At 36.0% G+C, this 70599-nt stretch overlaps 6 protein-coding genes and 2 long non-coding RNA genes across 15 annotated transcripts in view; 3 read left to right on the plus strand and 5 right to left on the minus strand.

Annotated features, from left to right (window-relative positions):
- Nucleotides 1-2463: 2463 nt before the first annotated feature.
- On the minus strand, nt 2464-4217 carry LOC140812659 (tetrahydroberberine oxidase-like). The gene has a single exon (XM_073170989.1). The coding sequence runs from the start codon at nt 4191-4193 to the stop codon at nt 2610-2612; it is 1584 nt and encodes a 527-aa protein (XP_073027090.1). The 5' UTR covers nt 4194-4217; the 3' UTR covers nt 2464-2609.
- A 2035-nt stretch (nt 4218-6252) lies between these two features.
- On the plus strand, nt 6253-7254 carry LOC140813194 (uncharacterized). Its single transcript, XM_073171667.1, has 2 exons — nt 6253-7014; nt 7098-7254. Exons 1-2 carry the CDS (start codon nt 6346-6348, stop codon nt 7239-7241), a joined length of 813 nt encoding a protein of 270 aa, XP_073027768.1. The 5' UTR covers nt 6253-6345; the 3' UTR covers nt 7242-7254.
- Nucleotides 7255-10687: 3433 nt separating this feature from the next.
- LOC140811962 (probable WRKY transcription factor 14) lies at nt 10688-13682 on the minus strand. Its single transcript, XM_073170101.1, has 3 exons — nt 12838-13682; nt 12071-12211; nt 10688-11906 (listed from the first exon to the last, which is right to left on the minus strand). The coding sequence occupies exons 1-3, from the start codon at nt 13398-13400 to the stop codon at nt 11249-11251; spliced, it is 1362 nt and encodes a 453-aa protein (XP_073026202.1). The 5' UTR covers nt 13401-13682; the 3' UTR covers nt 10688-11248.
- A 15808-nt stretch (nt 13683-29490) lies between these two features.
- Nucleotides 29491-30229, minus strand: LOC140811491 (uncharacterized). The gene is made up of 3 exons (XR_012113469.1): nt 29969-30229; nt 29789-29888; nt 29491-29718 (listed from the first exon to the last, which is right to left on the minus strand). It is a non-coding gene; the product is annotated as an uncharacterized lncRNA (long non-coding RNA).
- A 2322-nt stretch (nt 30230-32551) lies between these two features.
- Nucleotides 32552-36782, plus strand: LOC140812629 (gamma-soluble NSF attachment protein). The gene is made up of 9 exons (XM_073170948.1): nt 32552-32755; nt 32825-32892; nt 33008-33092; nt 33244-33402; nt 33774-33911; nt 34582-34660; nt 35379-35458; nt 35806-35935; nt 36480-36782. Exons 1-9 carry the CDS (start codon nt 32625-32627, stop codon nt 36582-36584), a joined length of 975 nt encoding a protein of 324 aa, XP_073027049.1. The 5' UTR covers nt 32552-32624; the 3' UTR covers nt 36585-36782.
- Nucleotides 36783-46375: 9593 nt separating this feature from the next.
- LOC140812189 (subtilisin-like protease SBT2.2) lies at nt 46376-51672 on the minus strand. 4 transcript variants are annotated; one of them, XM_073170408.1, is made up of 11 exons: nt 51394-51672; nt 51135-51309; nt 50403-50556; nt 49833-50230; nt 49588-49683; nt 49267-49348; nt 48715-48997; nt 48051-48379; nt 47675-47942; nt 47327-47608; nt 46376-46956 (listed from the first exon to the last, which is right to left on the minus strand). In XM_073170408.1, the coding sequence occupies exons 2-11, from the start codon at nt 51305-51307 to the stop codon at nt 46532-46534; spliced, it is 2490 nt and encodes an 829-aa protein (XP_073026509.1). In that variant the 5' UTR covers nt 51308-51309; nt 51394-51672; the 3' UTR covers nt 46376-46531. The 4 variants fall into 4 exon arrangements, with proteins under 4 accessions (XP_073026509.1, XP_073026508.1, XP_073026507.1 ...); XM_073170407.1 differs by having other exon boundaries at nt 49267-49339; nt 51135-51672; XM_073170406.1 differs by having other exon boundaries at nt 51135-51672.
- Nucleotides 51673-65032: 13360 nt separating this feature from the next.
- On the plus strand, nt 65033-67457 carry LOC140811748 (uncharacterized). Of its 2 annotated transcripts, XR_012113519.1 has the most exons (7): nt 65033-65302; nt 65391-65460; nt 65703-65802; nt 65882-65938; nt 66125-66244; nt 66338-66395; nt 66754-67457. It is a non-coding gene; the product is annotated as an uncharacterized lncRNA (long non-coding RNA). The 2 variants fall into 2 exon arrangements; XR_012113520.1 differs by lacking the exon at nt 66754-67457 and having other exon boundaries at nt 65703-65788; nt 66338-66545.
- Nucleotides 67276-70599, minus strand: part of LOC140811747 (UDP-arabinose 4-epimerase 1-like) — a 3975-nt gene continuing 651 nt past the window's right edge. For 2 of the 4 annotated variants that reach the window (XM_073169809.1, XM_073169810.1), the window contains exons 2-11: nt 70308-70466; nt 70085-70212; nt 69615-69728; nt 69415-69522; nt 69229-69320; nt 68646-68787; nt 68467-68561; nt 68157-68286; nt 67875-68019; nt 67276-67802 (exon numbers count right to left, since the gene is read on the minus strand). In XM_073169809.1, coding sequence (XP_073025910.1) covers nt 67558-67802; nt 67875-68019; nt 68157-68286; nt 68467-68561; nt 68646-68787; nt 69229-69320; nt 69415-69522; nt 69615-69728; nt 70085-70212; nt 70308-70368 — 1260 coding nt within the window. In that variant the 5' untranslated portion in view covers nt 70369-70466 and the 3' untranslated portion in view covers nt 67276-67557. Of the gene's footprint in view, nt 67803-67874; nt 68020-68156; nt 68287-68466; nt 68562-68645; nt 68788-68879; nt 68940-69228; nt 69321-69414; nt 69523-69614; nt 69729-70084; nt 70213-70307; nt 70467-70599 lie in introns of those variants that run through there. The other 2 variants (XM_073169811.1, XM_073169812.1) reach the window with 2 other exon arrangements.

A 70599-nucleotide genomic window follows, 5' to 3' on the forward strand; every position in this document is an offset into this window, starting at 1 on the left:
CATGTCTTGAAATCAGAAAAATGGAAAGACTTAGAACAATCTAAGTATGAGAATCACTAAATAATTATATCAAAATTTGGTATTAATCAATCTATGGATCATAGTATGAAGAGTAAATGAATTTTTTAATTTCCAAATATGGAAAATCAGGGGATCCTTATTTGCATAGATGTACGAGTTTCGAGGATTAGGGAATTGCTGGTAGGATAGCAATTCTCACAGCCGGATTATAAACCTGATGGTCTTTGATACCACTTAAATGTTGCTCCCTAAGACCGAGGCGCACGATGCTGTCGTTGTTTTACAATCACACAATCCTAAAAAATAAGCATTATAGTACAAATCTTGCCATAATCTAATCTATTTCATTATATAAGTCATTGTCTTTACAAATGAAAACACAAAAATCCAGAAGCAAATTATTAACATAACAGAATTTTAGTAGGTTAGTTATTGAACTGATCCTTCATCACCAGCCCCAAAACATGGCTAGCTCTTCCTCATCTAAATAATCTTTATTCTTATATGGGGAGGGAGAGTAAGGGATGAACGTTTGGGGAAATATTCAGCAAATTGGGGCCGATCATGCACAACAAATACCAATGATACATATACATACACATAATCATAATTTCAATTAAGCATGCTAAATCTAATACGAAGAAAAATACGAACATAACACTGAAAATCATCTCATTTTTCATGGTTTATTGATCAGACCATATATGTTACTCCTCTAAAGGACGAGACTAAATAAATGATTGTTATATTCCACTACATCAAGGTCATATCAAATCAAACATCGTAATTTCCTTTGTCATTTCTAATTCAAATCATTTCAGTGCATCTCAAAAATTTCAAACATGCTTCAGCATCATATATAATATCGAACAATAATCGCATTCGAAGATATCATATCAAATAGAAACGAAATATCATTCTGATCGAATTTTCAAATACCTACATATATCATTTTTTAAAACAGTAATAAGCCCATATACTGATTTATTCTCCAGAATTCAGAGAACAAGCCATAATTTCGTCACCAGAAATTCAGTAAATTTGCAGAGACCTTTGCGACTAATTAAATTGTTGGATCAAACTTAAATTCAGGCAACAAGTTCAAAAGTAAGTGAATAAATTTTGAAAGGTCTAGATTGGATTGGTTGTTGTTTGGATTAGTTTATGGACGAGAAACACTAGGTCTACTATTCTCGTCTAGAACTTCAGCAGTTTTCTTGTGAAAGCTATATATAAAATTTGCACCTTTGTAGTTGGCTAAAATTTGGATAGGATATTCAAAACATATAACAGTATATGTTGAAAAGTGGAGATCAGGATTTGGACAGAACTTTGCTTGGAAATAGTAGCTAAAAAATGTATAGAATGATGACGGTGCTGACAGCTTTGAAAATCTGACAGAATATGCTGTAGGAATGCTGCACAATTTTGAGAGGATTCTTTATGATTTGTGTGGTTTCTTCATCAAGCTAGCTTCGGCAGTATATAGGATTGGATATATGGGTAGCCAAAGGGTCACCATTTCAACCATTTTTAATGGCTATAACACAATTTTAAGGTCTTAATCAGCCTTCAATTGGCTGTTACATTTTGATTAATAACATGTGTACAAATGTCCTTTCAAATTTAAAAAAACGATCGAGGTGTATTTCTTGAGCTTAAGCTGGTCTTGATCTTAGTTTGGATTGGGTCTTCAAAAACTACTCACCAAGAAACTGGTAGGCACAAACTAGCAAATAAATCTTTTAAATTTTTAGAACATGTTAAACAATCTATACATCGGACGAGAAATGTTATAGATAATAACATGCTTCAATTCATCAATAACCTTGGGACCTGCTTAATGCACCCAAAAAACTAAAACCTGACCCGATCCAAACTATTTTTTCGATTTGGCGATATCCATTAATTGCCATTTTTTTATACTCATGCACACAGGTAAAATATTAATTTAATCCTCTGAATTGTCATGTTTTTTTCTCTAACTTGTCAAAATCGTGTTTTAGTACTCTTGTAACTTTTGTTTTTGTTGGTCTTTAGTACTGTTTCGTTGGAGTGCTGATATGGTACCAACTGACACATCATCAATTTTCGATGTCTTGTAACTAATTTTCAGTGCCACATAAGCATTTTTCGTTGTCATGTCAACACTACGTCAAAATACAACTAAAAATCAACCAAAAACGAAATTACGAGACTAAACAGAATTTTTATAAGTTGGAATATCAAACACAAATATGATAATTTAAATGAATAAATTGACTATTTTCCCATGCATCTATGTTAAACCTAACGTTTGAGGTACATATTATGTGTTTTTTCCCCTAATTTTACCAAACAATTCACCCCTAGTATATAATGTCCATAGAACTTAATATAGCCTAGTTTGTAAATAAAGAATATTTTCATGAAACTTTTCGTTCTACACAATCCAATACTTGATATTTTATTTAACTTTTTATTTATTTTATTAAGAATTAAATACACATACGTTCCTTTTTTTTTTTTAATTTATATGCGTTATACACAATCCTGTATACAATGTTATTCAGCAACAACACAATCCTTTACTCCTATATTGCTTCATTTTACCATGTGGTAAGAGGAGGAACGCTTTGCTCGTTTCTGAAAAAATTAGATGGATCCACCTGAGTTTTCACTTGCACCAGTCTCTTAAAGTTGTTCTTGAAGTATTTGGATCCCCAGACATTCGCCTGTGCGTAGCTTGTGTTCCCTTGATTGTTCACCCCGATATCAAGATCCCTGTAATTGAAATATGCCTGTCTCGGATGTTTCGAAACGTAAGGAGCCATGTAACGGTAGAGTCTTCGTATCCAAGCCACGTGCTTCTGTAACGCGGAATTTCCATCTTCAACCCAAGCTACTGAATAATGGATCATGAATATGATACCTGATCGATGAGGGAAGGGGGTTTCAGATTCAGAGACATCGTTTAGTCGACCCCCGTACGGGCTGAACTGAAGTCCTGCCTGGTTTTCGTCTTCTTTGTTAAGGAATTCCCATATCCCTGTCAGGCCTTCTTCTGGAATTTGCTGTTGAACATAGTCCGATTTTCCTTTGAAATATACCCTGCCTTGTTGGCTTCTGTCGAGCAAAACATCGAGCGACTGATTTTGAAAACCTGCAAAATAAATCGTGGATTCTATCCAGCTCATTTCAGTACAATCTTGTTTCACCAAACCCAACTCAGGAAAATTGTCATGCATTATCGGCAGGAGATCTTTAACTTCACCGAGGTATAGAGACGTGAAAGAGGCCTGTATTGTCCTTTCTCCATCTACTGGGGACCTGATGCTTCCCAAAAAGAGTCTCAGTAAAAGATTTTCATCGATCTTGTCAGCAATTTGTTGCCATTTGAGCACGAGTTGCGTCGCATTCTGTTCCAGGGTCCTAGAAACGTTGAAAACAGTAACTGTTTCAGGAACAACGATTAGATTGACTTTGAAAGAGAAAACAATCCCGAAACTAGTTCCCCCGCCTCCTCTGATGGCCCAAAACAGGTCCTCTCCCATGGATTTACGGTCCAAAATTTCTCCATCAACATTGATCAATTTGGCGTCGATGATGTGATCCACAGCAATTCCATGTCTACGGGACATCATGCCGTATCCTCCGCCACTGAAGTGTCCTCCCACTCCTACAGTCGGACAAACTCCTGCTGTAAAAGCTAGAGTCCTATTTTTTGCAGCAATGGTGTAGTATAATTCCCCGAGAGTAGCGCCTACTTGAATCCAGGCAGTATTTTCTTCAGTATCTATTGTTACTGATCGCAGGTTTCTCATGTCGACAATGAAAAAGGGAATCTCGGAAACGTACGATAGCCCTTCATAATCATGGCCACCACTTCGGACCCTGAGCTGAAATCCATGTTTCTTGGAGCATTGAATTGCTGCCTGGATTTCGGATTCGGCCCATGGGGTGATAATGGCCACTGGACTCAGCCTGCTGGTCGATGCGGGTCGCTCGTTTCCTGATTGCAAAAGGGAAGAATATGACGAATTTTTGGGAGTGTAAATCACGTCGGATTTCGAGTTGAGGGATTGAAATTTAAGGGTAAGGCATTCAAGAAACTTGTTTTTGTTTGGACTAATTGATGAAGAAGCTCCAGAGCTTAAAAGGTTTGTTAAAAGGAAAAAGAGGAAAGTATGCATTATAACCCCATTTCTTGTTTAAAATGGATATATAGATTATAAAAACGGGTTTCTATTTATAGATTTAATTTTGCGAAGCCGCTGTGTTTTATTTTATTACGTAATTAATGACGTTTTCTCTCTTAAATATTGTTCAGATTTATACATTTGGATTACGTAAACTTCATTTGAATTTGATATGGAATTAATCAAGTATTTTAGGTGGGAAATTTTGACAAATGCTAGCAAGACAAGTGGTTTTAAACTTTACTTCTGAAGAAATTAAGCTTTGATTAAATTAACCCATTAATTTTCCATTATCTAAATTTCTGAAATTTCTAGAATAATGTGATTACAACTTTTGGCTAGCCTAGCTATTTTCCTAGGGCTAGTATATAGAAGAATTCATATTGCTAGAAAATTTTCGAATTATTTTTTTAAGAAATATAAATTTATTTAACAGAATATAGTAAATGTAATTATTTTGGATTCATTATAGTACTTATCAAAGTATTAGGTTTAATGATGAATATGTGATTTGATGAAGCATCAAAGAGTCACTTTATTTGAATTTTTCTGCAAAGGTATGGATGGAAGAAATTTTTCGCCAAACAATGTTGCTTTTTTCCGGTTTCCAATTTAATTAGAGATGACTACGAACAATTTAATTTGTCTTATTTTGAAAAAAAATTGCATGTACGATCGATTTATTACCATATTCAATGTGTGCGTGTGTGTATGTGTGTGTTTCTTTTTTCCAATTAAAAAGAGAGAACTAATTTTAAAAAATGAAGTCAAAAGCCATTCGAAAAATTAATTATAATACCATACAAGTTATGGTTTAATTAATTACATCATGTAACCGAATTACCAGCAGCGGATATTGTAATCAAGGTTCCTTTAATTGGGTTAGTGTCTGGGGATCAATTTTTTTTTTTTTTTTTTGTTGGAATTAAAAAGGGATGTATGTCCCATTTTGATTTATTCGAACTGCAATTTCAAGTTAACCGAATTTCTTGAGTTAATCAGAACGATCTCTCGTTTTTATTTAGGAAAAATATTTTTTTTGATTCATTAGCTTATTCAATTTTGGGTTTTGGTTATGTGAGATCCCATGACTTGATTATATAAATTATGAGTTGTGTAAATCAACTCATAATTTAATCGTACTTGAAAATTAAATTACAAAATTAAGAAAATATAATTCGGCTATTTTGATCAAATTGTTGATATGATACCGGAAATTACTGACATGAACTGGAAAATGATTACTTGATATCGAAAATTACTAACTTGTCATATATCACATCAGCAATTGAACCAAAATAGACGAAAATTAAAAGCTAATGCACCAAAACCAAACTTTAAAAATTTTAATGGGTCAATCAAAAATTGACAAGTTACTTGACTAAAAAATTCATTTTTCTCTTTTGGTGGCAAAAATTTGTGTGAGACGGTCTCACGCGTCGTATTTTGTGATACAGATCTGTTATTTGGGTCATCATGAAAAAGTATTACTTTTTATGCTAAAAGTATTAATTTTTATTGTGAATATCGGTAGAATTGAACCGTCTTACAGATAAAAATTCGTGAGATCGTCTGACAGAGACCTACTCTTGATCGGTAGTCACTTTCCCACCTTTCACCATGTTAATTATTTCGATTTGAAGTAATAATTGATACACTTTAGAAGAGTTTGACATACTCAATTTCTTTCGATTTTAATTACAATATAATTAAACGTAAATTTCTTGGAGAAAATGACTGCAAAAGAAAAAGAAACAATCAAAGAACAGCTTGAAGGATAAGTTAATTAGCCGCCATGCTAACGTTTTCAAGATGCAAAACCTAAACCTAACGTGTCGAAGTCCTAAAATTAAGGAGTTAGTTACCCGTTTTACACTATTAATCTCCCTTAATCCAATAACCTCCATTCCCACGTCCGTTCAATCTCTCTCTGTTAGTTTTCATAGGTCTACTGTTATTCTAGTCTATTCATAAGCAGAATCTAAGGTATAATTATATACTGTCTCAAAGCATCTTCTCTTACTGTCCTTTCCTTTTCTACTCCTCCCAAGAAAATAGTTGCATGTTTCGTTTCAAACATTTTTGTTCACTGCATTCAACTAATTAACCTGCTTAAATTTGTTGTAGGATATTTTGTATCGTCCACATGGCTTTGAGCTACTACTCTAATTGGGATGCATGTCAACAGTTCAGTTCAGATGCTCATACACAAACAAATGAGCAGCTGTGTTGGGAGCTCCAAGATTTCTCACACAGTCTTGCTTTGCCAGACAACTCCTTCAATACTACTGTCGACCCGAATACCTTGTTTTATTCATCGGAAAACTACAATTCTCTATTCCCACACTTCCTAACTCCAATATCCGATGATCTCAATCTCAGCAACTGTGCATCCATCACGCAAGCTCCAGCAGTACCCTTTCAAGAATTCGATCCATTAATGTATTGCCCCAAGCGCCAAAAGGCCGCATATATTGATTATGAAGAAATATACCCACGTGCGATTTATAGACTTCAAGATTATAATCCCCAGGAAGTTGTAACGCCCCCATTGCCAGATTTTCCGACTGGTCCGCCAGTTTATAGCGGTGGGATCAGGTGTGAGAGTAGCACGACAAAGAGCTTATCGGCGCAGAGCATTGCCGCGAGGCAGAGGAGGAGGAGAATTAGTGATAAGACTCAGGAGCTGGGGAAGCTTATTCCAGGTGGCCACAAGATGAACACTGCTGAAATGTTTCACGCTGCTTACAAATACATCAAGTTTTTGCGGGCTCAAGTTGGAATTCTTCAATTCACGGAATCAAATGATGACGAGGTAATTAGTATAACGTTTATTTAAATTAAATTATATATAGACAGACATTATGAATAGAGTTGGAATGACTTTTTTAATTGCAGGAAAGTGGAGAATATTTGCATGGTCTTCTTGAATCTCCAGTGATCCAGGAGAAGCTATATTCTACAGAGAAATGTTTGGTTCCTCAGAAACTTGATGAGAAAAAGAAGCAATATTCAAACCCTCAGCAGCTTCTCAAGGAATGAAGTAGACAAGTACTTGATCATGGAAGAATGGATATTAATACAAATGTTATGTTTAGATAATTCCTTATTGTCTTAGTTTTATTTATTATTTTTCTTGTACGTACGTAGATTCTCAACTCTTTATCTTTTTCGTAATAGTATATTAATATATATTCAGGTCTTAATTATTTAAACTTATTGGAATATATAGCTAGCTAGACTTCTTCTTCCATTGGTTTAAACACTATCATTATATTTAACCCCGCCCGCATTATTTCTTGGTTTATTAGCTCAAATTAAATTGATTGATTAATTAAGTACTATTTATATGGCCTATAATTTAAAACCGAAACGACGGGAATAATAATAATAAATGCCCTCATCATTTATAGTTTAAAAATAAATAGAAAAAAGATTATCACGTTTTATGAAGTTTCTCAATCCTTATCCAAATTGACCCAGCAAGCCGCAGTGTAATGCATGTTGGGCCGTAGTTTCAATCTCTATCCATATATATGCATGCTTTCAAACCCAATCTCAAACTAAGCTTGCAATAAAAATAAAAATAAAATAAAAATTTAATTTATGGATTGATTTAATATTTGATTATCGAAATAAAAGAGTCATAATACTATAAAGTTGTTGCGGGGATATCGGGAGACCTAGTCCAATCCAATAACGAAATTGGGAAACAGATTGAACGCTTCAAACGTCACGACATTTTAATGTTCAAGTTCGTTTAGTCAAGAATTTATCTTCATCTTTTTTATTTTTTGTAAGTACTGCACAAAAATTTATTTTGTATATATTGCTGCAATACATCCGGTTGTAAAAAAATATACATTAATAACGAGAATTACAATCAGGAGGACCAAGTCAAAGTGGTTGAAGCTAGCTAGTCAGTTAACGAAGTCATAACTCCGAAAGATATAAAAAATTCTTGCAACAATATTTTAACCAAGACTGATTTAGTCGAACCATGACATAAAGTGGTACATAGTTTTCGAACAGCCTTTGCTTGGTGCAGTGTTACTTTGATTTCAGGCAACAAAGTAGAGAATAACCGATCAGTTGCTAATAATTTATTAGAATTGTTGTGAGAACCAGCATATAAGTGGGCTTTACAAACCCATCATCTTCCCTAGCTACCTCCATCACCACTCATGATTCATCTGTTGGCTTAATTGTACGAATAATTGTTGCATGCTAAGTTAGATGCTAAAACATAGTACTCTAACTATAATGATTTGCCTTGCATAAGTGTTCGTTGATTGATGAGTGAAGAATGCAAAAAAAAAAAAAAAAAATCCATAAAAGAAATTTTATATGACTTTAAAGAAGATTTAAGTCGTTTTATGAATTTAACACTGAATGTTTAAAATTTTAACCTTTACTATATATATCATTGGGAATTCAATCAAAGTCCTATATTGGAAATATATAGAAAAGATCACAAACTTATTAGTTGGAAGGTATCTTCATCAGTACGAGGTATTCTTGGGTAAATTCCAAAAACAAATTCATGAGGGCTTAGATCCAAACCGGACAATATCCTATCATTTTGAAAATATGTGACTTTTATTGTTCAATAAATGGTATTAGAGTCATGGTCGAGATCGAGTCATGTGGGTGAATCCTAGGATATATACTTAAACGAAGGATATGAGGACTCCCAGTAAATCATCGAGACAAGTGATACTCCAAGTATTTCATATAAAGTGTGTGCTCCCAACGCAGTGAAGAAGAGTAACCTCAATGTATGATCCTTCAAGTGGAGAGGATAGACGGTTGACTTGAGGAGAGGCCTGCACCATGAGAATTGGTTGCAAAATGATACCTTCAACAAGAATTAGTGGTTTTCGGTGAAGTTTACTCACCAGTTGTAAAGAACGGATCAATTAGAATCCTCCTGGAATTGCTGGCATGACAGAACTTGGAATTGCATCAACTTCACTTTAAAACTGCATTCCTCTATGTAGATTTGGATGAGAAAATCTTCATGGAGCAGCCTGAATTTGTGAATAATGATCAGGAAGAAAAATTATGTTTGCTGAAGAAATTAGTGTACGGTTTAGGCAATCTCGAGAAAATGGACTAATAAGTTCAATGTATTTATGGATATTCAAAAATTCAAGAGGTGCAATTCAAATCTTTATGTGTATTTTAAGAATGAACACAATCAGAATCTCATCTACTTGTTGATATACATAGCTGATATCTTGAGTGGAATCCAGGATAAAGTACAAATACAGAGATTAAAGGCCGAATTAAAGCAAGAATTTGAGATGGCCATTAGTGAAGCAGTAAAAATCCTAGGCTGGATTAAAGCAAGAATTTGAGGGTTTGATTAAAGCAAGAATTTGGGGAGTGCAATAAGCTAGAGATCAAGCTTGCAAGCAGTGGTGACACTTTCCACAACTGAAGCTGAGTTCATACCATTGATCGAAGCAGTAAATGAAGACTTATCGATCAAGAGATTCTTAAGGAAGCTCGAGATTGAACATTACAAGCGGGAAATCTATTGTGATAGTCAAAGTGCGATTAACTTGGCAAGAAATCAAGTGATTTGTGAGAGGACTAATGTGAAACTATACTTCATCAAGAAGAACATTGAAGAGGGAAAGTGGGCATATTTAAAATTGGGACTGAAGACATTCGGACATATATGTTCACTAAGGTTATATCCACTGCAAAGTTCGAGGATTGTCTGCAAAGGACAAGGATCGAAGATTCTTGAATTTAAGAATGATGGGGGAAATTTGTGGATTGATTCCAAATATTCAAGAGTTGAACCGTTCAAATGTTAGTTGTTTGACGTAGTGGGTTAATTGGTAAGTGGCTAGGAAGTTATTTAATTATCTTCTAGTTGGTTTTCCTCATTCCTTGTTCTATTAAGTCTTGTAATGTGTGGTTTGTATGTGGGGTTCATTCAGAAACTTTCAGGGAAAAAGCTGAAGGATCACTTGTATAACTCTTGCATTTGAAGGAATAAACTTGTTTTGGAATTTGTTGCTGTTCTATAACATTTCACATATTCACACATCACACACATATTTCTCCAACTTTATATATATAGTATTCTCTTAACTGTTTCTGTTGTCAAAACTCAACATTTAGAGCTATGAGAATTTTATCTTAATCATGAGAACGGCTAATGAAGCTGTACACCAATTGGCTCAAAAAGTTTTTTCGACATTGACAAACATAGAATGGTGTCGTAGTGATTTTCTTCTTTGGTTTTCTGAAATTGTAACCGATGAGTGATTATCTTTGTTTTAATGAATTGATTTATCTTTAAAAAAAGATTAATAAAGTATATACATAATCAATTAATGCATGCATGCAGCATGAATATTAATTATACGCTTTTATAAGACTCGATCGATGGATCAATAGAACTAATTAATGCAGTACCGTTTACCACAACATGAAATGAGGGCTGCATGCCTAGCTATCTACAAGCGCGATTCAACCAAAAGATATATTATATATGTAAAACACAACAACAACGAAGAGCTGCTGATCGATCAGATTATGTATGTGTACATATAAAATTAATTAAATAAAAACAGAAAGCGGAGGAACCAAAGAGAAATACATATTATCTATATACACGCACTTGATCATGTCAATACCATATAGTTTTTTCGAATTAATGACAGCCACAAGCCCACAGAGGGGGACGTGTGGGGTGAATAATTGATCCCCACTTAATTCAAAAACTTGATCGATCGATCGATCTATGCTTCTGTCATGTCAGGTGTATGTACTTTATTCAACTGTTCTAACCTTCTGTTCCTCAGCTTTCTGTCCCGTCCTCCATAACTTCATTCATGTTCCCAGTTTAACACCACCACCACTTTTCTTCTTTTTTAAAAAAGTTTGACACATTTTTTTTATTTCTTAAAAATTAAAAAAAGGATAGCAAACAACTTACCAACGAAAAAAAGCTCTCCAAATAAAAATTCGCACTCACATTGAACGGTGGCATGTGGCTGAGCTTGAATATCAATGAACTGTATACCACTTCAAGAATCCCTTTTGGTTTCTGCATAAGATGTGGTGCAGGTGGGAGTGGGAGTGGGAGTGGGAGTGGGAGTGGTAGTGGCGGCGTTGTTAATACTGCTATTTTCTGCCCACTCATAGAAGGCAAATGGATCCAACGATTTGTTTTCACGTCCCATGTATGAAAATCCAGCTTGCGTGAACAAGAGATTCAAAGGGTCCGCCTCAATTTCTCCTATATCCACAAAGAAACTATCTTCGGATTTACTGGAGTCCGGCATGGTAGGCTTGTAGCTCTGTGGAAATCCTTCATCGAAATCTGCATGATCTTCTTTTTCTAAATTATTATCAAATTCTTCATCCATCGACTCCTCTTTTACGGATACAGGAATCTCTTCTACTGTGGACGAGCGCAGTTGCTTATTCACTGTAGTTAATTGTTTCTTCTCTTCTTTAGGGTTTGCAGATTTTTGAGGTTGACAATTTGATGAATTCTTTGAAGTACAACTAGTCTTGGATGTCTGAGATCTTGTAGAGCCTGCAAGAGCATTTCTTTGGGTGGGCCATGGATGATTGTGCTCCGAAGTGTAGGTGATCAAAAGCATATTCGGGTCTGTTCGGCTCCGCTCCACTTGTTTCCTGGCCGAACAACCCTTTGAACTACTGCATCTATAGTAACCCCTGGATTTATACATAACATCAATTAATAAATGATGAATCTTTGGGACTATTTTGTTTTATATATTCCTCACACATTCTGAAAAGGTCTGCAGAAGAGTTGCGTTAGTCCGAGGACAAGAAAATGAATCCTTTTTAAGCTAATCCAATTCAAGAAGAGAAGTTACCTTGGATAAGGTGATCCTTTAATAGGCTTCTGACCGTACTTTCTCCATGCCCAAAGATCAGATGGAACAATTTCTCCAGTGGGTCTGCTGTTTGCAGGTGCTGGAGCCGGTATACAAACTACCTTCTTTGCCTGGCTTTTCCTGATAATTATTGACATTAATTATTTTCCCTTTTTTTGGGGGTCTGATAAAATAAAGCTAAGTACGTAAAGCGGAGACTGCCTAATTCTCTGGAAACACACAATCTGGGTTCGTTCGTACGTATATTTTATACGTGGATGCTATGATTTGTAATAATTATCATTTATATTTTTTTCGGTGTTCAGAACTGCTTGGTTAGTCTTCTGCACGCTAGCTACCTTTCTTCTTTTTCTATGAGAAGCCGAAAGTGATGGAGGATGCCAAAGACATAACAGACGAAAATAAACTATGTTGGTGGGTTTTAAAGGACAGTCGTTGACACAGATAAAATAGTAAATCTGAAAGCCAAGCCTGATCGATTATCATTGGTCACTTTGACCGAAATTTCATGGAGGTTTCGCAGGTTTTAAGAAGGCCAAAAAATCAGAATTTTTTACCGTTAATTTTTGCGCTGAGATAAAATAGAAAGAATCTGATTAACCGGCAATTCACTCATTAATACGGTTACATTTAATGAAAGATATGATTATTTTTTTCACGTGGTGCATAAAATACAAGAATTATCATCGTCACGAGAGTCAAAACTGTATAGAGTGTTTAGATATGAGTCCAGAGAAAGAACCCACCTTCTCTTAATGCCCGTATTTCGCGGAGACGAGATCTGCAGAGGTGCAGGGCTCTCCAGCAAGCAAACTTTGGAGTTATTAGGAGAAACCAAACTTTGATCATTGGGAGCTTTCAAGATCCTGGGAGAAGAAGCAGCCGCCGGCGAAGAACCACATGGTAATACCGGCAACTTTGCATCAGGACAGATCTGCAGCATCCTTGAAAACATATTCGAAGGTCTTTTCATCTCATCGCCAAGAATCTTGTCACTTTCACCTCCGTTTATAGCGAACCCTTCATCATTTCCAGTGTCCTGAATTTTCGAGTCATGAAAAAATCCCGACACTGGAGTATTCATAACCTGGAGGAATGGATCTCGTATGTCAGCAAACGGATCCCCAAAATACTCAGACGGGTCCGAAGAGTAGTTCATCGGGTTGTTTGGAAACTGCCAATATTCTTGCAGGGCCGCCACTTCAGCTGATGCGGTGTTGCCACCGGCGATACCGCAGCCATTTGTTCGGATTATATCGGTTAAATCTCCTTGATAATTCTCCATTCTCTTCAAGAAGTAACTGCACATATTTTAAAAAAAAAAAAAGCATGCAAGTGGTGTTGATTACGAAGAAGGATCGATGAGTTTGGTTTATTTTACTTTACTTGAAGAGAAGAAAATGAAATGGGCTTTTTCGGGCGGAGGGATGCGCTGACTTTTGGTAACAGCTCCTCCCTCCCTATACGCAACAAAGAAGAGAAGATAGGCAAGGAACTCAAGTTTTTTAATAATGAGTCATTGTTTTGAATTATTAATATATCAGGAAGGGTCAAATCTGTGCAACTGTTTATGCTAATTTATTCTTCCCTAGCTCGCAAACATAAATAAATAAATTTTATTCGGCGACTGATCTTTTTAGCATTCTTCTTTTAACTACATATATAATAATGTTTAATTAGTTAATCATACGTACTTTTGAATCGATTACATTAATATTTAGAGTGGAAAGATTAATTTAGATGATTTCATTATATTCCATATTCATATAAGTGAATATATATATATATATATATATATATATATGATTATGATTTTGATATATATTGTCCACACGTTATTAGCTATCTTCTATGAGCTGCAAGATGTCCATGAGAACGTCTCGTTGTATGTCACATTGGTCGTTCTTTTACATATTATTGCATCAAATTCTTCAGTGATATAAACACATTTTAGAATATAAAAAAAAGCGAGTGTTACAAGATGTTCGCGAGAATATCGTTTAAGTATTTAATACAATAATATGTGAGAATATCTTGTGGTGTTCGTGGAGTGACCACGAACAAATGGGCAGTTTTATATAACTTTTGTTTCTTAAAAAAATCTAACATTTTTCTAATTAGCATATGAAAATTTAGAAACAGTTTGTTAAATTTTTGAATTAGATTTAAAGTTCGAATTAAAATTGTGGCTCATGAATATGAGAATTTCTTTTAGCTCTCCGTATTCTTAAGTTAGGTGTGACTCATGATTGTGAAAGTATTTTTTACTTTACACATTTTTGAGTTAATTGGAAACTTTTGGTCTTCGTATTCTTGAGTTAATTGCCTGATTATTTGAGTAAATTAATCTTGCATGAATTTTGGAGCATAGAATGTGCTGCTGCAATTGCTATGTCAGTCAGTCACGGAGAAAAACCAGAAGTTCAATGTTGTGAACTTCAAAAGATGGCAGCATAGAATGTTATTTTACTTGACGACACTGAATCTCGCCAGATTCCCATATGAGGATGCTCCTAACTCAAAGAGTGTGAGGGAGATATTGAATCATCAGTGCTCTGGAGGCATGGAATCATTCAGATTTCCTATGCCGAAATTATTTATCGAATGGATTGGCTAATTCGCTCTATAATGTGTTTTGTAAAAAGAAAACTGCTAAAGAGCTATGAAAATCTCTTGACAGAAAGTAAAAACCGAGGAGGTGGGGCCAAGAAGTTTCTTGTAGACCGCTTTCTAAATTTTAACATACTTCAAGATCTCACTCTAATATTCTTTTGTATTTCATATTGTTAGCTTTTCATCCTACATCTATTAAGTTTTGGTGATAAAGTGAATGTATGTTTTCAGTTTACCGGTATAGTTACTTCGTGCTAAGTTGATGTATGGTTTTGTCGTTGTATTCCGGGAAAAATTGTCTAAACACAATTAATTTTGTAGTCTGTGAACATAAAACTTTAGCGATGTAATTAGTTACTTGTTTCTAAATTTTCATCCGCTAGTTAAAAAAAATGTAAGCCTTTTTTTTTTAAAAGAAACAATAGTTAGCTATCGATTGATTTCAGTTCATTCAATTTCATTATTATTATTTTTGAAAAAACAAGTGATGGAAAAGGAAAGAAGGTGGCAAGTAGCCGCAATTCTCGGACAAAGCTAGCTTCAGACCTTTTCGTCATGGGACAGGTGACACCACTCCCGATCTCTTTTTCAGTATGTTTTAATATTTATTTCTGTTTTTTACTACATCATAATATTATATTAATCAAGGATCGACTCACGCACCTTCAAAATATACTAAAAGTTCCAGTTTCTCCACCGTATGTAAGAAATAAAAATAGTATGTGTATATATATATATATACACACACACTACTGTTACTGTCTTATTTATGTTGCTATGATTGATTTTTCTAAGTTGTTTCGATAATTTATTTTATTGTGTTACATTCATTTTAATACTCTCTGCATGAACACGCACAATTTTTATTAAATGATTATCATCCCTGGTTTATAATTTTGCGCGACCAATTGTAAATTCGAAGTTAACGTTGCTTTTAATTTGCTAGGCAGCGTATATAGGGTTTTTATTTTTATAATTAATTAAAAAATAAAAAAATAATTCAAAATAAAATAATTTTGCAAAATTCCTTTAATATGTGCTTTACGGATTAGAGTAAAGTGGAGACAAAGCACGGATGCTCCACTATATTATTATTATATTTATTATTATCACTTTTAATAATTAATTTAATTCGAATAAAAATATAAAATATAAATATTTATAATATATGGTAATTATTAAATATTTTGTATTATTTAATTGGGTGATTGAAAAATTAGAGATATGAGAAGATTGAAAGGAGAAATTAAAGAGATATGAGAGGATTGAAGGAAGAAAATTAAGGAGAATAAAAATAGTAGTCTTTCACCAATAAACCAATAAGAGGTTTAACTTTAGCATATACTATCGATAAAATTTACGTTATATTATAATATTTTCATTCTATTATTAAATTTGAATTTTTTATTTTCAATTTAAGCTATTATTATTAATTGAATTTCAATCACAACATAAAAACTCACATGACGTGAAAGTACATTTTTTTTTTATTATTATTATTATTATTATTATTATTATTTAATTAATTAATTAATTTAATTCGAATGAAAAATATAAATATTTATAATATATGGTAATTATTAAATATTTTTTATTATTTGGTTGGGTGATTGAAAAATTAGAAATATGAGAGAACTGAAGGAAGAAAATTAAAGAGAATAAAAAGTAGCAGTCTTTCATCAATACACCAATAAGATGTTTAACTTTAGCATATAGTATGGATAAAACTCGCTGAATTATAATATTTTCCTTCTATTCCTAAATTTACATTGTTTATTCTCTATTTAAGTTATTATTATTAATTGAATTTCAATCACAACAGAATTTCAATCTCAACATAAAAATACAATATTAATATATTATACTAGTAATTATTAATGCTTGCTTGTTTTCTTCACTATTGGCCTTCTTCATTTTTATAGATTGATTTATTTAATAAATCTATTAATAATAATAAATCTATTATATATAATTATATATTTTACAATTAATTTTTGTATGAAATATGTGTTTATACACTTTTGAGAGAATTTGAAATGAGTATTCCTGAAATATCTTTTTGACCAATTTATTTTATGTATGTTCTCTTGAATGCAAACTTTCAATATTTTGTTATAAATTATATTTATTTTTTGGTTGTATTTAGATTAGTATTTTTGAAATGGAATAATAATTTAAAATAAAATATCCGAAAATCCAATAAAGGGAATACAAATCTAAAATTAAAATAGGAGGAAATTCATGAATTTGAAATGATACGCACCATGTAAATCACTTGAAAATTGCTTCAAAATATATATAAAACTGTAAGGAAGGAGACGGTGAAACTTAAAACATATAATTAAGATATGAGTTATTTTATGCTAAATCGTGAGTGTTTCGTTTTGCCTCATATTTCAATATCATTAAATCATGTGAGTCTTTTATATTTTTATAGAAGTTACATATATGCTAATGATGTAAGGACTTAATTTTCTCCCTTCAATCCTCTCATATCTCTCTAATTTTTCAATCATCCAACCAAATAATACAAAATATTTAATAATTACCATATATTATACATATTTATATTTTATTATTTTTATTCGAATTAAATTAATAATAATAATAATAATAATAATAATAATAATATACTGGAGCATCCGTGCTAGCGTTTTTGTTGTAGTGCTTTGATGCATTCTCCTTTTATAAGTGTCAATCCAACATGAATAAATATGGCTGGTACTCACAGTCGTAATATATGCCACAATTCTTCAGAGATTGTGACGTGTCTTTGTCATCATCCCAAATATAGTACTAGCAAATTCAAATTCCTTGGACACTAGCAAAAATAGGTAACTATTGAAATCATGACATTGTTTTATGAATAAGCTCAGCGGTAAAATGACAATCACACCTAGAAAATGTCATCAGATCAGTATATTTCCATTGTAAGAAGATCATATCAGTACGTTGCTCTCTGTTGTAAGCTTATTAGTTTAGATGATTTTCGGAGTAGGCTTATCAGATCAGTTCTTCATACGAATCAGTTAAGTTCGGTTTCTAAAAAAATTCTCGAGTGATCTGCATTAACAATTTATAGGGTCGGATGATCAGTTTAATTAACAAAAATTGGTTAAAGTTATATCTTAACAAATTGTAAAAGTGTTGGTATATTATTGTACGATGCGATTATGAAATTAATAAATTAAAATGGATCTGATCCCTTCATGAACATCTATTCCGTTCGATCTGATCTATTCAACCATATGATCTAATGACAGTGGATGGACTCGATGACTATAACCCAATAGATATTGATGACTCCAATTCACCTGCAATCATCCCACCATTATGTTTACCATAACATCTGTCATATGATCAATTAAGTTGTTTCAAATTTTATTGTCATTCCTCGAGCTTAGACTCACGCCTGTATGAGAAACTACTTTGTATTCATCATCGTTTTTACAGAAATGATTAGGTTACTACAGAAGTCTATCATAAGCTTTTATAAAACAATGTAGGACAAGGATACCACACATATCTTGTTGTCAGAGAAAAAAGTTTCGCAGAACGATTGATATATGTGTGTGAATTTAATATATAGTTAGTCTTAACTAGTTTGTATTTGAAAATAAAGGTTGGTCCATGGCCATTTAATCCATAAACTTTAGTTTGGCATTATTTGTAGGATAATTGAATGGAGACAACACATACCCCACGTTCATGCATGAAACCAAAAACTAATCAACACTGGGATTCTCCTGACACAGAATTTGTCCTATCAATGGAATCAGAAGCATCCTCCCATGTGATGTGAAACACTCTCGTATTTTAATTAATTAACGACTCGTTGGGATTATTAGTTTCATTATTGTTTTGTTTATATACCAGTTATCGTTTCTGTCCGCTTAGGAATATCAATGGATGTTTATTACATAATTATCATGTTGTTAATTAAATACAAGAAAAAGTCAAACGGTCTTTAATTTGCCGAATTCTACGTAAAAATATATAAATAAGATATTTTATAAGACAATTCACTTGGCATGCACCATTATCCAACTAATTAATTAATCCCCAATTTTTATTCTCATGAAACTCCGATCAATCAATCAAATTACTTTTCCAATATATGTATAATTTTATTGATTATTGTTAGTGATCCATAAAATAATTACGAATGTCCCAAATTTATTTATTTTCCCAATTTTAAAGTAAGACATGCAATAATGGCACAAGTATCATCGCATGTGACGAAGACGTTAATATATTTCCATAATGATCGATCATATTCTCGAGAAGATAAGAAGGGGCATTTAATTTAATTATTAAGTATAATGAAAATAATAATAATAATAATAATAATAATAATAATAATAATAACAACGCGTTTAAGATAAAGAAACTAAAATAAATATTCCCGATATAAGCACGTGGAGCGATTTTTGCCATTAATTTGGGGATTCATGATCTTATAATAAGGTACTTACGTCTTCTTCATTAATTTAAATTTAAATTATAAGTCTCGAAAACCATAACACGCGCGCACGCACATACAATAAACCAATCACGAATATGTTTGTGTAAATAAATTTTCTTTTTAATTTTTTGATTTTGGTGAGTTAAAATTTATTTTAATTTGTATATGATTCAGTAACAACATATATCTATATATGTATATACATACTATGTTATATTATTATAGACGAGGCATTGATGGAGTCTTCTTAATTGTCTGCCAACTTGAATGCGAGTATTTTTTTAAACAAATTATTTTTGGTAACAAGAACATGACAGCATGTCTTAACCAAAACATATTCAACAATATCGTTAATTAATGAAAGAAAATATGTTATTTCAATTTAAGTTTGTTTTCACCTCAAAAGCAGTATTTTATCAATAACTAATGAAATACAATTTTGTACTTTTTTGAATCCTCTTGAACTGGGCCTCAGGCAATTTACGTTTTGGGCTTCACAAAAAAAAAAAAAAAAGATCCAGCCTCCGAATAAACTTAATAAAAAAGCAAAAAAAAGTTGTTAAAGCAAGATGAATTCAAACTAACCAAAAAGCTTTCGTTCGAAAATACTCTTCACACAGCACAACAGCAAAACCTAAAAATAAAAACACAAACAAAAACTTTATAAGGCTTCAACTATTTTTAGTGTCATTTTTAATTAAAAATTTATTAATGAGTGCATAAACACTCGGTCCTAACAATAAGTATCCATATGCTCTTTCTCAGATTATATATGTTTGGCCTTACCAACATAGTTTGATTCATGTCTTGAAAATGTTGAATAGTTTCTCTTTATATATATGTGTTTGGCTTCGCCTATACATATTCCTCCTCCGTCATAGTAAAGATACGCAAGAGCTCGTGATGACCCATTTTTTTATGGGATGCGAAAAGGTGAAGCAGCCTTTGCTGGCAAGGGTAGAATCTTTGACTTTCAAGAAAAATTTCTGACCAAAAATATTAATAGATCAGCCTCGGATATCGGAGACAGGGGATCCAAACATTTCAGTGATAGTGTAACTGAAGATGTAACTTACAACCCAAAGGTGTAACCCTCAGACATTGTTCTTGAACCTTTTGGACGGTCATTATCTGGAAGGTGGCCAAAGACTTACTCTCCACTTGCAGCTTCTCGGTCAGATTTAAATATTTACTTGCATGAAGCAGATGAGTTGCCTACTACTGTTTCTTGTCTAAATGCCTCTGAAACCAATGAAGAGTCTGTTAACCAAATTGTCTTGGCAACTGTTGAGTATAGATCATCAAGTTCGTGCCTTCCTGCTCCGTAGGAACCTGCAACCAACTAGCAACAAAAATACAGCAGCATGTATATATGATATATGCAATTGAACGAGGCTCAGACAAACTGATACGGCCTCTCCCAAGAACACAGTGAACCACGGCGAAGACCACAAAGGTTTCCCGATCAAAACCCCGATTACTCTACACACAGTAGGAACGACACTGTCTCGCACAAAGAACCAAGGACAATTTCCAATCTCACCCACTCTGGTATATCACTTTAGAAATAGAGAGGAAGAAGAGAAAGAGAAAAGCTTTCATGCACAAAGCAAGGAACACTGGTATGACGCCGAAGAAGAATGAAGCGCACTGTTGTCTCTCAGAAAACTCACGCTTACGCTCCTCACTCAAGTCGGCTGTTCACTCACCGATTAATCCAAGAAACGTTAGGCAGCCCTCTATTTAAAAGGAAAGGAAGAGAGGCTGAAGCCCTACAGCCCATATGCAAATAAGGGTGGCTAATGGGCCAGAGAAAATATTGGGCCAAACCCAACATTTCTCCACCTTTTGGCCCAACACCGGTTCAACTGGTCAGGAGAGTCACCTACAGCCATCATCATCGCCCCACTTGCAGAAAACACAAAGTTAGTACAAGTAACAATATGTAGCAAACACTAAGTAAGCTACACTAAAAGAACATAAACCGAACACATCAGTCAGAAGTATCAAAATTTAAAATTTTTAGACAAGATATAAATTTTTCAGTTGATAAACACTTAGTTCCCATGTCAGCAGGATTAAATTGAGAAGGAATTTTTTCAAGATAGACTATGCCTTTAGCAACCACATCACGAATGTAGTGGAATCTAACATCAATATGTTTAGTTCTATCATGAAAAACAGGATTCTTACACAGTTGTATACCAGACTGACTATCAGAAAATACTACAACTTCACCTTCAAGAAAACCAATTTCAGAAATAAGACCTTTCAACCAAATAGCTTCTTTTAAAGCTTCAGTGACAGCAACATACTCAGATTCAGTGGTTGAAAGAGCAACTATGTGTTGTAATTGAGATTTCCAGCTAATACAAGCACCACACAATGTAAACACATAAGAAGTTGTTGATTTTCTGTTGTCCCTATCATTTGCATAGTTAGAATCCACATATCCAATCAATTTAACACCAACATCAGATTTTGAAAATTTTAAGCCATACTTCACAGAACCATTCAGGTATCTCAAAAGCCATTTGACAGCTTGCCAATGGTGAACACCAGGATTAGACATATACCGACTCAAACAACTCACAGAATATGCAATATCAGGCCTCGTGCTAACCATTAAATACATGACAGAACCTATAGCATTTGAATATGGCACATTCTTCATGCTTTTAACATCAAAATCAGTTTTAGGGGATTGCTCTTTACTTAGAACAAAATGACCGGCTAAAGGCACATTGACTGGTTTTGCATTTAACATGGAAAATTTACTCAAAACTTTCTTAACATAAGTATCCTGATTCAACAAAATGACAGAACGTTTTCTATCCCTATAAATGTTCATGCCAAGAATACGTTTAGCATCTCCTAAGAATTTCATATCAAATTTAGCACTTAAGCAATTTTTGACATGATCAATAGTTTTCACACAAGAACTAATCAATAGCATATCATCCACATAGATAAGCAAGAAAACAGGAACTTTAGCATTTTGTTTGAAATACAAGCAATGATCATAATTACTTCTAGTAAAATTCATAGAGAGCATGCATTCATCAAACTTTTTGTTCCATTGTCTAGGAGATTGCTTTAATCCATACAAAGATTTCTTTAACAAACAAACATGATCAGGATACTTAGAATCAACAAAACCATCAGGTTGCCTCATACAAATTTTTTCATCAAGTTCACCATGTAAAAAAGCAGTTTTAACATCTAATTGTTTCAACTCCCAATCAAACTGAGCAACAAGGGCAAGCATGATTCTCACAGTAGTAAATTTCACAACAGGAGCAAATATTTCAGTATAGTCTATCCCTTCTTTTTGAGTAAAGCCCTTAGCCACTAACCTAGCTTTAAATCTAACAGATTCACATTCATTCTTGACCTTAAATAACCACTTACAGTCCACAACAGAACAATTATCAGGTCTAGGTACAAGAATCCAAGTGTTGTTAACATGCAGAGAGTTAATTTCTTCATTCATCGCATTTAACCATTGCACAGAATTTTCAGATTTTAAAGCCTCTTCATATGACTTAGGTTCAAGGTTATCAATCGACTCAAACACACTAAATGCATGAGAAGTCATATGAAAATCATCAAAGCGTTGTGGCTGCCTAGTATCTCTTCTAGATCTATCCCTAGCCAATTGATAATCATTCAAATCACTAATATCAGTTTCAGGCACATTTTCAGCAATTTCTTCATGCACATCAGCATCAACTTGACTATCAGAAGCAGTTTCAGAAAGATTTTCAGATAAATCATTCACAACAGGAACATTCTGCACATTTTCAGCATTATGACTTGGACCAAGTAAATACTCCACCTTGTTTGGAGGTGTGGCAGGTTCAGGAATAGGTAAAGGAGCAGATAAACAGGGGAATTCAAACTCATTGAAAACAACATCCCTACTGATTAACACTTTAAAACCAGATTGATCCCTTAACCACAATCTATAACCTTTGACCCCATCAGGATAGCCAAGAAAAACACATTTCACAGACCTTGGTTCAAGTTTGTCATTTTTTTGATGCACAAAAGCAGAACAACCAAAAACTTTCAAGTTTGATAAATTAATTTGAGTACCAGACCACACAGATTCTGGACATTTACCATTCAAAGGCACAGAAGGAGACCTATTTATCAAATAAGCAGCAGTACAAACAGCTTCACCCCAGAACTTTTTTGAAAGACCAGAACTTGCAAGCATACACCTCACCCTTTCAAGTAAAGTTCTATTCATACGCTCAGCGACACCATTTTGCTGAGGTGTATAAGGGACTGTTCTATGTCTTTGAATACCAGATTCAGCACACAAATTATCAAACAATTGATTACAAAATTCAAGACCATTATCAGTTCTTAGAATTTTAATTTTCTTACCTGTTTGATTTTCAATCAAGTTTTTCCAGTTTTTAAACTTCTCAAACACATCAGATTTGTTTTTCATTAAAAACACCCAAACTTTTCTTGAAAAATCATCAATAACAGATAGAAAATACTGATTTCCACCATGCGTTGGCACACTAGCAGGACCCCACACATCAGCATGCAAATACTCAAGTATTTCAGAAGTGACAGAGTGTTTGGGAACAGGGGAATTGGAAAACTTCACTCTAGACTGTTTACCAAGAACACATGAATCACAAAATGGCATACAGGACAATTTGTCACTACCAAAATAACCATCTTTGTGCAAAATTTCAAGACCTTTAGAACTCATGTGACCTAATCTTTTATGCCACAAATCAGTTTTGTCACTTAAGACAGCATTCACAGAATTTTGTACACAAGATTCAGATTCAGCATAGCAAACATACAAGTTTTTCTTTTTAGCAGCTTTAAAAATCACCAAAGACCCTTTCATGATTTTCATAACCCCATTTCCCCATCTACCCTGTAAATCATCATCTTCCAATGCAGCACAGGAAATCAAATTATGACATAAATCAGGAACATGCCTCACATTTTTCAAAGTTAACACATAACCAGAATCAAATTTCAGTGATACATCACCAAGACCAGCAACTTGACACAATTTTTCATTTGCCATAGAAACAGACCCATGCTTCACTTCTTTATAACTAGAAAACAGATTTTTAAATGGGGACATGTGGAAAGTACACGCAGAATCAACCAGCCATTCATTTTCACACAAAGAACTAGAATGCACAGAATTCACCACAGAAACATCACATGCCTCAGTCACCATAAAAATATCACCCAAGTTTTCACTACCAGAAGCCATATTTGCATGGTCATCATGCTGATTTTTAAAGTTTTGATTTTGATTTTGGTTTTGCTTAGGCCTAGAACACTCTTTAATGTAATGACCAGTTTCACCACAATTATAGCATTTTCTATTCTTGGGTCTCGACTTGGATCTTGCCTTACTCTTACCTCTATTTTTAACGAACGCTTGGTTATGGTTGTTTGAAGGTTTTTGATTTTGAAATCTATGTTGAGACCTTCCTCTAACAAACATAACCTCACCAGAATTATTACCACCCTTATTTGTTTTTAAATCTATCTCTTTGCTTTTCAGACCGTTCACAACAGTTTCTAAACTTACCTGATCTCTACCATACTTAATAGCAGATTTAACATCACTGTAAGAATCAGGTATTGCATTTAAAAGAACAATAGGGGTGTAATCATCAATATTCTTATCTCCTGTTTGCTTAATGTCTTGCACTAATTTGGTAAACACATCAAGGTTCTCATCGATGTCCTTGTTTAAATCAAGTTTGAACCGGAAAAATTTCTCAAGCAAAAACAATTTACTAGGCAACGAAGTTTCAGTATAAAGTTCTTCTAATTTTTCCCAGAGTTCCTTAGCCGATTTCAGTTTACCAACTTTTCTTAGCACAGAATCAGACAAGTTCAAAATTATAGACGAATAAGCAAACTCATCCATTTCAGCAATTTTTTCAGGAGTTTCAGCAGCAGAATATGACGAGTCTATCGCTTTGAAAACTCTTTGTTGTACTAAAATACCTTTCATTTTCTGCTGCCATATTGAAAAATCCGTTTTTCCATTAAAAGGTTCGAGATGATATCCAGTCATAGCCATTTTTCAAAAAACACAACAGTTGATCAAAAATAACAAATTTTCACACAGAGAAAATTTAAATCACCAAGATCAAAGCGAACACAGCGGAAGCAACTTTTCGCCACGAAAATGCAAACACAACAAGCACATAAAACCTAGAGTTCTACCAGCAGCAAATCCCAGCACATAAATCCGCGGCAAGCGGTTACGCTACTAAATGCAGTAAAAGAGGTTTCAGCCAATATACCAGAGCGAAACTCTAAGTAAGAGTTTCAAATTCCAACGAACCGACGTGAACAGCGGCGGCAGCAAGGTGGACAGCGGCGGCAGCAAGCAGCAAGTTGCAGGGCGGGCAGCGGGCGGCAGCAACCAATGGCTCTGATACCACTGTTGAGTATAGATCATCAAGTTCGTGCCTTCCTGCTCCGTAGGAACCTGCAACCAACTAGCAACAAAAATACAGCAGCATGTATATATGATATATGCAATTGAACGAGGCTCAGACAAACTGATACGGCCTCTCCCAAGAACACAGTGAACCACGGCGAAGACCACAAAGGTTTCCCGATCAAAACCCCGATTACTCTACACACAGTAGGAACGACACTGTCTCGCACAAAGAACCAAGGACAATTTCCAATCTCACCCACTCTGGTATATCACTTTAGAAATAGAGAGGAAGAAGAGAAAGAGAAAAGCTTTCATGCACAAAGCAAGGAACACTGGTATGACGCCGAAGAAGAATGAAGCGCACTGTTGTCTCTCAGAAAACTCACGCTTACGCTCCTCACTCAAGTCGGCTGTTCACTCACCGATTAATCCAAGAAACGTTAGGCAGCCCTCTATTTAAAAGGAAAGGAAGAGAGGCTGAAGCCCTACAGCCCATATGCAAATAAGGGTGGCTAATGGGCCAGAGAAAATATTGGGCCAAACCCAACAGCAACGTCAGTTATGCAAAGATCATATGATGTGAGGATGAGGTAAAAGATATATCCAACGTTCCTTTTTCTCCTTCGGCTGCCTTGAATTATTATGAGCCGTCACCACTTATGGAAGTTGTTGGATCATGTGAAAGTATTCACAAGCTAAATTTGTATCTGAAAGCTAGGACGTTTGATGTAAATGCTGCTGTTCCTGGAAGGTTCTTGCATGCAGTACTGCTGATTTTTCCTTTTTTCTCAAATTCATTGTGAAAGCCTATCTATGTAGGGTACCAGAGCTAGACCCAGTCTGTACTTTCCTGAGAATATGAAGAATTTTACGCTCGTAGGTAATCACATCCAAACATATTTATCGCCACTTCAAGTGATAGAATGACCAGAATAGATGAAGAAAGACAGATTTCTTTTCTGCTGAGATTTGTTCAAGGAAAATGATATAACACATCTTTTTTCTATTTTTCTTTGAGGATAAACAAAAAATGATGATGTTTTATGAGTACTTTCCGTAATCTGACATAGTAATATGCAGATGTGGGATCTGTGGCTTCAACCATCATGTATGCCTTTTATCTTGATTAGAATCATAGAATACGTGGCCAAGGCCAATAATCAACATGAAGAGGACCGATTTAGAGAGTTGTGCTGATCTTCTGTGGCTTCTTAATTCATGTCATATTGATCTGTCATCCCTGATTTGTATTGATGAGGTTTGTTACAATTCACTATTTCGGAGATAGAAAGTAATCCATGTCTGTACAGGTCTGCTAACCTCATAGCTACCTTTGGTTTATTAATTGATCAATGCAAATGACGTGCTCATCGATAGACCTACATTCAGTAGTTACGTTGTTAATTTTGTTTTAGGCTCTCAGCTTAGTTGATTTGTATTGATGAGGTTTGTTCCACCTCAAAATCCATCGTTATGATGAAGTGCTGCCTTTACAATTTCTTTAATTTTTTTTTTCTTGATTCCTAGTCAAAGTTTAATGGAATGTTTATTAGTTCCAATCGAATTTTCCCTTCCTGATATGACTGAAAAAATAAAGAATGAAGTAATGAACAAGGTCTTTTCTCTTGTATGGCAACTTACCTTTTCTTGATATCTCATCGGACAGGATTATTTTTTAACTGTAAAACATTCTACCTTCAATGTTCCCGTGTTTCTTCATCTCGGGTTGTCCAATCAGTCTTAAATTTCTTCTCCATTATTATTTTATTTTTATTTTTTTGGTTTTATGACAATAAACTTATAAGTATTTGTGTACTTAATGTTTCAGGATGCATCATGCTGTGCTGTTATTGCTGAAAGATATACACAAACTTCACCTGAAATATTATATGGGCGAGGATTACACAAACTTCTCCTGAAATATTATCTGGGCGAGGATTTAGTAGACTTCTGGTAACTTGTGCCCACCTATCAACCACTTGTGTCCTTATTCAGATGACGTGGTACAATACCTTTGTTTGAACTTCTGAATAGTGTTTTTCTCCCTCACATAATTTGCCCGCCACAGAAAACTCAAGGCCCTATTTATATATTCTTGTATTTACCAAGATATCTTTGATAGAATAAGAAACTCAGTGGTTGTTCTTCTCCCCTCAAAATCTTATAACTAGGGAACGGCAAAGAAGTTTTGGTATTCTTCTGCGCTTTTCTATTTAACTAGTAAGAAGCACGTGCGTTGCACGTGATTTCCCGATGATTATTGTCCAAATTTTTTGTGTGCAAACTTTTAGTGATATTATATAATTAAAAACTATCTATAAAAGAATATGATGATATATAAACAGTTAATGAAAATAATAATTATTTAAAAATGTAAACATAAATATTTATTAATAGGAGAAATGTGATATAAGACAAAAATTAAATTAAAAAACAGTAAAAAAAGCATAGCGCAATAAGTTACGATGGAATCAAACTTTTTCTTGCTTGATCTTCACGCATGCTACGTTTCATGTGTCAGTTTTAGTTTTGACTTGTCTCTTTCTCTTTATGGAGGAAGAAAGCTTGTCATCATCTTCAATCAGGATGTGGGTATTTTTTTTGGCATCATCAGATAATTTTTTGTTGTTTTTGTTGGCTTCGTGTCTTGGACATAGAACTATGTTTGATGTTTTTTCTCTTTATAAAAGTAGCAATTTTTTCATCATCTTCCATTTGAATTTGAGCATTTGCATTGACATCTTCGAATTTTTCTGATTTGTGCTTTTGCAGGGGCTTCTGAAATCCTTCAACTATAATAGAATAAATTGCATCATTGGTCGGAGTCTTTTCAGCAAACTTGAAAAGAAAGTTGTATTATTCTTTTTTTTGGCATTTCAAGGGCCATATAATATGGCGAAACACTTGCATCTTACACAAAACCAAACACAAGTTAGTGATAGAGTTTTAAAGTTTAGGTGTTATTTGTAGTAATGTGGTTTTAATAACCTCATCAACAGACTTGATATATTCTTTCACTGGACAACCAATAAAAGCAGCAGCTACGTCATCAAACATTGTAATTTTTATATTGTCATGGTCTTTTTTGATATTTATTGTAACTCGATACATGTGCATGTGACATTATGATAAAAAAAAATATAAATGTATGATATTATTTCATGAATAAAAAACAAATATGATGGATTTATACCTCGGCACTGCGTCGGCAAGTATATGAACGCATTTGGTACAAGTCTTCGCATCTTTTGTTTTAATAATTGCCCTCGAACAATTGTTACAAGCTTCATACCAAGGGTTAAATCTGTTTTCAACTTCAACTACATATCCTTTGAAAGAGTAGTATGTGTTCTAGTTCATTAGAACATAAGATCGATACATTCGATAAACCAAATAAAATTAGTGTTTTGGATAAATGAGAGAAGCAATTAGTATAATAAAAGGAAAAAATTGTGAAATTTTTCTCTTACCTCGGTTAAACTTTTGTGTTCATTGAGCAATTGATTGATGGTGATTTCTTTAGAACATTTCAGTTTAGTAGCCATCCACAAATTATCTAGATTGTGGTCTTTAAAACCCGAGTTCAGCCTGTTTGTCAAAAACAACAAGAAGTATTAGTTTAAAAAAATTGATATTATAAATGTTACAATAAAAGTGAATTTTCGACTTGTTATTACGTGATCAATATGTTTTTTTCATAGATTAAATTATACAACACTTTTATTAACTTGGTTCATTCTAAATTGCAATTATTATAGGCATGCGTACAAATTAAAATATTGATGCTCGGGGAAATAATAGAATTCAGTTTGCTCACCATAAATTTAAGTTCTTTGATTCGGTGCACGGTGGGTTAAGATATATCGTAGTAGTATATGTGGATTTCAATTGAACTTTGTCTGTGGAAAAAAACCGAGAAGTGAGTATTTTAAGTTATTGATCAATACATTTATAATATAATCAACAATACCTTGGTAAAGTTGTCTTTTCATATTTGATAAAGTAATTATTGGCTTCTCATTCACCATCTCCTCTAACCATTGGCCTTCGTTGAAGGCGAGATCGTCCCACAAATTTATTGTAACAGTATCATGTCTGAGAAAAATTACGACAATATAACATATTTTTTGAAGGAATCGAAACGTAATAAAATAGTTGTACGCACAGAAGGTTCATCAATATGACTTCTCTCCTGCAGCCCATGCTATTGTCATCCCTACGAAACTGGATCGATTGCTTGACTTTCATGATGACTCCTATGACATCTAATAAATAACGGATATCAATTAGTTATAGTAATAAAATAAATGATATATTTACAAATAAAATGATTGTTGAGAATTACCGAATGGTTGAGCATCTTGTGAAGAATTCTTAATGTCCCCAAACTCACAAAAACTGAAAGTGTATTTAGAGAAACCGATAATATTATCTGTTTCTGTGATTGTTGTATTGTTTTGTAGGACCAGCTCAATTTTCGGATTGATGTTCGGGAAATTATTGTTAATTTCCCTTATGTCTGGGTTAGATATGAGGTAACTTCTGTTGAACTTGAGTTGTTCATGGAAATATTGCATGGCATTGGCAAAAACAATCTCATACATCATAGTACCCTGCAACAAATAAGAGGATTCAAAAAGAGAAAAAAAAACCAAAAAAATGTGATATCAGTCAATTTAGAAGACAAAATATACACCTCCAATTTTTTTAGCACCTTAAATTGTAACGAATATTCTGCCAGTGTTTATATAATATAATCTATATATATTGATGAGGATGCGTGATTAATAGCTCATGCAATATATGAATAACAATAAGAACTAAAAAAATATAAACCAATGAACTATTTATGAAGGAGAAAAAAATCACGTAAATATACCTCACATAGTGCTAGAATAACATAATCTACAATGATTATACAATGGTTAGATGCAAAGGTTTTAGTAATAATGATGAGGAAAAGGTGTGAGCAATTTATGTCATTTATTTTATTGAAGTTTGCAAGAAGAGTATTATAGACAATGCACAATTGGAATGATGAGGAAAAGGTGTGAGCAATTTATGTCATTTATTGTATTGAAGTTTGCATGAAGGGTATTATAGACAATACACAATTGGAAAACATTGTAGATTATGCACACTTTTATAGGTATATAGATATAGATATAGATAGATATTCCTCTCATTTAAGTATGAGAAGTTATTTTCCCACTCTTTTTTACTTTTTATGTATTAATATTGAACTTGAAGTTATCTTCCTACCCTTGAAGACTTTTTATGTATGAACATTCAACTCATGATCCTCTAAATCAACTATTCAAAACTTAGTATTACTATTTCAGTGTTTGATGTTAGGAGGCCCTCCGGAATCATAGTCCAGAAGTCTATCTTTACCATCTTCTCTCAGGACAGAACAGATATTCAGTTCTACAGCAACATTGTCACTAGCCTATGAAAAATATCTGCTCATCAATATTTTTTTACTAATCTGCTTCGCAGTTGACAGGTGTATAAAAGAAACTTATCTGGCCCACCATGGATGTTTTGTTGATTGATGCAGCTGGTCGATGTTGGACTTATATAAGCTTATTGTGCTTGTTCTTTGAATGGGAAATTGGACAAGCTAGCAAGGCCTAGTAGATGGCAAGTGGGAAATGTTCCACATTGAAAAATGAACATAGTATTGGTGAGTTTATATTGTGTTACACTTTATGGAGGTGTAACAATGATTGGTCAAGAGGCTCTCTCTCGCGCACACATGCACATGGGGCAAATCACGGGCCCGATTTGCAGTGGAAAAAGGCTTGACTTGTGTGCAAGCGTACGAGCGCGACCTGGGTGCGTCGAATGTCGGACTGATCAAGACAAAATGGCAAAATTTCCCACCAATTGGAGAGAAAATCTTTGTATTGTACGTGAGAGGTTGTGGGAAGGTTCCTTGATAAAAAAAAAATTCCTTGATTCTTACTAAGCAGCTGAAGAGTAATGATCACGCCTCGAGCAAAAACCACTTCTAATTTTTCTGCTTCAAGTCTTTCACTAAGATCATATCGACAACTTTAAATACGATATAAAATCACTCTTTTTAGCACATAAAATCACTCTTTTTAGCACATATAAAATCACTCTTTTGGAAGGGCAAAGAAATTCTCGAGATGACGACGACGATGATATTGAAGCTCGATTCTTCTCCGTTGAAATGCCATAATTTTCTCAAGTTTTAGCACAGAAAAGAATTAAATAGAAGCACGATGACGGCTTCGATGTATAAAGCTAATATATGGAATACCAAAACAATAAGACTCACGTGGAAAAAGAACCAAAAAGAGAAATACCTGGGAACATTTTCAACTTTCTTTGGAGCCGAAGATGGGAGAAGATACGTTCAAGAAGTTCGAGGATAGGTGGGAGTGGGAAACCAACTGTGATGCAAAGTGGACGCCACTTAAATTCAAATCAGACTCATGCAAAATATTGTTGGTTGTTTGCATGAATACTCTGTCATGGCTTTGATTGCACCCTTCATTCCATATTACAAAGTTTGTTTGTTTTTTGTTTTTTTTGAGTTCTTTCTTCCTTTTGATCTAAATGCAACCTCAAGAAATTTCATAAGTTTTTGGACAAATACCAAATTTTAGGCATTGATATGACACAAACTTTGAAATAGGAGCTCATTACTTGATCCGACAAATCTTTGTTATATATTATTGAAAAAAAAAAAATTAACTAGAAATGAAAAGCTAAAACATTTATAATCCATAAAGCTGAATGTCTCTTAATTAATTAAGGAATTTAAATGTGTCCTCCTCCAACCAAATGCACGTACATTAGAGTTAATATATTATTTATAATTAATCTATTTCCTTGAAGTGTTTGCTATTTCAAAAGATCAAAGATTAGTAAGTATTTTATAATTGCATTTTATTTAATTCAATCATATAACCAACTTAGTTTATGAAATAATATATTTCAATTTATATTAATCCACTGGTGTGCGGCGGATGAATAAAATTGGAGATGACAGGACAGTAGAAAGAACCCGGATCCTAGAAGGGGAAGGAGGAGTGACCCATATTGGATCGGCCATGGCTACTTCCGACCCGGATAAATTGATCTCCAAAGCCGATAAGCTGTCAGATTTCTCTTCCTCTCTCTGTTTGATTCTCGAATTATTGCTTACAAATTTTAATCTGTGATTCAGGACGAAACTCAGTTTAACCAGGTGGAGTGCTGATTGGAAGACTGCCACGGGTTTGTATGAACAGGCAGGCAAGATTTTCGAGATCATTTTTATATTTAGCCTATCTCTAGCCTTTTTTTTTTGGGTTAAATTGAATGTTTTTTATAAATAAAAAAAAAATTAAACTTGATTGTTACATGGCAGCAAACGCATACAGGCTAAAGAAAAAATACGAGGAAGCCAAAGATGCATTTGAGAAGGCTTCCAAAGGGCAAGAGATGCTCAGTTCGTATCCATTTTGGTTTGCCTTTTGTTAGTAACATAATCTAATTTAATACTTGGATGTGGTTAATGTGCTTACATGTGACAATCACGTATTTAGGAAATATATATATGTCAATATTCCTTTAGAAATACAACCAACACCTTGACGAGTTTAGGCCTTGGGATGCTGCAAAACACATGGAATCTGCGGCAGCTCTTGCAAAGCAAGTAGGCAAATGGAATGAAGTGGCTGACTTTTATAGACATGCATCCGAGTTATTCATTGAATGTGGAAGGTCACAGCCTGCATCAGATGCTCTTGCAAAGGGTGCTCGGTATATCCTGATTCTCCATCTTTGTTTTATGTTAAATGTATTTCAGCAATCTTATTATGCAATATATCCTTGTTGGTTAGTTAATGTGACGAGTTGTGATTTATTTAAAGCCTTTGTGATTTTCTGAAGTCGTGGTGCTTTTACTTTACGGTTGTTGGAGGTTGTAGATTAATGGATCCAAGGCTTGATGTTTTGATCTATGTTTTCTTTCGAACTATCCATCATTTGCATCTTTGATCTTTTGTGAAAAACTTGAAGTTGGCACTTTATATAAACTTTTTTCCCTATTCCCTATCCATTTTTCATATGACATGCATAAAATGAGCTTAGTGTCTTATGACGGTTGCTTTAAATGTCGTGTTTGTTTAAAGTGCCTTAGAAGATCCGTCACCCAATGTAGCTGTTCAGCTGTACATTGATTCTAGTGCTATTCTTGAAGAGGATGGGAAGGAACAAATGGCGTTTGATTTGTACCGTGCTGCAACAAGTGTTTATATAAGGCTTGAGAAGTAAGCCACTCCCCCTTGTATGTATTGATTGAGCCAACGATCGAACAAATCACTTGGAGTTTCTAAATTATTTGCTCCATATAAAATGAATTGGTGATACTTTTGATGTTATTTATCATGCGGCTCACTTCTTTAATACTGACCCACATGTACTGGACTAGAGAGAATTTGGCCGGTTATCTGTCTAAACTGCTGTAGTTATTGAACATCTAGTGGTATAAAAATGAACTTTTGACTTTTCCGGATGCTGTTGTGAGGCAGTGGTTCTTGCCAAACTAACTTCATCTCGATCGATTACTACATTGTCCCTACTTTGCTTCACAGCTCTTTGTATCCTGGTTTGTTTTCTTGGTATTGGCTGAATTGCTTTAATTAAAATGGTTTTCGAATTACAAGTCACCTATCTTCAATGGTATAGTAAAAAATCTCAGAGTTCGTAAATTGGGTTTGATGGGAGGAAGCTGCCAAAAAGAAGATTCATCTTGCTAACTAACATGTCATATTGAGTTGATAATATCAAGTCAATCCTCTAGAGTCCTAGTTATGCTGGCCCTCTTTGAACTATATTCTGATTTGTGTATGGATCCACAAGTTATGTATTTCTTTCTCTTTTCAGCTACTGTAAGTTCCTATGTTTGATTTTATATCGCTCTGGTGTCACTGCCTATAGGTATACAGATGCTGCAACAATTCTTTTGAAATGGGCCTTAGCAGCTGACAAGAGCAATGCTACACACAGCCAATGCAAGGCAAGAATATAAAAATTCTATTGAATTCACTCTATTTTTAAGAAAACCAGAAAAAACATCGGTGATATACTTAGCAGAAGAAATCATTTTTTTCACGGCCATGGGGGAAAAAGCGTTAGTTCATGGGATGAAACCAAATTATATCAGTTAATATCAATCTCCGTCTCCCAACTTTGATTCGTATTTTGTGCTTTGACTTTTGATCCTTGTTAAACATGGTCTTTTACAAAACCATCTTTAAGATTTGACCGCCTCTGTTGCTATTTGGCAGAAGCAACAAAAAAACTATTTGGACCGAAATTTATTTGACGTGAAGTTCAAATTTGGTCTCAATTTGTTTAGTTCGAATATAATTATTGAACTCTATCGAGCATATGCTTGACTCCAAGATTGAGCTAGTGAGTTATGCTAATTTAATTGATTTATAAAGTATTAAAGCTTGCGAGCTATCGAATAAAAAATAATTTGGACTCAACTTTCCCTTGGAAAGCATTTGAACAATTGTAGAAGTTTGGCTCAAAATCAATAATTTCTAATAAGAACTGAATAATATTTTAGTCGATTCGAAAAGGTTGCCGGACAGCTCAATTTATGTGTATCCCTAAACCGAATTCACGATGGTCTAATCAAATTTAAACGCAAATAGGTATTTATAATTGCAGCTCAAATGTTAAATACCATTATATAACAAAATATTAACATAACTGTTCTGATGTAGGCTTATCTTAGTGCTATCATTGTATACCTGTATGCTCATGACTTCAGGCAGGCAGAGAAATGTCATAACGATTGTTGCCAGTAAGTTGAGACTATTTTCATCCAACATTTTTATCTTCCTTCTGATTGATTTTCAACTCGTGTGCCTTAAGATCATGCCACCTACTGGCGGCTGCTCGTGTATAAGTAGGCATAATTTGTTATGAACGCTTTTGGTTGCATCCAAGGGTGATTTTAAAACTCATATGCCAACTAAGCATTTTTTTTAAAACAAATCACTCCACTCACTCTTGGGTAAGAATGGTTAAAAAAAGAATCGTTGGACAATCAAAGTGAAGTTTTAGGGCTACACCTTGTGAAGTGTAAACAGTTTTTATTCTTATTCTTGTGGTCAAATGCTAATATACCTTTACTTGCTTCGTTGGTAGAGTTGAAGCCTTCTTGTACAGCGATCAAAACCGTGCTGCTACTAAGCTTCTGTCTGCTTATACCGATGGCGATGTGGAGAAGATCAAACTTGCTGCTCAGTCAAGCATTATTTCGAACCTAGACCACGTGGTAATGGTTTGATCAAGTCCAACATATCTATTAAGAAAACCGTTTGATTTGCAAGGATATCTATCTACTTTCATGTTCCCTCCCCCACCTCATTTTTTTGCTTGGGTTATAAAACATTATTTATTTAAATAAAATGTTAAAATTAATGATAAAAAATAAAATGATAAATGATAAAACACGATACAAAGTCTAAGCTAATGTACTCCAATTTTCTCAATTTTTTTTCTCTTTGCCACTGTGACATCCTTGAATTAATGCTTTTCAACTTTGGTCATTCGCTCAGGTGCTTATATTTTAATTTCTTAGAATATGGCATTGTGCAATCTTATAATAAGTATTTATAATTTTTTACTCAATCTGCAACTCTAGTTTTTTTATTTATTTTTTTGGAACTCTAATATACTAATTGAATTAAAATAATTAAAGTATTTTTAAATCATTTTATGTAGGCTTGATTGCTATGAAACATGTTATGGATGCAGTATTGAGAACTTGAGCATTATATATTGTTGCTCTTGTTTTTAGGATTGTTTGTTTTCCGCAGATCGTTAGGATTGCAAGGAAACTGCCTACAGGTGATGTTAGTGGATTGAAGAGGACTACGACGGAGGAGCAAGATGAGCTACTGGATGAAGATGATCTTACTTAGCCCTCCCATCGATTCCACAAATCAGAAAGCGTGAACTTAAACTAAAGTTGCTCGATTTTCTGTAATGAAGTTGTCTAAAGTTCGTATTCAAATTTGTATAAATTTTACGAGAGGGTGATGTTTAGACTTAATCCATCTGTCTTGTATGTGTGATTGCTTAGATTTACCTGCCTACAGAGCATCAATTATTAATCTTAATCGCATATTTTTCTAAGAAAAAGAATGAGAAGTGGACCTGGTGTTTTGTTTAGCTGCATACAACTAATCGGAATCTCCTGTACTATATCAATCATTATTATTTTTTGGAAGGATGCAAAAACTTGTGTGAGACGGTCTCACGGGTCAAATTTATGAGATGGATCTCTTATTTGGGTTATCCATGAAAAAGTATAATTTTTTATGCTAAGAGTATTAGTTTTTATTGTGAATATGAGTAGGTTGACATGTCTCACAAATTAGTATCCGTGAGACGGTCTCACATAAGACTCACTCATCCTTAAATATTTGTTATACCTGTATTAATGGTTATTTGATAAAGCCGGAAACCATGAACTGAAATCAGCTTCATATTCATTTTAGATATTCTAAACGGTGCATTTTCCCAAACTCGTGTTAATTGTCGGTACAACACTAGTGAAAAGCAATCAGATAGAGCCAAGATCACTTGTTTTGTGAAGACTTTGAAAATCAACATGACAATGTGGTTTAATGGATGAATAATCATGAGATCATGACTCAAGGCACATGGATTCATAGAGTTGTGGTTTAGTGGATGAACAAACATGGGATCATTGCATGTGGTGGGGTATTTGCCAACCCTATAAATAGTGGCCAAATGCTAGAGAAATCACACCACAAATCACTCCAATTTGCTATCGATTTTCGAGCACCAAAATTCTGCCCAAATTCAGAAAATATTTCTCATTGTTTTAAGAATTCGAATCCGATCTCCACCGTTCAGAATATACCTACACGTGTTGTGAGCAACATATCCAAATTTCAGATCGATCCAACGGTTCAATTAGGTGCAAACATTTTTTCAAAATGAATAGTTTTTTGTGTCAAACTCCAACTTATTCATTTCAAGATTTTCGGAACAATTTATCAGGTAAGTAGATTTTTGATATATTTTATGTACACTTGCATTTCATAGTGTGCTATTTGCTATATATATAAAATGACATGCTTGTTCTTCATAAGTGTGTCCATATTTGTACAAAAAAAGTATGTATATTTCGATCAACATTTGTTATTATTTCGATTTATTAAATGATATTTGAAAGCATGTTTGAAGAAAATATTTTTGAAGGCACGTTTATGATTCATATTTGAAATAGTCAGGAAATTCCGATGTTTGCTTAGATTTGATATGATCCTGATGCGGTGGGATTTAATAACCGATACTATGACCTCGCTCTCTTAGAGGATATAACTAAGGGAACTGATCAGTTAGCCATGTAAAATAAGATGATTATCAGTGTCATTTGTTTGAATTGATATAACATGATTTGAACATGCTATCTGTCTTCTAATAATATACGCATTTGTTATCAACTATGATCGATCTGCCCCTATTTACTGATTATTTCTTCAAATACTCATCCTTTATTTCCTCTCCTCGGATAAGAACAAAGAACAAATTGAGGAAGAAGAACAAGAATATTTTTTGGGATGGTGATGAAACCAATTCGATTCAAGGCCAGTCTTGTTATTATGTCTTTTAGTTATATTATCATGTTTTACGCTTTCGCATTTCGTTTTAATCGTATTGTAAAGACGATTATTTAATTATGAAATAGATTGATTATTTGATTACTACGAGGCTTGTTGTTTACAAATTGTGTGATTTTGAAACAACGACGGTGTCGACTAACCTCGGTCTCGGTGTGAAACATCTACTAATTTTAAAAGCGCGGAAATATTTTTTTTTAAATAAAAGCTCGCATTTTCGAAATAAAAAAATGATATTAAGTATTTGACAATAAAAATAGTGCGTAAACATAAACGAGTAAAAATTATGAAAATCAGCAGCGTATCAAACCCAGCGTATAAAAATGTTCATATCATCTCAAATCTCATAAAAACAAAATGCGGAAAACATGTGGTCCTCGGGTCGTGTCACCCCACCAGGTCTGTCTACTCAGTGTTCAGCACCTCCAGTTCTTTCAATAACAAGCTCACCTGCATCACACACGCCTAGTGAGTCTAAAGACTCAACACACCTGTACCGTTAATAACAAGTACATATACATGACACACAGCAGTGAAAAATATCATACTCAACATATATTTCATGAACTTAAAAGCATAACGTAAACGTGTCGTATAAAATCATGTCGTGTCAACTCATGTCGTCTCATATCATGTCATCTCATATCATCATATACGTGTCAAAACAGCTCATCATGTCATCATAAACTTAAACATTTTCTTTTAATTGAATTCAGTTCATTAGTTGTGACTTTCGTATCAGCTCTATCGATGGATCCATCTATAAAAACCGTGGTACCCGGCGGCGGGGGACATCAGCGACAGCATTACCCGCCCACTGAGCCCGGGCCTCAGCTCATCATATCTCATGTCATCGTATACATATACATCGTCAGTCACAACCAATTCCCATCCTTCAAAAATATCATTATTTTCATCACTTAATAAAAACATGCATATGCATAACTTTTCCTTTAAACCAAGCATGCAACGTATTTATCGTAATTGCGTAAAAATCTTAAAAATGATGCATAAACATTTAAAATATCATATATTTGTGTTCAGGGCGCTGCCAGGACCAAAACCTCACCCCGGGTGCAAAATGACCATTTTGCCCCTGGAACCCAAAAATTATCATTTCACCTCTGGACCTGTAAAATTGACCCGAAGCTTACCAAACTCCTTAAAACATCCCAAAACATATTTATAAATATTTCTTAGACGTAAACTTGAGCTCGTTTCAAAACTTAACCGATTCGTTTTAAAACTTGGACCGGGGTCCTGGTTTTAACCCGAATCGAACCGAAACTTAACCAAATTTTTCCAAACTCAAACCATGCTTAAAATACATCATATCAGCCCCTAAACCTCATATTCCAGCATACTATGACCCACGAAAACGAGGCCACACGCTGCTGGAATTTCCAGCAAGTGCCATGACCGCACCCTAATGCAACCAAGCCGCGGTTCTATCGACTCTAGTTAAATCCAACGTGGCCAGCGCCTAAACAGCTATTCTAGAACCAAGACTGAACTCAGGAGACCCTCCTTGAACCATCTTATCTCACCCTACTGCCCAAACAACTAACCTGGCGTGTTACCCCTAAAACCCTCGACAACCAACCGAGCCACTCCCCCAACTTACCCCTTCGATCAGCTGCTGAACCAAGGCCAGCAGCTCACGGCTCTCTCCTAGCCCCGTCACGGACCCAAGAGGGTCAGCTTCTAGACAAGGATTGAACCGTGCACGGCTGCCCAACCCATAGACTTCAAACTCACCAAAACCGAGCCAAAAACGTTAAGCATTGATCGGCCATCAATGCTTTCGACACTAAGCAAATTCCATCCCCTGAGACGCCACCTTATACAGTTGTACAGCTCCTAAAATCGACACCCTAGCAGCCCCTTACATGAAATTCATTGAAAACGTGAGTTATGAATCAAACCATACATATTTCTTGTCAAACCGAATGCATAAACATTTTATCATGCAAGGACCGAAAAATAAACATATTCAGCACACGTATCAGAACATATATGACGTGAATGATGAGAAAAAGAATGATACAAAGCGTGCCTTAGCGATAACGCGATCGAAAACCCGAAGAACTACTTGCGAGACGTAAACCGGAGAAGCGGGGAGGAAGTTTTCCTTGAAAAAAAACTGAAGGGCCGTAGGTTGCTGGTGTATGCTGCTGAAAATAACGTGGGAGAGGTTGCTGATAGGTGGAGTGGGCGGCTAATGATTGTAGATTAGGTTTAATCTTTAGTTTAGGTGATAATTAAGTGGGTTATTATGCACTAATGGGCCTACATTGAAAATTAAATGGTTTTAAAGGGATTTGAGCCCATTAATCTTTAAAACAAATCCATCAAGCCTAAAAACATTCTCGAAAAATATTTTGTTTTGGTACATTTTTGAAAATATCGCCCGAGCCCTCAAAAATCCCCCGAATCGTTAAAATTTGCGTATCGGCTAGAATTATAATCCGGTGGGTAAAAATACCCAACCAAGGTCCATTTTTAAAAATAAAATTTAAAACACATCATATTAAATAATTAAAAATAATTTCAATAAAAATATTTTTCTGATAACTTCCCGGTCTTCGTTTACTCGTTCGAGCGCGAAATGCAATTTAAAAGCCATTATGCATGAACTTTAAATAAACCAAGAATTAACACACAAATTAATGAAATAAATATGCATTTAATGCTTTAAAAGAATTTAATAAAATACCAAAAAAATTTAATAATTTGCATGTACGTGGTTCACGTGGACATTCAAATTTTCGGGACGTTACAATCTTCCCCCCTTAAATTGAATTTCGTCCCCGAAATTCGCTTACCCTCGATAAACAAAAAGTTTAGATTCTTAATTCTAGAATCTCAATAGTCCACGCTTCCGCTACGCTACTCTGATAAAATAAGTGTTGAGTTTTCCTTACGTCTCCTCAATCCTAATTAAATTGCCTATTGAATCCTTGATTGCAAATCGCAACTTAAAACAACTTATAGTGACTTAGTTCTATTTTTCTATAACCTCGAATTTCAACTTTTCTCAAAATTCTCAATATTAGAAATGCCAGTCAGAATTTATTGCGTCTTATTTTCTTATTATATATCCAAGATGTTCATTGACCTATTATATTAGCATTTATGCAGTTTGACTTGAGAAACCTTAGCACCAAAAATTATTGATCGACTTCTATCCTTGGTAATACACTTAAAAGTTAAACCTTATCTCAACCCCCATAATAATATTAGCATAAGATCCTTGAATCGAATCTTTGTCTTACGGCACCGACTTACCTAACTTAATTATTTACAAGTACATCCCAAATATAAAATCGTTGCACATCTTAAATTCGAGTACGTTAATTCTTAAAACCCAAAATGTACAATACCGATTTTCCACCTAAATATTAAAACCTTTCCAACAAAAGTTGCATGCTTAAACTATTCTCTTCTCATTTACAATATAGTTCAGGCTTAAGACCCTTGATCTTTTCTCATTGGAACAAATGTCGCATACTTACGTATCCTCAATGCTTAATTAATTCCAGCGTATAAAACTTACTAAGTTATCCCATGTTAGTGTTGGACTAACTCTAGTAAATCAACTTCACTTATAATCCATAGAATTCTAGAATTCACATATCAAGATTTTAAATTTCTTAGTCGATAAAAATCTTAATATTCATTCATTGATAACTTATGTTGTACACAACTAATTCCCTTTTTGTTTTTGTTTCATCCAAAAATTTTCATATGAACGAATAACCCATAAATTTGAAATTCAAACTTATATAATCCAAATAGCTTTGGATAAAATAATTCCAATACACATATCCGCTTAGCAAGTTTCTTAATGATTTTCAAAATCCCTCAAGACAAGGTGTCAACCTCACCTCTTGCATGCGTCTATCAAATATCTTAACCATCAATCACATCCAACTTTCTAGAAAAATTAAATTCCAACAAAGGTATAATTTTAACTCTTAAGATCACGATTAAAATTTAAGATACATCAAACTTAAGTTCCCAAAATTTTGCGAACTCAATGTTTATTCTTATAATTTAACTATCTGGTCAACTTCACCTTAACTTGCTATAGTTTTAAATTCTTAATTTGTCACACATTATTCTACTAACGCTTAGATTTTCGAGCCCAATATCGATTCATGCTACAATGTCTTTGATTATCATTCCTTATAACATTATAACCCAAATGTTTCGAGGTTCTAAATATACCTGTGAGCCTAAATCATCGAAAATTTCTATCTTTTAAACTATTCGATTCTCACTTACTGATAAACTAATCTCCAAATTTCTTAAAAAATTACAAAATTAATTCTTAATTTCCTCGAAAATCATCCAATTTTTCCTAAATCTCGAAAATTCTACAATTACCCATAAGTCCTCGGCATTCCCAACTTCATTTTATAGGTTTTTCGTACATAAGGTTCAATAGCCTTAAGTTTATTAAACCCAAAATTAATTCTCATAACCCGTCTTACATTTCTATAAATACTTAAAATCCCAAGTGTTCCTCAAAAGTTCGCATTTAATCCTTAAAAATTTTGAAAATTGCAATCCGGCCCTTAAAGTTCTCCAAATTTATATTTTTGGCCCTACAACTCTTCGAAATTTGCATTTTTGTCCTCATAATATTTTCGATTTTATCCTCATTAAACATTAACATTCTCAAAACTCAGAATTAAATCCCAAAATTTGGTAAATTCAAAAATAATCTCTTAGAAGTTTATTTTTGCGCTTAGATAATCAAATTATTGGTTATTACAATTAGGTCCTTAAAATTCTCAATTCATGCAATCAACTCCTTAAGTCTAACAACGTAGGGCGTGCATCCTAAGTAAATTCTACGTTTTTATACTTCCAAAAATTTGTCATAGTCTTCGAGTCATTATTCCTTACATGAAATCCTCAAAATTAACTCAACTAGCAACCACGAACCATCAATAATTTCTTAGGAAATCTATAAGTCCCAAAAACATTCATAATTTTAAAGTTTAACTTATGACCCACAAGTAGAACATCAGTACTACTAACCAAAAATTAATATAGTAAAATCATTTCTAACTTTTCCTAATGCCCAATAGCAAAATGCTTATCATGTCCAATTCCACCACAAAAACAGTATGCATGAAAACCATATAATTTCTCATTTCATGTCGTAACATGCATAAAAATTTTAAAACATTAAAATTCAAAACATAGCGACCGATAAACATGTATTGTAAGCATATATCATGTAAACATGCAGGTGATAGCATTAAAAACATTTAGAATATTTAAATCATAAAAGCTTACGGACTTGAGGCTTGAAAACTGAGCGGCAGAAGCTGGCGATGGCACAACCCTGTACAGGAACCTGGCTCTAATACCAACTGAAACATCTACTAATTTTAAAAGCGCGGAAATATTTTTTTTTTAAATAAAAGCTCGCATTTTCGAAATAAAAAAATGATATTAAGTATTTGACAATAAAAATAGTGCGTAAACATAAACGAGTAAAAATTATGAAAATCAGCAGCGTATCAAACCCAGCGTATAAAAATGTTCATATCATCTCAAATCTCATAAAAACAAAATGCGGAAAACATGTGGTCCTCGGGTCGTGTCACCCCACCAGGTCTGTCTACTCAGTGTTCAGCACCTCCAGTTCTTTCAATAACAAGCTCACCTGCATCACACACGCCTAGTGAGTCTAAAGACTCAACACACCTGTACCGTTAATAACAAGTACATATACATGGCACACAGCAGTGAAAAATATCATACTCAACATATATTTCATGAACTTAAAAGCATAACGTAAACGTGTCGTATAAAATCATGTCGTGTCAACTCATGTCGTCTCATATCATGTCATCTCATATCATCATATACGTGTCAAAACAGCTCATCATGTCATCATAAACTTAAACATTTTCTTTTAATTGAATTCAGTTCATTAGTTGTGACTTTCGTATCAGCTCTATCGTATCAGCTCTATCGATGGATCCATCTATAAAAACCGTGGTACCCGGCGGCGGGGGACATCAGCGACAGCATTACCCGCCCACTGAGCCCGGGCCTCAGCTCATCATATCTCATGTCATCGTATACATGTACATCGTCAGTCACAACCAATTCCCATCCTTCAAAAATATCATTATTTTCATCACTTAATAAAAACATGCATATGCATAACTTTTCCTTTAAACCAAGCATGCAACGTATTTATCGTAATTGCGTAAAAATCTTAAAAATGATGCATAAACATTTAAAATATCATATATTTGTGTTCAGGGCGCTGCCAGGACCAAAACCTCACCCCGGGTGCAAAATGACCATTTTGCCCCTGGAACCCAAAAATTATCATTTCACCTCTGGACCTGTAAAATTGACCCGAAGCTTACCAAACTCCTTAAAACATCCCAAAACATATTTATAAATATTTCTTAGACGTAAACTTGAGCTCGTTTCAAAACTTAACCGATTCGTTTTAAAACTTGGACCGGGGTCCTGGTTTTAACCCGAATCGAACCGAAACTTAACCAAATTTTTCCAAACTCAAACCATGCTTAAAATACATCATATCAGCCCCTAAACCTCATATTCCAGCATACTATGACCCACGAAAACGAGGCCACACGCTGCTGGAATTTCCAGCAAGTGCCATGACCGCACCCTAATGCAACCAAGCCGCGGTTCTATCGACTCTAGTTAAATCCAACGTGGCCAGCGCCTAAACAGCTATTCTAGAACCAAGACTGAACTCAGGAGACCCTCCTTGAACCATCTTATCTCACCCTACTGCCCAAACAACTAACCTGGCGTGTTACCCCTAAAACCCTCGACAACCAACCGAGCCACTCCCCCAACTTACCCCTTCGATCAGCTGCTGAACCAAGGCCAGCAGCTCACGGCTCTCTCCTAGCCCCGTCACGGACCCAAGAGGGTCAGCTTCTAGACAAGGATTGAACCGTGCACGGCTGCCCAACCCATAGACTTCAAACTCACCAAAACCGAGCCAAAAACGTTAAGCATTGATCGGCCATCAATGCTTTCGACACTAAGCAAATTCCATCCCCTGAGACGCCACCTTATACAGTTGTACAGCTCCTAAAATCGACACCCTAGCAGCCCCTTACATGAAATTCATTGAAAACGTGAGTTATGAATCAAACCATACATATTTCTTGTCAAACCGAATGCATAAACATTTTATCATGCAAGGACCGAAAAATAAACATATTCAGCACACGTATCAGAACATATATGACGTGAATGATGAGAAAAAGAATGATACAAAGCGTGCCTTAGCGATAACGCGATCGAAAACCCGAAGAACTACTTGCGAGACGTAAACCGGAGAAGCGGGGAGGAAGTTTTCCTTGAAAAAAAACTGAAGGGCCGTAGGTTGCTGGTGTATGCTGCTGAAAATAACGTGGGAGAGGTTGCTGATAGGTGGAGTGGGCGGCTAATGATTGTAGATTAGGTTTAATCTTTAGTTTAGGTGATAATTAAGTGGGTTATTATGCACTAATGGGCCTACATTGAAAATTAAATGGTTTTAAAGGGATTTGAGCCCATTAATCTTTAAAACAAATCCATCAAGCCTAAAAACATTCTCGAAAAATATTTTGTTTTGGTACATTTTTGAAAATATCGCCCGAGCCCTCAAAAATCCCCCGAATCGTTAAAATTTGCGTATCGGCTAGAATTATAATCCGGTGGGTAAAAATACCCAACCAAGGTCCATTTTTAAAAATAAAATTTAAAACACATCATATTAAATAATTAAAAATAATTTCAATAAAAATATTTTTCTGATAACTTCCCGGTCTTCGTTTACTCGTTCGAGCGCGAAATGCAATTTAAAAGCCATTATGCATGAACTTTAAATAAACCAAGAATTAACACACAAATTAATGAAATAAATATGCATTTAATGCTTTAAAAGAATTTAATAAAATACCAAAAAAATTTAATAATTTGCATGTACGTGGTTCACGTGGACATTCAAATTTTCGGGACGTTACACGGTGCGTGACATGTTTCCTCGAATAGAAGACAAATCCAAAACCCAAAACAGATTAGAGAAAACTGAAAGTAAGCTCGTGGCTGCCATCAATCAATTGCTTATCTACATGTCAAGAAGATACACAAAGCAACCATTCAAAACACTAGACATGTTGGGGAAGATCACAAAGCAATCAACCACCATTTTATCAGCCACCAGTTGTATTGTATGAAATCTTGATAATAACTGACAGAGGAATGTTTACTACACGACCCTGAGTAGTACCAAATAGTCCAATTCTTCCATAGCTCGCAAATGAGCTATTCATAGTCGCACTAAATGCTACACTCAAGACCTGTTTCTCTCGGCTTGCAATAAAGAACTGTGTTGGTGTCACCTGAACGGAAACTCCATAAGGTGCACTCCAACCAACTCTGTACGTTTCATTTCTATCAACATTAGTTATGGTTCGTTGAACAACAGCAGATCTGTTCAGCTTTGATATGGTGATGGAGGGCAAGTTTATGTTTACGGCAGTAATTGTAGAAACCCCACAGCTTTCACCTGTGTAGTTCAGGACTACTGGAGATGAACCGTTTATGCCACACAGGAAAGATATGTAATCTTCATAACCTAAGAGAATCAGCTAGTAAGATTCCAAATTCACTGTACAGTAATAGGACGTAAAATAAAGATTAAGCAAGCTCTCAGGTAGATCATCATAGCAAACGATGATAACATATGGACACACACTGCATGACCCTATGTCGCAATTGTACCAACAGTTCCAGCAAAATTGTACACTGTACAAATTCCAAATGCCATGTGTTGATCTGATCGTCTGCTACATTGGAAACCACACAGGACAAAGGAGACAAATGTTATTACCAACACACATGCACGCCGGTAACAAATGCATTTTTTGGTAGTGTTCACATGTCCATTATAGTAACGGCTAAACTTCCAGACGTGGTGGGATTTAGGAATAAATCAGAAGACTTACTTGAATAAAAAACAAGACCAGGATCCAATGCAGCAGTAGCATTAGCAAAACCACTCCCCATATCAAACGGAGTTGCAGGAAATTTGTTCAAATCTGGGTTAGCATAAGCATGCTGAGCCATTATAGGCCTGCCATTTCTATCCAAAAGAGAAGCTGTGGTTGAAAGTGCAGATCCAATGGCTGAAGGTGCGAAAAAGGGAAATCGCTGCTTGATCAGGGCTGCAAGTCCGGCGACATGAGGAGCTGCCATGCTTGTCCCAGACATCATAGCAAAGCTCTCACCTAGAAATTTTCATCGTCAATTCCTATGAACTATTGTTTGAAGGAAGTTAATATTTAAACAAGTACCTATAAATTCAATGGAATCAGTCCCACGGAAACTCCAAGCAGCCCATATGGAATTTCCAGGTGCAATAATGTTTGGCTTTAGTATGTCAACATTATCAAGGAGACTGTCTTCTGGGTCCGGTCCTCTAGCAGAGTAATACATAATTTTTGGAGCAGAAAGTATAAAGTTAGCTTCTATTCCACCTATACTAGCAACTCCCCCAAATTTAATAATTTTTTTTGTAGCTTCATCCTTCACCAAAGAAGAATTATAGTACCGTAGAAAGACCTGCCAAATTGTCATCACCTTCAGTCACCATTTTATGAAACCTCATTCATAAAGCAAGAACTCCAACGTTAGTACAAAAAAATGCTTAAAACAAAGATGCATACTCACTTTGGAATCATCTAGAGATGGAATCACAACACCGGGAATGCTCATTGGAATTGGATTGAGCTGAAATCCGATCACATAAGGATCCATGTAGAACACAACACCAGCTGCACTCAAGGTTTTGGCAGTTTCTAATGCCTGTTTGATAGTGGATAGCCCAAGTACGAAACGGATAGAGTAGCTACATATCAAGATGTTCCCTTGGACAACACCTCGATTAAAATTACTGGAATCTTGGCATTCACTTACATAGATATCATTCACAGCTGCTGTGTTGTTCAAAGCATGAACAGCAGAAACCAGCGTATACATAGAACCATTAACGGTTCCAGCTGGGAAAAACAATTCAAGCTGTAAATATATTGGATGTTCTTGTTGATAATAGGTTTAAAATCTGTAAGATGATAAAGTGAGAAAGATAAGGTCTAAATTAGTTACATGATATGAGCCAGATAAGTAAAAGATGAATCAAATACTTTCCATAAGAAAAGTTGAATCCACATATAAGAGCAAACATAATTTCAGGGTTAGAAAAACTTTTCAAAACGATTGCAACTAATCCAGCATTATTTTGGTGTAGACAAAATGAAGTATCACCCCAACACAAGTTGGCTCCGTTATGAAAATCCAATATCAGCTGAACAAACATAATTTATATTCGACTTACGTGCAAGTCCAACTCCAGGGATTGTGATGTTGTTGCCCAAAACCACGGAGTTGCTGTATACCCTATCATGGGCTGCAGCGCCTACAGTGAAGATCCATGGGCTAAAAGAAGCTACGCTCTTCGGTGATGGTCCAGTATTTCCTGCTGCCTGTACCACAAAGATACCAGCCTTGACAGCTGACAACAAAGCCATATCTATAGGATTAAAGAATGTGGCAATGCCAGGAGGACGCCGGTTTGGGGTTATAGACAAGCTTATTATATCCACTCCATCCACTGCAGCCTAAACACAAGAACATAGCAATGACAATGATTCACAACACAGGATGAACATTTAATACAATGCAAGTAGTTAAATACCTATCGTTTCATGGAGGTGAATAGATTCTACCGATAAAGATGAAGAGAACAAAAACAAAAGAAAACAGAGAACTTCGCACTTTATCCCGACATGGAATCGTAGAGGCCAGAGGTACTGGAAGTGTAAAGAAGCTGAAACAATTGGGACTGAGTAAAAACTTAATCAAGATTATTCAAACTTGTCAGGGGTACCTGATCTATGGCAGCAACCACATCTGCTGCAAAGCCTCCAAAGCTCTTGTATAGTGCCTTGTAAACAGCAATGCTATAAATACTGTGAATAGTTAATAGCTTAACAAATATATATAGAGAGAATTTGGAATTAAGAATCAGCTGATTGGCTCAAGAGTGATGTCAATAGTAGGTTTTAAGTGTCAATGCTCTAGAAATGGTAAGTTCAGGCGTGTAAGGTGATGGCAGAAACAATTTGATCTACATGGGAAAAGAGAAAATGAAATGGTTCTCAAGAAAGAAAAATAAAGAAAAAAAATTAAAAGAAAGATTATTCCTTACTGTGAACGAGGAGCCATGCCACTAGCATTTCCAAAGTGATGCCCAGACACGACAACTTCAATTCCATAGTTTCCTGCTGCAATAGAAGCTGTGTGCCTATAAGAAACAACATTGGGAAAATGCTAATGAAAAGAGATTAAAAGTCAACAACTTTCAACGGACATCTTCTCAGGAAGAGCCACATCAATTATATGATTTTAAATTATATTTTGAAGCCTATTTCCTGTCAAGAGGGTAACACTTACGTCCCATGGCCGTCACCATCAGATGGGGATGCATAATCCTGCGTGGCATTAAATATCCCCCTGGTAATCGCAGAGGCCGCAAAATGACGAGCACCAATGAGCTTTCTGTTGCAGGATCCAGATGGGAAATCTCGTGTGACTTCACAAATTCCAGAAAAATGTTTAGGAACTGGATATGGTTTCATAGGCGTATTATCAGAGAAGCTGGGGTGTGTGGGATCAATTCCAGTATCGATAAATCCAATCACAATTCCTTCCCCTGCCATTTCAAAACCACCTTCTTTTGCCCATGCTCCTTGAGGTAGACCAAGAAATTGAGGTGTATGAGTGGTGGCAGTTCTGACTGAGAAATCCAAAACCACATTTGATACCTCTTTACACCTCGAAAGCTTGTCAGCCTTGAAAATCAGCATTTAAATGCACATGAAAATTGAAAATTACAAGAAAAGAGAAAAAAGGATTTTCAAAGAATCAATCATGCTTCTGGCATCCAAAACTACTTAGTTGCAGTTATTTTCGGAGTCATTTGACCATAGAAACAATATTAATTTGATGTCAATGATGACTGACCTGCTGTGGCGTGACAAGAACAGCAAATCCATTGATTACATAGCGATAGCTGTACACTTTAAGATACTTTTCACCCTTTAATATCCTTCTCAGCAGAGAATCGTGTGCACTGGATATGTATGACCCATTGTTCCAATCCTTTCTTGGTTTATTACTGATTTCGGTGAAATGCAAATATTTTACCAACACTGTCTCATATCAATTAACAACACTAGCACTAGCACTAGCACTAGCACTAGCACGCCAGAGAAAAGACAACCATATGATTCCTACATGCCTAACTTAGCGGGCTGAGGTAACATGTGCAGATATTATTTGACATAACAAACCAGCGAATATTTGTAATTCACCACCCAATTGTGCGTTTCTATTTTTTCCTTCAATTATCTATTACTATTATTCATTCCTCAACAATTTCCAAGTTGTCATACAATCAATTGACTCAATATTCCTTAATAACTGCTAACTAATTGTGGCTCACAGTCAAAGACAACCATCGCACGTAAATGAACAAAAAGTACATTTTATCCACTAAGTAAAAGAAAAGCAAAAAGCCCTCCATCTGTTTCATGTATAAAAAAGACCGGGAAAAAGAAATCCATAAGGAACAAGAAATGGGAACAAATAAGGAAAAACACAAGGCCGAGACAAAAGTAAAAAGGTTCCAAAACAAGAAATTAACTGCTGATTAATATTGTGAGGTGGTTATGAGGAATTAAGAAAAAACTGTACCTTGGATGATCAAATCTACTCATTCCATCAGAACCATTGTGTTTACTACGATGACGCTGCTTGACTCGAAGCTCGCCGTAGTAATGAGAGGTGGGCACGTGTTTCAGAGTTACAATATATACAGCAGTAGTTGCACCTCCGTTATCCTGAGCACAATTGCAGCTTGAAAACATTCCTAAACAGAGCATCACTAGTGATAACCCACCCCCATCCATTTTGGACATGAAACAACAAAAATTCCTAAAATAAAAGGTAGTACTTCTTGAAGGAGAAAGGACGAGACTTTCTTTGAGAAGTTCAACCAACCATATTCAGCATTCACCCCTCCCCTGCTGCGGAGTCCTCAGGTTCCCAGAAGAAGGAAACCCAAGCACTTCTTCTTAGACAGAAGCAGAACCACTAGCCCCTGCTACTTCAGTAGAAGAGAAGAGAAAGCCGGAAGCAAGAAAGCCTTCGCACTAACCACACTTAGCTGTAAAGAGAAACTGCAAAAATCCCCCATTAACTTTCACCTCGGCATAAAGAAAGTTTCTTCCTTTACTTTGTATATAATTATATACAAAGTAACTTAAATTATGAGATAATAAGTTGGATGGTTGGTCAAGTAACAAAAAGGAATTGGAACCTTCGGGGGAGTTAGATACATGGATAGTTAGTAAAATAAATTTGGCTTAAAATAACGAAAGTTGAATGTTATTTACCAGTCAATATCGCCATAGAAGGAAAAGATTTAAACACATAACAAAGTTGAGGAGAAAAGAGATGGTGTGTTTAGAAAACCCATTTGAGAAGATGATTTTAAAACACATATGGAGGGATCCATTTTTTGTTCTTAGTTAATGTTTTTAGTAAGGATAATCTAAATATGAGGCCTATTTTTTAAATATGAAGTTGAATGGTCTTATATACCTAAATTCCCAGTGTTTTTCGTGTCCAAGAATCAAAATTCATGCCCTTTGCAAAATTCATCTTTGTTTCACAAGTTCAAGAATCAAGATTCATAACCCAAGGCATAAAATTCCTCTCTTTTGCACACAATCTTTCCTGTGCAAGTTTCCAGACTTATAAATTTGATTTTACTACTAGCATTGGTAATTGGTACTCGGTTTTGTTAAAAGGTGGATCCCTATGTGGAGAGTGGAATGCTGATAGTGCCCCCTTGCAAAATTCATCTTTGTTTCTTCAAGAATCAAGATTCATAACCCAGGGCCACAATATTTTCGTGTTCAAGATTCAAGACTTATAAATTTGATTTTACAACTGGCATTGGTGATTGTTACTTGGTTTTGTTAAAAGCTGGATTCCTGTGTAGAGATTGGAATGGTGATAGGTGCTAAGGTCTGGTCGCGCTTCTAGTTTTGCCATACAATATTTGGGGCAAAAACTTCTATCTGTTGTCGTTAAAGATGGAGTTGTAGTTCATATGTAAGTCTGGATAATACTCTTATATGCGGCAGTATCATGATAAATTTAATACAAAGTCACCTGAGTGATATATTATGTTGTATCGAGGCAAATGGAGAATGTGGCAATGGGATACTTTTAAACAAAAAGAATTGAATTTTCATATGCAAGTTTTCATAAAATTCAAGTTTTGCACTCCTCCCTTTGAACCCTAGGTCCATCCTATGCTATACTGCGTGTCTATCAAAAAATCTTTTTATTTTTTATTTTTCAACATGTACACATGTTTGTGTACTGAAATGAGGTTTCATGCATTCACTCATTTCTTTCCCTTTGAGTTACATTAAAGAAATGAATACATGTCATTATGTCAAAAGAGCTGTCGTTGTTGTTAACAGTTAAACCATACAATTCAAACATTAAGTTGTGATTACTATGGCGGTGAGAAAATTGTTGCATCTTATCAATCTCCTGCACAATATTGAACCAACTTGCAATCCATGTGAATCAGTCACACGATCTTGGGTCTAATGTTAATTATAGAATCAAGAGTGAATTGTTGCGTAAAAACTATTACTAATGGTCATTAAAATAGCTAAGCACCGCATTTAATCATTATGCCAGCATGCATAAATTAGGAAAAAGATATCTTCATGCACTCAGAACAAAAAATTTCAACATGCGTATAGAGTTTCGAAACATGTGTGAGGTTGTGTAATCTGTTAATTACCTGTTTTCCACTGAGAAGATTTTAGTATCTCTTTAATCAAAAGCATTATCTTTGACATTGTATTAAAAACTTTTGTTAGTTGTGAGTAACAATATCATTTCTTTTTTATTGTTGTGATTGTAAAGCATAGCTTTTCAAAAAGCCAAACTCAATATGATGTTATTCATTAGTTTATCATACGACTTCTGTTATGAATATCCATCAAAAGTACTGTGATGCAGATCTATTAGCAGTGCAAGTGGAGCAGCAAAGGCTGGAGTCCCTTTAGATCAGTACAGAGATAGCTCTAAAGTGCACGATTTTTTTTTTTTTAAATTTCAAATTGATGATACCCTGGAAAGGGCTCGGGTCATTCTTGGACTCGGGCGGAAAGAGAACTTACACGAGTCAAATTCTAAATTGCTGGGAAGAGTAGAGCATGGCTAAAATTTGACCAGGGTTCTCCAGCCCGGCCAGGGTTCTCCAGCCCGACCAGGGTGACCAGGGTTCTCCAGCCCGACCAGGGTGACCAGGGTTCTCCACAAGACCCGAACAGTGTCTATGCACTATAATCGAGGTCATCTTCTTCAGCAGCCGGGCAAGGAGATGCCTGGGCTCTACTCACCCCGGCAACCAGAAGCTCGGGCTCTCATGCAAGCTCCCGGGAACTTTCTACTCGAGCTACCTCGAGAAGCGCACCACACTCGAGTATATCGGTATGGGCAGTCTTATCTGTCAGAACTACAGGGGTTTGGCGTGTCAGAGAAGCTATCAGAAGTAGGATGGCTTGACAGGAAGTCAACATCAAAGGCTATGAGTGGTAGGTGTACACGCAAGTCGAGGTAATCATCATTACTTCTCCTACTATAAATGGCAGGTATGTTTCTCATTTAAAGGGGGCAAAATCCTGAGTATTGGCACTCACATATATTCGCACATATATCGCCATTTTCTCTCATCTTCAACCTGCTGACTTAAGCATCGGAGTGGCCACGCCGGACACCCCTCCGGCGCCCATTCACGAGTTCTTTTCATTGTTTGCAGTGTAATAGCCGAGCCGGTGTACGGTACGATTTAAGTTTCGTATGTTATTTGGGTTATGTGATTAGATGTTTAGAATTGTGTTTTGGGGCTATAGTATTATTTGTTATTATTGTTATTGAGGTGTTAGAAGTTGTTGGTTGTTCGTTTCAGAGTTTCGGATCGATTTTAGTTGCGTTGATTTTTGATCATTGCCGTAGCAAGAGTGCACCCGCGCTCTTAGAGGAGTGCCCCTGCGGTGTACTATTTATCATTTTGGTTTTGGAAGGCCGTGGCATCACCGCACCCGCGGCAGTGTAAGCACCGCACCCGCGATAATTGTAGCACCGCACCCGCGGTCATCGTGCATGGATTTATTTTGTTGTGCCGAGAGCTCAGCGCACCCGCGGCCCTTGTGTTGTCGCACCCGCGGTATAGGTATGGGCGAGTTTTTAAGTTACTTTTTGGAGTTGTTGGCCATACCTTATCTTATCTTTTCTCCTTCATTTCGAGATTTCTCTCTTCTAGCAAGGGTTTTCATCCATTTCTTTTGCTTCCTACCTTTGATTCTTGGATTTGTTTGGATTTTCGACTTGAGATCGACGTTCTCCTTGGTGCTAGGAAGCTTAGGTAAGTTTTTGGTGCGATTCTATTAAGGTTATGAGTTAAGAGTTGACTTAGGTTTGATGTTTTGTTGGTTTAATGGATTATTTAACTTGTATTTTTGGATATAGAGTTGATTTTGGTGTTGTTTATGGATTATTGTTGTAGGTGGTGTACCAAGAGTATAGTTTGGAGGTGTTCTATTGGTTGTAAGTGGAATTTCATTCCTTTGCTCACATGATGTTATATGTATTGTGTTTTAAAGGTTTCAAAGTGATATTCCCTTCAATTGATTCATTGTTATATATTAATTATATTGCTATGTTCATTGGAGACAATTGATGTCTCAATTATTGTTCAAAGGGAATACAAGAGAAAATATGAGATTGTGAAACGACGGCTTTCAATGCTATTCAGAGTTCAAATGTTTTATTGGATTGATTAATCATAGTCAGAGCATTGCATGCAATTAATTGATCAACGACCATAGGCTTTTATCCGTCAGAGTTATCGGTTTATATCGATAGGGATATTAGTACCAGAGCAGAGATACTATTGATATCAATCCAACCAGAGAAAAGAGAATATCATCTTATTGCTATCTTATTGATATGCTATTGCTACAGTTATTGCTACAGTATTCATGTTTCAGAGTTGATGGTATTTATGATTTCAAAGTCATGTTTTACAGAGTATACTATGTATCATTGCTATGTAGAGTTCCACTTGCTGAGATTTATTCTCATTTCAGTTATTTTCATGTGATACAGATAAGAGTGACCGACCAGGACAGTGATCGTGGATGGGGGTCATATGCATACACCGTTGGAAGGAAGATTATTTTGCAAATATTTTGAGACATGATCATAAGAATGATTGTTTTGTATTTTGTATATCATTTGAATGATCATGTATTTATTTTGTAAACAATTTATGAAATGTATTTTGAAACTCTTTCCATACTTTAAAGAAAAATTTATTTCCGCTGCGTATTTTTATTGTTACGGGATAGAGGTGTCACATTTAGTGGTATCAGAGCGGTGTTCTTCGGACCAATGCATATGACTTCGTCTACTTTCAACTGTCCGGGTATGTTTTCTTGCATCTATCCATTGTTATATATTGATATGTCTTTTGTGAGCCCATTGTAGAGTATGCCTCCTAAGCGTAAGGCGTCAGAGGGTGAGGATAGTTCTTCCTCGAGAGTTGTCGACGAGTTCGGCAAGTTGCTTAAGGAGCAGGCTAAAGTTCATAGCGATCAGATTCAGCAGTTGCTCCGATTGCAAGGAGCAGGTCAGGGCAGAGGTCAAGTGAGAGGGCAAGTTGCACAGGCTGTTGGCACTGATGCCGTCTTTTCTGCTTTCAAGAGGATGGATCCACCAGAGTTTTCAGGGAGCACTGATCCTTTAGTTGCAGTTGAGTGGGTCAAGGCTCTAGAGGCGATCTTTGATCATCTCCACTACGAGGATAGAGACCATATCAGCTGTGCTGTATTCATGTTGGTTAAAGCTGCTCGCATTTGGTGGAATGCGACCAAAGTTGGAGTTGATGTTGCGACACTGAAGTGGTCAGAGTTCACTGACCTTGAAACGTCTGCTAATTTTAAAAGCGCGGAAATATTTTTTTTTTTTTTTTTAAAAGCTCACATTTTTGAAATAACATTTAAACGTTTCGCATACATGCGATCTACAAAAATATAACATTTAAAAACGATCTTAAAATTTGATAGTAAAATCGTGCAGTTTAAAATAGCCATAAACAAATAAAATCTTAAAATCATCAACGTGTAAAAAGTTTATCTCCTTTCAATCTCATAAATCATAATGCCGAAAACGTGTGGTCCTCGGGTCGTGTCACCGGACCAGGTCTGTCTACTCAGAGTTCAGCGCCTCCCGTCTCCTCATCATTAAGCTCACCTGCATCACACACGACTAGTGAGTCTAAAGACTCAACACACCTGCACCGTTAATAGCAAATACATATACATAGCACACAGCAGTGAAAAATACCATACTCAACATACCATTCATTAACTTTAAAACATTAACATCATGTCGTGTCAAAGCATGTCATCTCATATCATCATATACATATCTTTCATGAACTTTAAAAACGTAATGTAAACATGTCTTATTAAATCGTGCGTGTCAAAACAGCTTATCGTTAATCATCATTCATCATTCATCATTCATCGTTTATCATTTATCGTTCATCATTCATCATTGGCGAATTCAGTTCATTAGAGGTGACTATCGTACATCATCATTTACGATAGATCCATCATACATAGAACCGCGGTACCGGGCGACTGTCGGACATCAGTGACAGGATTACCTATCCACTGTGCCTAGGCCTCATCATCATCATCATCATCATCATCATCATCATCATTTACATATACATCTTAAACATTTACATATACTTCGATAGTCACAACTAATTCCCGTCATTCAAAACATCATCATTTTCATCACTTGTAAAAATTAATGCACAAATGCAATTTTCTTTAAATTCAAGCAAGCAGCGTATATCTTCATAAAATCTATATATCGTGATGCATGAACACTTAAAATATCATAATTTGTGCTCAGGGCGCTGCCAGAACCAAAATCTCACCCCGGGTGCAAAATGACTATTTTGCCCTTGGAAACCCAAAAATTATCGTTTCAACCCTGGACTTCTAAAATTGACCCGAAGCTTACCAAACTCCTTAAAATATCCCAAAACATATTTATAATCATTCCTAGACGTAAACTCGAGCCTAAATTTACAACTTAACCGATTCATTTTAAAACTTGGACCGAGGTCTAGATTTTAACCCGAATCGAATCGAAACTCAACCAAAAATTTTCTCAACTTGAACCATAACTTAAACCTCTCATTCTACAACATTTATTACTTAAATTATGTCCTTAAACCCACAATCTTTCGGCCAGTACCTATTGCTCTAAATTAAATCTCGGCCACCTCTTCTTTGTGCAATCATCAAGCTACCCATGTCTCCTACCCTTACACTCCCACGGTCCTCTCTTATACTCCCACCTATAAATCCTTTTAAACTCACCATGAGGCCCTTAATAACCCCTCTAAACTAGGCCAAGCTCAAACAAACCGCTGCACAACCCCAACCCACGCTGCGCACCAAAATCCCACGGCCACTCACTACCATCGATCCACCACAACATCAGCAACTCACGGCTCACCCTAGGACCTGTCACGGACCCATGTGGGTCAGCTCCAAGGCCAAGGACGAACCATGCACCGCTGCGACTCCCATTCGCTCGATCTACACCAACCAACTCTCACGCAGCAAACAAACTTTCGGCCCTTCAACTTACAACCCCAACCCGCTTGCTAATCCTTGAAACAGCATCATGTCACCAATATCATCCTCTTAACAACATATCACAGCAGCCCCCTTGCACAATCACCAACGAAGAAGTGAGAAGTGAGCAGCAAATGAAATAATGCAATAAACCCATGAAAATCCACTAATCCTCTCTACCCATGCTTGGATCGAGAGTTTTACATGCATACACACATACACATCAGTAATATAACATGCGTGATGCAGAAAGGAGGTTGCAAGCGTGCCTTAGATGATTGAGAAGCAAGAACGAGAGGTAGGAGGCGCCGGGAGAAGCTTTGCTGCCAGAAAATTTGACAGCCGAAATCTTCTTGGAGAGGTGCTAAAAAAACCGAGAGAATATGTCTGAAAGGTTGGTGTCGGCTGATAGGGAGTTGTAAGTGATTAGGTTTAGGGTTAGGTGATAATTAAGTAATATTTAAATAGCTAAAAAATCAACTAATGGGCATTAACTTGATAATTAAAAGTTTAAAAGGATTTTAAACCCAAGCTTAAAAGTAGGCTCATTAATTTCAAACGCACTCCTGAAAAATATTTCGTGTTGAAAAGATTTTGAAAATATTAGCCGAACCATTAAAAAGTCCATCGATTCGATAAAATTTCTGTACCGTTAAAAATAAGGTCTTGCGGGTAAAAATACCCAATAAAATCCCATTTTTTGAAAAATGCACTTAAAACACCTTATATTAATTAATAAAAATAAATCATGTCACTAAAATAATTTTCCTGAAAACTCTCCGGTCTCCGTTCCTCGTTCGAGCGTAAAATACACCTAGAAACTCTAATGCATGAACTTTAAAATAAATCATGAATTAAATCCTATCATGCATGAATTATGCATAAAATTATTAGAGACGATTTAATGAAATAAATAAATTCTACCATGCAATAATTATGCATAAAAATGCATAAAAATAATTAAACGTAATTTAATGAAATAAACAAGCATTTAATGCTTTAAAACAATTTAATAAAATATCAAAGAAATTTAATAACTTGAATGCATATGGTTCACGTGGAACTTCAGATTTTTGGGACGTTACAGACCTGTTCTACGACAAGTATTTCCCCGACGCACTTCGAGCGAGGAAGGTTACGGAGTTCTTGGAGCTTCGACAAGGGAGCATGGATGTTGGTCAGTATATTCTAAAGTTTGAGGAGGGTTGCCTATTTGCTCCGTACATTGCATCCAATGATAAAGATAAAGGCGCTCATTTCATTCGAGGCCTTAGAGCAGAGATTCGTCGTGATATCAACATGTCCAAAGCTGTGACTTTCAAGGAGATTGTGTCCAAGGCATTGTTAGCAGAGCAGGATGAGAAGGACATCACTAGAGAGAGGCAGGAGAGGCATCAAGCTGTTGCTCAGAGAGGCCATGGTTCTAATCAGAGGGGCAGGGATCGTTTCAAGGGCAAGGGCAAGATGGAGCCGAGTCCTAGACCACCGCCAGTTCCAGTTGATCCCGAGAAGCCTTTGTGTCCGAAGTGTGGCAAGCATCATAGGGGAGAGTGCAGATTTGGCACTCATACTTGTTATCGTTGTGGCACGGCAGGCCACGTTGCCAGGAATTGTCCACAAGGAGCTAGCCAAGGGAAGGTGCAGGGTCGTATCTTTTCGATGACCAAGGAAGGTATTAATCATGATTCTTCATTGATCTCTAGTACTATTTTGATTTCAGGCAGAGTAGCTACTACTTTGATAGATACTGGTGCTACTCATTCTTTTATGTCTGATTTGTTTTTGAGATCTTTGGGTATAGTTCCTTCTGTTCTTCCCCTCCAGCTTAGTGTTGTTTTGCCTTCGGGGGACGTGTTGTGCCCGACATCAATTGTCTTTGCGTGCCCTGTTCGTATTGAGGAGCGAGTTGTCTTCGCTGATTTGATTGTTATCCCTATGGTTGCCTTTGATGTTATTCTTGGCATGGATTGGCTTTTGACTTACCGTGCAGTTATCGATTGTGTTGCTAAGAAGGTGACTTTTGCAGATGATGGCCAGGGAGGAGTTCTCGCCAGCTCAGGTATTTCGCTGGTCCTTCCTTTTATTTCTTGTCTTGAGGCTGAGAGATTGCTATGTAGAGGTTGCGATGGGTTTCTTGCTTCTATTGTGGATGTTGATGGTATGGTTAAGTTGAATATTGATGATATTGATGTTGTGAGGGAGTTTGCCGATGTGTTTGAGGATGATGTTCCGGGTTTGCCGCCAGACAGAGATTTGAGTTTGTTATCGATCTAGCTCCTGGTACGGTTCCTATCTCTAAGGCTCCGTACAGGATGGCCCCTACTGAGATGAAAGAGTTGAAGACTCAGTTGCAGGATCTTTTAGACAAGGGTTTTAGTCGTCCGAGTTCTTCGCCTTGGGGAGCTCCGGTTCTATTTGTTAAGAAGAAAGATGGTTCTTTGCGGCTGTGTATCGACTACAGAGAGCTCAACAAAGTGACTGTCAAGAACAAGTATCCGTTGCCACGGATTGATGATCTATTTGACCAACTTCATGGTGCTACTGTATTTTCGAAGATTGATCTTCGGTCTGGCTATTATCAGTTGAAGGTTAGGGAGTCTGATATCCCTAAGACGGCGTTCAGGACCAGGTATGGTCACTACGAGTTTCTCGTGATGTCTTTTGGTCTGACCAATGTCCCTTCAGTCTTCATGGACCTGATGAACCGTGTGTTCAAGCCCTATCTGGATAGCTTCGTCATTGTCTTCATTGACGACATCTTGATCTATTCCAAGACCAGAGAGCTGCATGCAGAGCATCTCAGAATTGTTCTTCAATTGCTGAGAGAGAGGAGGCTGTTTGCCAAGTTGAAGAAGTGTGAATTTTGGCTGGATCAGATTTCTTTTCTAGGCCATGTCGTTTCGAAGGATGGCATTGCTGTTGATCCATTGAAGATAGAGGCGATTCAGAAATGGCCTATTCCTACCACTGTCTCAGAGGTACGCAGTTTCCTTGGTTTGGCGGGTTACTATCGTCGTTTCATTTCAGATTTTTCCAAGATTGCCCTGCCATTGTCCAATCTGACGAGGAAGACTGTGAAGTTCGAGTGGTCCATCGATTGCCAGAGTGCATTTCAGGAGTTGAAGGATAGATTGACGACACCTCCTGTTCTTTCATTGCCCAGTGGTTCAGAGGATTTCGTTGTCTATACTGATGCGTCGAAGAGAGGCCTTGGTGCAGTGCTGATGCAGCGAGGTAAGGTCATTGCTTATGCTTCTCGTCAGTTGAAAGACTATGAGAAGAATTATCCGACGCATGATTTGGAGCTAGCAGCTATGGTTTTCGCCCTGAAGATTTGGAGACATTATCTGTATGGCGAAAAGTGTGAGATCTTCACAGACCATAAGAGTTTGAAGTATCTGTTTTCTCAGAAAGAGCTCAACATGAGGCAGAGGAGATGGTTAGAGCTTGTCAAAGATTATGATGTGACTATCAGTTATCACCCAGGGAAGGCGAACGTTGTGGCTGATGCTTTGAGTCGTAAATCGAGTTCTTCCTTGAGTTCTTTGATTCAGAGGCCGTTGCTGATGGACTTGCATCGAGAGGATATTTCTTTGGTAGTCCCCGGAACCATTGCTCGCTTTTCAGCGTTGGTCATTCGGGCTACTTTGACGGACAGGATCCGTAGAGAGCAGACTGTCGATGTGCAGTTGCTAGAGTTGAGAGCTAGAGCTGAGGAGAGGGGTAACTCAGTGTTTGCGATGAATGGTGATGGATTGGTGACTTTCAGAGGCCGTATCTGTGTTCCTATTGGCGATGATATTCGGCGAGATGTCTTGACAGAGGCTCATACTGCGCCATATTCGATTCATCCAGGCAGTACGAAGATGTATCAGGATCTTCGTCGACTCTACTGGTGGCCAGGTATGAAGAAAGATATTGCTTTGTTCATTTCTCAGTGCCTTACTTGTCAGTAGGTGAAGATTGAGCATCAGAGACCTGCTGGGACATTGCTATCTTTGCCGATTCCTCAGTGGAAGTGGGAGCACATTACGATGGATTTCGTGACTGGTCTTCCCAGAGTGCAGAAATGTTATAATTCCATTTGGGTCATTGTTGATCGGTTAACCAAGTCAGCGCACTTTCTCCCAGTCAAGACGACGTACTCCATGAAGCAGTATGCCGAGGATTATATTGCAGAGAGTGTTAGACTTCACGGTGTCCCTGTGTCGATCGTGTCTGATCGTGACCCCAGGTTTACCTCCGAGTTTTGGAAGAGTCTGCACAGAGCTATGGGATCACGGTTAGCTTTCAGTACAGCTTATCACCCTCAGAGCGACGGTCAGTCAGAGAGAGTCATTCAGATTTTAGAGGACTTGCTCAGAGCTTGTACTATTGACTATTCTGGTAGCTGGGATTCTAAATTGCCACTTGTGGAGTTCACGTACAACAATAGCTACCAGGCGTCGATTGGGATGGCACCGTATGAGGCACTTTATGGCAGGAAGTGCAGATCGCCTTTGTATTGGGATGAGGTTGGCAAGAGAAAGATGTTGGGACCAGAGTTGGTCCAGCAGACGGCCGATGTTGTTGCTGTGATCCGTGAGAGGATGAAGACAGCACAGTCCAGACAGAAGAGCTATGCAGATGTTCGTCGTAGGCCTTTGCAGTTCGAGGTTGGCGATCACGTGTTCTTGAAGATAGCACCTCTCAAGGGTGTGATGAGATTTGGCAAGAAGGGTAAGTTGAGTCCGAGATTCATTGGTCCTTTTGAGATCTTGGACAGAGTTGGTGACAGAGCCTACAGATTAGCCCTACCGCCAGATCTTGATAGAGTTCATAATGTTTTTCACGTATCGATGCTCAGGAAGTATATTGCGAATCCTTCCCATATTCTTCGCCACGAGCCATTGGACTTGACGCCGAATTTGACTTACCAAGAGATTCCGATTCAGATTCTGGATCGCGCAGTTAGAGTTTTGAGGAATAAATAGATCGGCATCGTTAAAGTCCTTTGGAGGAACCATTTGATCGAAGAGGCTACGTGGGAACCAGAGGATGAGATGAGAGAGAAGTATCCTGAGTTTTCGTGCAGTGACGTCAATTTCGCGGACGAAATTCCTCTAAGGAGGGGAGATTGTAATAGCCGAGCCGGTGTACGGTACGATTTAAGTTTCGTATGTTATTTGGGCTATGTGATTAGATGTTTAGAATTGTGTTTTGGGGCTATAGTATTATTGGTTATTATTGTTATTGAGGTGTTAGAAGTTATTGGTTGTTCGTTTCAGAGTTTCGGATCGATTTTAGTTGCGTTGATTTTTGATCATTGCCGTAGCAAGAGTGCACCCGCGCTCTTAGAGGAGTGCCCCTGCGGTGTACTATTCATCATTTTGGTTTTGGAAGGCCGTGGCATCACCGTACCCGCGGCAGTGTAAGCACCGCACCCGCGGTAATTGTAGCACCGCACCCGCGGTCATCGTGCATGGATTTATTTTGTTGTGCCGAGAGCTCAGCGCACCCGCGGCCCTTGTGTTGTCGCACCCGCGGTATAGGTATGGGCGAGTTTTTAAGTTACTTTTTGGAGTTGTTGGCCATACCTTATCTTATCTTTTCCCCTTCATTTCGAGATTTCTCTCTTCTAGCAAGGGTTTTCATCCATTTCTTTTGCTTCCTACCTTTGATTCTTGGATTTGTTTGGATTTTCGACTTGAGATCGACGTTCTCCTTGGTGCTAGGAAGCTTAGGTAAGTTTTTGGTGCGATTCTATTAAGGTTATGAGTTAAGAGTTGACTTAGGTTTGATGTTTTGTTGGTTTAATGGATTATTTAACTTGTATTTTTGGATATAGAGTTGATTTTGGTGTTGTTTATGGATTATTGTTGTAGGTGGTGTACCAAGAGTATAGTTTGGAGGTGTTCTATTGGTTGTAAGTGGAATTTCATTCCTTTGCTCACATGATGTTATATGTATTGTGTTTTAAAGGTTTCAAAGTGATATTCCCTTCAATTGATTCATTGTTATGTATTAATTATATTGCTATGTTCATTGGAGACAATTGATGTCTCAATTATTGTTCAAAGGGAATACAAGAGAAAATATGAGATTGTGAAACGACGGCTTTAAATGCTATTCAGAGTTCAAATGTTTTATTGGATTGATTAATCATAGTCAGAGCATTGCATGCAATTAGTTGATCAACGACCATAGGCTTTTATCCCTCAGAGTTATCGGTTTATATCGATAGGGATATTAGCACCAGAGCAGAGATACTATTGATATCAATCCAACCAGAGAAAAGAGAATACCATCTTATTGCTATCTTATTGATATGCTATTGCTACAGTTATTGTTACAGTATTCATGTTTCAGAGTTGATGGTATTTATGATTTCAAAGTCATGTTTTACAGAGTATACTATGTATCATTGCTATGTAGAGTTCCACTTGCTGAGATTTATTCTCATTTCAGTTATTTTCATGTGATGCAGATAAGAGTGACCGACCAGGACAGTGATCGTGGATGGGGTCATATGCATACACCGTTGGAAGGAAGATTATTTTGCAAATATTTTGGGACATGATCATAAGAATGATTGTTTTGTATTTTGTATATCATTTGAATGATCATGTATTTATTTTGTAAATATTTTATGAAATGTATTTTGAAACTCCTTCCATACTTTAAAGAAAAATTTATTTTCGCTGCGTATTTTTATTGTTACGGGATAGAGGTGTCACATGCAGGTCACGATCGAAGCCATCTACTTTGCTCAAATTCCCAACCATTATAAATTGTTGATCTGATCCGTTGGAGCTTCTTACCCGGCTCAGTCATTTAAGTGAGATCGCATCACAAATTATGTCATTATCTGGTTGAAATATTATTGGGAGACGATTTGAACCAGTATCATTCGATCTGCAAGAAGAATAGTTTTCTATTTATTAAATTGGTGGTAGAATCAGGTAAAAATGTTTGTCATCTGCGTGAATATGAAATAAAAAAAAATTGCAATGCTCTTCTCTGTTCATATAATAGTAAATTTGGTGTGCAATCATGTGTTCGGATGCTAAGAAAGCAATATCTCTAGTGACATGGAACTGCATCATGATATTAACCTGTTGCGAGTAGGTCAGCAAAAATTTTTTTTGATGGGTGATTAACCAAATTACCTTCCATATCTAGATTGATTTAGCATTTGACGATGCTGATGTTATAGATGAAGAAACACTTGCTGCATTCATTGGGCGTCAAAAGATGCAGGGTGTGAGTCAATACTCGAACAAAAGGTTGGTGAAAAACTCATAGTCTAAATGCGATTTTTAGGACCAACAGAGATAAATAGCATGTGAATTTTGATCTCGGGCACTGCTACTGCAAATTTTAATGTACTTCTTTATTGATATCTAATTCTAAAATCATATTCTACTTGCTTTTGGTATGACGCCTTTGGTTTTAGCTTCTTTAATGCATGTATCCATTTCACGGTGGATTTTCTTGTTCAGATACACTGCTTACTTTTGCTTTACAGACGATATTGAAAGCAACCGAGAAACTTGTACTCATTGTTACGGCCAAGCAGTATAGAGGTGTTAGGAGGGATTAATTCCAGCCCTGGTAAAATGTATAAGGTCAAATGCAAGTTATTGGGCTTCTCTATAATAAATTTTTTATTGTTGTTTCCGGTAACATCTTTAAATATTATTTCAGATCAACCGGATGGATATTGCCAAAGAAATTGATGATCTGTTTGTCGGTGATACTGAGGTATTCTTAGTAAATTTGGATTCACCTTTACCATTAGATATAGAAGCATCCCATGTAATAATAGGAGCTTGAGTGGTTGTGAGTGGTGTATCGATCTAGTTAAACTTGACCTTTGAACTCAGATGTGTCGACTATGATTTGTGTAGAAAGGTCATCTCTACTGTTATTTTACCTTTTTGTATCAAGGTATGGAAGAGATCTCATCCATTGGGTTTGTGAATCCATTAGGATGTGATTTTCCACTCATAACTAAAGGAGGGCATAATGTTCTGGATGTAATATTTACATCTCCAATTCCAAATCTTGGTAATGGTCCTGCATCCTACTGAGCAAATTTCTTTCCCTCTTTTTATTACTCGAATCAGAATTTTGTTGTGGCATTAATCGATATTCTTACAGCTGATAGTCTTGATCAAATTGATGGCGTTGTCGAGCATGGTGTCAGTGCCAGGATCTTGTGAGTTTCATAATACCTCTTTTACAATAATACACACGCATACATGCATGCAAACATATACATACGGTGATCTTGATAATTTTTTTTATAAGAAGTTTGTTGACTGCTCTTTGCCACCTTGTTAAAACTTGCAATTTAAATTGTATTATTTCGTTTTTAGATGCAGTCTTATTTAAATAAAATAAGTAGCTCTTCTATTGCTGGAAAGGTGCTATATACGCCTTACCTTGTCAGATAAAACTCGTCTCCCCATTCATCATTTATTTTGGTCGAGGTTTCTCAGTACCACGTGGCTCAGACTATTGAATACTAATCAAATGAACTAAGTTCTCCGGCATTACAAAAGACTCCAAGCCAGGTGCACAGCAGTGATTGCTTCAAAAGATGGATTGCTCACTGTTGATAATACTCTTGGACTTAAAGGGAGCAAAGTTTAATCGGATAGACGGTGGCTTTGTGTCAATTATCATCTCATCGATACTTTTACTGATCTTACACTCGGAAAGACCTTTTTTTTTTGGTTAAATTGGGAGTACATATATTACCAAAGTCCTCAAATTTTGTTTTATGTCAGTTAGGCAATCTGTTGCTTGAAATGCCGCCTTCGTAAAGCTGTCCCGAGAACTTTCCCAGGAAAAGAGCACTTTGTTAGCCATATTATCTTGTGCTCCTAGAGTCTAATTATCTCTTGTAATCAATTTCATATAGCGTTTTCCCCGTTTTCACATACTTCGTGAATCAGTAGGTGTAATGTTCTTGAAACTCCATACTAGTGTTGTATAACAGTTATTCAATTTTTTTCCCAAATGATGTGCGGCCCTCGAGCTATACGTATGATATATGGCGGTAACTAACAAAGAACACCATATTCTCGACCATATATTTGTTTCCAAAAGTTTTATACGTCACCCCAACACACGAGGAATGTTGCTCAGATTGTGGTCACACGCACCCCAGCTCTTCATCTTATCCACGACAAAATTTGATAAAAAAAATAAACTATACCTATCAGAGATTCGTAATTAAACTAAAGCTCTTTTTTAATACAACACAAACCCCTGATCTTCATCCCCTTGGCCTTGATAGCGCTAAACTGAGTCAAAATTTGAGCTGTAAATGGTGTTTCATGTTAGTTCCGGTAGTGAATGTCAAGCTTATATGTTCACGCAGACATGACTTGAGGGGTGGTTCCATAACCATTAAGATGTGCCTTCTGCCATCTCCACGCAGTTTGCAAACTTTCTTGAAGATTAGTGAACTTTGCAGTCCAGTTTAATTCGTTCTTGATCTTGGCTGGATCACTATATACTTCTGCATAATCACCAGACCTACGTGGAAGGTAATCTACTCTCATAGGCACCCCAGTTGCCTTCTTACAAGCCTCCACGAACTCCTTTACTGATCTTCCTGAAATTGACAGAGACTAGCTGTTAAAAGTTTATACAAAAATAAAGATCAAGGTGTGAAGGTGGCCTTTACCTTTTCCTGTACCAACATTGTAGATGCCAACTTTACCGGGCTCTGCCCTCTCCAGAGCTTTGACATGAGCATCAACCAGATCAGTAACATCAATATAATCGCGTATGCACGTGCCATCTGGAGTTTTGTAATCTGTTCCTCTAACCTGCATTACGAATCTAGATATGGTAAGTTCTGGAATAACGAATTTATGAATTATGATCACATAATGACATATTAGTTGTTAAAAACGTGGTCAGAGATGTGAGGATATCATGATATGTTCATTGGAGATGGAGATACCTTGAGACCAGGGATGATGCCACGAGCAGCATCGAAGCAAGCACCAGATATCCGCCCATGCTCACGAAGTTCTGGCCTGGGAGCTTCTCCAAGTCTTCCCTCGGGATCAGAGCCAATCACATTGAAGTATCTGAAACATAAAAAAAATTGCGAAAGATAAGAAAAAATGCTGCTTCAGATTTTCCACACATGAAAACAGAAAACCGTATCAGCCATAGTTCAGTAATAGTATTCAATGCAAACTGAAGTTTCTCGATGTAGAAATAAAACAAATTTGAGCTATATAGAGTCGTACACATTAAATACCAACCTTAAAATCATTACTGCCTTATCTGAGTTTTTATGAAAATCCAGAATTATATCTTCTGTCATCTTCTTGGCTTTTCCATAAGGATTTATTGGAGCCTGCTTGGTGTAAATAAAAACATTGCAGTTCAGTTGGCATTTACATCTTTGTATAGGCATGTGTCTAACTGCAGCAGTTCTCACCTGTGCAGTGTCTTCTGTAATGGGCATCTGTTCAGGCTCCCCATAAGTTGCACATGTACTAGAATAAATCAAAGTCTGAACTCCATGAGCTGCCATTGCTTCTAACACAAGAAGCGTATTGGATGTGATGTTGTGATAATACCTGTGTTGCAGAAGACATTGGCACAAGAAATATATTTTACGAAAAGGTAAGACAATCTGAAGACAAAGTAAAAACCATGAGCTTCCATTTACCATCAGTATTCACTTCTAACTGTTGATATCGCACATTTTGGAACACCTCACCCCCTTATGCATAAGAAACGAGAATATCATATTCAATTATAAGTCTATATTCCAGGCTTCAATGGAACAGGCATCATGAGTATTCATCAAGTCCCGTCCCATAAATACAAAAATAAAGACCATAAAAATTTTAGTTTCTTCACTTTCTTGCGTGAATGTTATCTACTACTGGGAATATGCTAGAACTCACCAATTACAAATTTGACAATCTTGAAGAGTCAACTACCATTCCAAAAAGTGGAATCCTCAAGACACACTCATGTTTGAAGAGCATAAAATAAGACCAAGAGTAACTCACTTGAGGGGATCGAGAGTACTCTCCCCAACATACGCTACAGCTGCAAAATGCATCACTGCATCAAAAGCATTTTCCGAGAAAATGTTGTGCACCTGGATAAGGGTCAAGCTAGTCCTTTGGTTATGAATGTTGCAAATAATCGAACAAAAGAATATCTTATGAAATAAATATGCCCAATAAAGATACCATTTTTGCATCCCCGAGGTCAGCATGTATAAACTGAAGTCTTCCAGGTCCAGGAAATAGTTGTTGTAGGACCTTTATGGCCCCAAGGTTTCCCCTTGAGAGATTATCCTTTCAAATGATATTTACATTTTTCAAGGCCCCAGGTAATATTTATGGTAACGAATGATTCTAGACGACAACTATTGATACCAGAAAGATACCACTATAGTCACCCGGTATGAGTCCTTGAGAAGTCGTAACGCAGCATGTGATCCGATGTAACCGGCACCTCCAGTAACTAAGACATGAGTCACCCCCGGTTCATGGCTTGAGAACTGTATAATGATTAATGCGGACATCAAATATAGTTGGTCGAAGATAAAAAAAAAAGTCTTGCTCTAGCATTTTTTTTTTGCCAGTAATTGGAAAGAAAACACGAAATTGAAATAAAATGGAAACAGAAATCTGGCAACCAATAATGAAGTCAGATTCACTTCTTTTGATTTCAAGGTAGATGAAGGATAACCAACGAAAACAGAAATAGAACAAAGAAAATTATTAACAAAATACATAACAAATAGGGAAGGCCTAAAACTGCAGCATAGTTTTAAGATAATAAAGCATAGATACGCAGATAAATGGGAATCAAATCTTCCAAGAAATGAAACAGAAAATACAAATAGAAAATTACTTCACTGGGGGTGTTAAAATTTGGGGATTGCTTCAGCATAAGAATACACAATGCTGTAAGAATAGCAGCCATCAAAATTTTTCCTAAAATATTACTCTTCTTCTTTGGGTCAGTGTAATCCATGCCTGCTAGCAAAATATAAATTGTAGTGAGAATTGACTAGATAAATAATACACCACAAAATAACAAGTGTAATAAGAGCAAAAGGAAAAAAGATTAACACCTCCTAAAGACAGAGATCTGTTAGACCTCTGCTGAGTTCTTATCCGTGCAAAACTCAGCATTGAGGATATTCCTTTCCAATCGTAATCAGACAAATTAATTAAATTATATCAAGTTTTGATATCAATAGTCGGCAGATACCCTTCCGCAGCTCTCAAATCTGCAGCAACAAAAGAATGAGCATTGATCAGTAAGAAATAAAAAAATACAAAGTTTTAAATCCTCCTAAATCCATGCATTTCAAATCCTATGGTTTTGAAAACCTCCCACGAATTCAATTCCTTCCATCCAAA

The sequence above is a fragment of the Primulina eburnea genome, chromosome 14 (assembly GCF_022965805.1).
Source record: "Primulina eburnea isolate SZY01 chromosome 14, ASM2296580v1, whole genome shotgun sequence".
NCBI lineage: Eukaryota > Viridiplantae > Streptophyta > Magnoliopsida > Lamiales > Gesneriaceae > Primulina > Primulina eburnea.

What these genes read in the sequence shown, in the direction of transcription:
- LOC140812659 (XM_073170989.1), bottom strand. Translation starts at nt 4,193, where the DNA reads ATGCATACTTTCCTCTTTTTCCTTTTAACAAACCTTTTAAGCTCTGGA.
- LOC140813194 (XM_073171667.1), top strand. Translation starts at nt 6,346, where the DNA reads ATGGCTTTGAGCTACTACTCTAATTGGGATGCATGTCAACAGTTCAGT. An exon ending in CGGAATCAAATGATGACGAG is followed by an intron (nt 7,015 to 7,097) that starts GTAATTAGTATA and finishes TTTTAATTGCAG; the next exon opens with GAAAGTGGAGAATATTTGCA.
- LOC140811962 (XM_073170101.1), bottom strand. Translation starts at nt 13,400, where the DNA reads ATGTGCAGTTACTTCTTGAAGAGAATGGAGAATTATCAAGGAGATTTA. An exon ending in AATACGGGCATTAAGAGAAG is followed by an intron (nt 12,212 to 12,837) that starts GTGGGTTCTTTC and finishes AATAATTATCAG; the next exon opens with GAAAAGCCAGGCAAAGAAGG. An exon ending in AAAGGATCACCTTATCCAAG is followed by an intron (nt 11,907 to 12,070) that starts GTAACTTCTCTT and finishes GTATAAATCCAG; the next exon opens with GGGTTACTATAGATGCAGTA.
- LOC140812629 (XM_073170948.1), top strand. Translation starts at nt 32,625, where the DNA reads ATGAATAAAATTGGAGATGACAGGACAGTAGAAAGAACCCGGATCCTA. An exon ending in CTACACACAGCCAATGCAAG is followed by an intron (nt 34,661 to 35,378) that starts GCAAGAATATAA and finishes GTTCTGATGTAG; the next exon opens with GCTTATCTTAGTGCTATCAT. An exon ending in TGTCATAACGATTGTTGCCA is followed by an intron (nt 35,459 to 35,805) that starts GTAAGTTGAGAC and finishes CTTCGTTGGTAG; the next exon opens with AGTTGAAGCCTTCTTGTACA.
- LOC140812189 (XM_073170406.1), bottom strand. Translation starts at nt 51,358, where the DNA reads ATGTCCAAAATGGATGGGGGTGGGTTATCACTAGTGATGCTCTGTTTA. An exon ending in TGATTCCATTGAATTTATAG is followed by an intron (nt 47,609 to 47,674) that starts GTACTTGTTTAA and finishes GAAAATTTCTAG; the next exon opens with GTGAGAGCTTTGCTATGATG. An exon ending in TGGTCTTGTTTTTTATTCAA is followed by an intron (nt 46,957 to 47,326) that starts GTAAGTCTTCTG and finishes TGATTCTCTTAG; the next exon opens with GTTATGAAGATTACATATCT.